The sequence below is a fragment of the Pelobates fuscus genome, chromosome 12, assembly GCF_036172605.1.
Source record: "Pelobates fuscus isolate aPelFus1 chromosome 12, aPelFus1.pri, whole genome shotgun sequence".
NCBI classification, from domain to species: Eukaryota; Metazoa; Chordata; class Amphibia; order Anura; family Pelobatidae; genus Pelobates; species Pelobates fuscus.
Window position 1 is genome coordinate 98102390 of NC_086328.1, and position 72089 is coordinate 98174478.

The window sequence follows — 72089 nt, forward strand, 5'->3', positions numbered from 1 at the left end:
GATATGGTTTGTTTGTGATGTCAAAAAGGCCTCCAACATTAGCGCACACCATAGGAAAGCATTGAAAATGAATTTCAATGCTTCCCTATGGGGAATAGAGCGACGCTGGAGGTCCTCACACAGCGTGAGGACGTCCAGCGACGCTCTAGCACGGAAAACCTGTGCTAAAGAGCAGGAAGTTCCCTCTAGTGGCTGTCTAATAGACAGCCACTAGGGGAGGACTTAACCCTGCAAGGTAATTATTGCAGTTTTAAAAAAACTGCAATAATTACACTTGCAGGGTTAAGGGTAGTGGGAGTTGGCACCCAGACCACTCCAATGAGCAGGAGTGGTCTGGGTGCCTGGAGTGTCCCTTTAATTTATATTAAAATTGTCTTTAGTATTAATAGATAGATGTGATAGAACACATAATTTTATCTTTGTTAATATTATTTTATGTTATGTTATTTTTGTATTTTTTTATATATTTATGTTTGTAAATGTCCTTCTAAGTTATGACTTTTTGTATATTTTTGTTTTCCATTTATTTAGCTGATTGCATAAAGCATACTGCTATTACTCTTTCTAAAGCACCTGCAGCCAGTAACGTTTTTTATTATGCACACTTAATAATTAGTCCTTACCATGCAAATACATTGTTTTACATGAAGCATTAAGTGGGGGTATAGCCACCTTATCTGCCTTTTCGGGCCAGCCCTTTGGTATAAATATGTTGTGGTGCTGTGGAAAATTAAAGGAACCCTAACCTTAAAAAAGCATTTAATATAAAAACAAAAAAGATATTTACTGAAAAAACTTTTATTAAGAGAAACTAATGCCATCTTGGGGTTCTGAAGTCAGAGTAATAGATCATATCAAACTTGTTATGCTGGGGACTCAAATTTAACTTTATTATCTTCTTACCATAGGTAAAAAAATTAATAAAATAGTGTTACGTATGGATCTACACGTATGTAGACGTGCTAATCTTTATATGTTTAAATACATGGCAAGCAATCATCTCAAAAACAGATATGCAGTGTCTCACCATTTAATTGGTGTGTAAAAAAAATCAAATAGACACAACTGTTTTTCCCAGATATAAAATATGTTTGTACTGGTAACCTTTTGCTCTCTTAGCTGGTAAAGCACACTGTTTGTCACTTCCCTAGGTATACAGAATCATTCTCACCTACACCTATGTATAATATGTACAGAGAACACAACCATTCCCAAAAGGAAAAAATGAGAAACATAATGTTTGTACTTATACACCTAAGATACACTCAAATATGCAAACACGCAAATGCACACATAAGCATCCTCCCTTACACCTGCATCAGAGGAGGTGCTGGTGACTCCTCCCATTTTACCTGTGTGGAGCAATTCTGGTACTTTGCCAAGCTGCCTCAAGAAGCATATATAAGGTTCATCACAGAATGGTCAACCTGTTCCCTTCCTCTTCTCCACTTCAACGATTTCACTTCTAAGAAGATGGGAACCTTTAAAGGGATCCCATTGTGGATCCTTTTAGTCCTCTTGGGCCCGTTGAATGGTAAGAACATATTACCCATTTAATTTTTTCAATAATAATAAAAGAAAAAAAAAGCATTTTTACAAGTGTTTATACTATGTAATTCACTAAGTCCTTTTTTAGTAATAATAATAATAATAATAATATCCATTTCCAATTTCAATTTGCTCCTTGACATATTAACTTTTTCAATGTAAATACCTTTTGAGTTCTCTAGTTTTATCAGTATCACTTTTGCACATTTCTGAATATAAAACAGTAATTATATATTAAGCATCTGGAAACATATGTTTTTTAAAAAGAAAAATAGAAAGTCGTAACTAAAAATGATTGTCAGTTATTAGAAGGTATAAAAACAGCGTAAAAGCTAACCTTATGAAGCTGAAAAAAAGTTTTAAAAAATAAATACATATAGGGAAGAATTCCTAAAATTTAATGTACAACCTCAATAGAGAACTGTGATAGAAATAAAGAAATTTTAAAAATCTCTTTTAAAATACTAATTTAATATTTAAACATTGATTGCATTAAAACACATTTCTTGCTGCACTTTGAAGTATTGTATGTAAAGTGTTTGTTTACCGTAACTGTGCAATTCCAGGCAGCTCCTTAGCTTTTATAATATCAAAGTAAATTATTCTCACCTTGTAAGATCTGGGTGAATATTTAACCCTTTATCCAAAATGTCCCTTTTGGTCATGTTCCTACATCATGAGTCATTTTGATTATTGTTGATTATTAGGAAGGCAAATCTAGTAATATCTTGGCAGAAAAAAAAGGGAGAGGTTGTGTAGGGGAATGCATTCCTTTAAATGGCATTAAAACAGCCTACTGGCTATGCACAACAAATTATATTGCCAGGGGTGTGTATGTGTGGTTATAAACTTTAGATTGTAAAACCTTTGGTATTTGTTGTTTTTGTTAGTTAAACACAGTTGATTTAACTTGTCATGATTCTGAAGAAAATAAAAGCGGATTAGGCAGTCACGTGTGTGTTAAAATATGCACTTGTAGATGAGAGTGTTTGAAGACCAGTAGATATGCTATCCAGCACACGCTTGCACTGATTGTCCATATGATATATAGCCTTTTTATTTTTTGATTGATTGGATTGTTTATTTATTTATTAGATTATATCTGATAACTGCAGAACCAGCTGTGCCGGTTTGAAATGTACTCCTGTATTTTCCTTCCATGATCAACTTTCAGATGTTTAATACTTTTTGTAATTCTACTCACTTCATTTTTCACTTTATAATAAATTAGTAAATGCTTTTGCTGGACAAAATTTTCACTTATGTTTGAAACACATGATCGTGGTGCAGTTTGAAGGGATACATTTCTGTAATACAGAAAGCTATCAATATTTTTGTCTCTAACTCTGTTTCTGTCTGTATATCTGTCTGTCTCTCTGTATATCTTTCCATCAATTAAAATTCCATTTGATCTACATATCTGCAAATGAAAATGGTTTTCAGAAAAAAAAAAAAATATCTTAACATAAACCTTCTGGTAGGCAATGGGATATTTGAAAATGCAGAAAATTGTGTACTGAACTAATCAAACCAGTTGCCTGATTGACAGTCAGGGGAGTGTTACAAGGTTAATTTATAAAAATGTTCATTTCTATTGAAATCTTTTTTTGTAAAATGGAAAAAAAGAGGACACACTCTTCACATAAAGAGTTTCAGCAAGCGCTACGGAATCTGTTGACACAATATAAATGGCAATAATGATAATAATATGTGCAGTGGCGGATCCAGGGGGAGGGGGCAACGGGGCAATTGCCCCCCCCCCCGAGATTCTCCCCTGCCAGCTAATGCAGGGCTGGCATTGCCCAAGTGCCAGCCCTACAATGTGCATGCGGACCGGGGAGGGAGATCTCTGTGATCTCCCTCCCCGGTCCGCAGGCACATTGCTGACAGCCGGCAGGGGAGGGAGTGAGAGAGGACCAAGGAGCTCTTACCTGCAGCTCCTCCGGGTCCTCCTCTCGCGAGATTTGGAGGGTTGCCGCGGTAACCACGGCAACGCCGTGTAGCTGGGATAGAGTTCACCTCACCACCATCGGACCACCAGGGAATCCCACTGGACCACCAGGGAATCCCACTGGACCACCAGGGAACAAAATATGTCCCCCTTCCTCATCAATAAAGGTAAGAAGGGAGGGGGGACATAAATATATTAATTTTAATTAAATAAAAAAAAAAAAGCCTCCCTACCCTCCTTACCCCCCATACACACACTACCACAAACTGCCCCAGAAACACTGCCCCCCATACACACACTACCACACACTGCCCCAGAAACACTGCCCCCCATACACACACTACCACACACTGCCCCAGAAACACTGCCCCCATACACACACTACCACACACTGCCCCAGAAACTCTGCCCCCCATACACACACTACCACACACTGCCCCAAAAACACTGCCCCCATACACACACTACCACAAACTGCCCCAGAAACACTGCCCCCCATACACACACTACCACACACTGCCCCAGAAACACTGCCCCCCATACACACACTACCACACACTGCCCCAGAAACACTGCCCCCCACACACACTACCACACACTGCCCCAGAAACACTGCCCCCCATACACACACTACACACACTGCCCCCCATACACACACTACCACACACTGCCCCAGAAACACTGCCCCCCATACACACACTACACACACTGCCCCCCATACACACACTACCACACACTGCCCCAGAAACACTGCCCCCCATACACACACAACCACACACTACCCCAGAAACACTGCCCCCCATACACACACTACCACACACTCCCCCAGAAACACTGCCCCCATACACACACTACACACACTGCCCCACAAACACTGCCCCCATACACACACTACACATACTGGACCACAAACACTGCCCCCATACACACACTGCCCCACAACACTGGCCCCCATACACACACTACAAACACTGCCCCCATATACACACTACACACATTGCCCCACAAACACTGCCCCCATACACACACTACACACACTGCCCCACAAACACTGGCCCCATACACACACTACACACACTGCCCTACAAACACTGCCCCCATACACACACTGCCCCATGCACACACTACACACATTGCCCCACAAACACTGCCCCATACACACTACACACACTGCCCCCATACACACAATACACACATTGCCCCACAAACACTGCCCCATACACATACTACACACACTGCCCCACAAACACTGCCCCCATACACACACTGCACACACTGCCCCTCAAACACTGCCCCATACACACACTACACACACTGCCCCATACACACACCGCCCCAAACACACACACACACTGCAACTCTCACACACACTGCCACCCTCACACACACACACACACACACACACACTGCAGCTCTCTCACACACACACTGCCCCACACATACACTGCCCCTGACACACACACTGCAACCCTGACATACACTGCCGCCCTCACGCACTCGCACTTCACCACTCACACACACAGTGCACCTTTCACACACACTTCACCCCTAACACATACCACTGCTTCTATGCCCAATATCCCAGCAGACCCCAGGTAAGTTGTCAAAATGTTCTTAAACGGTTTGACTACTTACTCTGGGATGGGATCCTGGCACTACTGGCGCCATAACTACTACACTGAGCTGTAGTGTTTATTGTGCCTGGATTATTTCTTTAAATAATCTACAAGTGCCCCTCCCGAGATCAGGTTCTGGATCAGCCACTGAATATGTGTCTCTCTCCTCTTCTCCTAGCACCATTAGCTCCCCCCCTCTCTCTCTCTCTTTCTCTCCTTATCTCTCTCCCTATCCTCTCTAAGTCCAACTACTCATTAAGTAGTGTTGTCAGCAGTTATGTGCTGTGCTGCCTAGTAAAAAATAATAACAAGCACTAGTATTCTACTACCTAAAGAGATCCAGGGTTGAAGTAGTCTGGGGTTTTGTCTCTTAAAGCCACCCATACCCCATCTATACATTTTAAATCAACTGCTGTATTTGGCATAACAAATAATCATCTTTATTTTTCTCTCCTCTCTTTCTCTCTCTCTCTCTCTTTCTCTATATGCCCTGTATGCTTGTCCATCAATATATTTTTTTTTTTATTTGAAAGTCCATTCCAATTTATAAATAGTATGCATTCTGGGAACATATTGACTAATCACAAATATAAGGTGTTATATTACACTGCATAATGCCAGTTATCAAAAGGGAAGTTGTGTAGCATAAAGGTGAAGATTTGAAGAAAAGAATTTCTAGGTTCATAAGTATCATAGACTTTGGCTCAACGCCAGGTGTTTGCAGTGTAACACAGGTGTGGTGATAGCTTGGACATGAACCTTTACTGTTAAATGCTTGATTTTAATGACATCTACAAAATACATCACTACTGTGTAAGATAAGATGGTGTTAACATACAAAAAAATTTTCATGTAAAGCATGACCTAGTGAAACTAAACACTTAGTATTAAGTACTTTTGAGGGATGTTGGATACATATCCCAGTGTTTCACTCTCTAACACGTATCATACAGATGACGTGTTTTATTATTCCTTGCTTTCACGCTTTCTTTATGAGTACTTACTTTTAGCTTAGTTTATAACAGCTTTATTGAATAAATATTGTAAATTCTAGGAACGCTCCCTTTTGACATTTAGTAGAGCGTGCTAGATGGCATGTTTCCTTAAAATTATGGATAGACAGATTGACATACAGATATAGAAGATAGAATAGTAGATATACATACAGACAAACAAACAAACAAACAAACAAACAGAGAAGCAGAAAAATGTCTTGCAAACATGTTAGACAAAAATGAGAAATGTCTCATTTCAAGTTTTCAAGATATAAAGTTTAGATCTGGATGATTTATTCTGTTCTTCCGGCTGTGGCACTAGATTTTGTGTTAAGTATACACATAGGATATTAAAAGAAAGTATTTTAAAAATACAATTTGTATTACGGCACTTAAATTACAGTGGAAACAATAATTATTATCTAGATATTGTTTTGGAATTTGGACAATTGTTCTGCCCTTAAGGAGGTTAACGTTTTATAAACCATGACAAAATCCAAATGTACAGTTTATTGAATGAGCAAGAAAGCAAAGTGCCAAGTACAAGCTGTTAAAACCTATTTTTAGCCTGTCTAAACAATCTGGCGTTGATAAAAAAGAAAAGCACATGAATTGTTAAAGGTATACAATGAAATGCAGCACAACTATCTAATTAAAAATACAGTTTATAATCTCAATATTAACTAAATAAGTAAAAATTCAGTTATTCTATGATTAAAACATTGATTAATATTAAGATATTAATAATAATTTTTAAGTGCTTAATTAGAAAAAGTGCATGGATTAAATACTGTTTACCTTGCTGGGAAATAAAGGAAGATGGCCACTTTTCTGGTATAAACACCATTGAATAAAACAGTGAAAATCACCAAGACATGTGCCATTAAAAAAAAAAAGGATAATAAAGTTTTAGCAGAGTACTGCAAAATCCAGTTAAGGCAAAGCAAAACCAAGACAAACATTGAAAATGAAGATGAGAAGTAGACGCATGGTTTTGCATGTTTTCTCTATGCTGACCACCATTTGTAAGGTCAAAACGTCTAATACTGATTGACAATGAGGTAAGATAGAGACACCAAGTTGCAGGAGAAAGAGTTGTTGACATCAGTTTAGTTTTATTTTCACTTCTTCCAAATACATAATTGTTAAAAATAAGGATAAGTAAAGATTATATAAATATTACTAAAAACATACCAGTTCTCCTTTAACCCCTCAAGGACCAAACTTCTGGAATAAAAGGGAATCATGACATGCCACACATGTCATGTGTCCTTAAGGGGTTAAACCTGTGACTATGACCTGTTATGTTTCAAATGCTGAAATATAAAACAAGCCAATAAGAAAGCTTGTCTTTTTACTTCTTGTCCATGTAGCTCAGATGCAGTATGGAGACTACAATGTAGATGAGACAGTTGATTACACTTTTGAAGACAGCACCCAACAACAACAACAGAACAGTAAGTGGAAACTATTCACACATTTTATTTTAGAAATACAGAATATATACTGATAAGAGAATGTATGTTTCCAAAGTTCTTCTTGTTGATAAAGTATGCATATTGTAGCTATATGTTCTATTTTCTATGTTATGGGGTTTTTTTTTGTTCACGTCACAAATGCTGTGAAATTACGTAGGCAAAATAATTTGGGGCCAATTTCTGTGAATTTTCCAAATAGTCAATGATCTAGCCATCTCTCATATTTTTATTGAACTTGTCCGTGGATCTCTTCTTTTCAGTTGTAGTAACCGGTCCTCCAAGAATATCCATCATACAAGCTGTGCCTACCACCCCGGTTGTAAAAGGTAAGATGATGATATTTATATAAACGCATTCAGTAAGTAATATATATGGGCATATAACTTATCGTATTTATGTATCAGATAAACAACATCTATAATGATTACAAATAATTGCATGACCTTTCTACATTCTGATTCTGATTTCATTATTGGAAAGCAATTGCTAACATTTGCATATATTGTATCTTGCACCCTTTATAGCAATCAACACAGCTCACAATGGTAAAGTCTGCAGCACTTGGGGGAACTTCCACTTCAAAAATTTTGATGGTGATGTGTTCTACTTCCCGGGAACCTGCAACTACGTTTACTCATCCCACTGCAAAAGTTCATATGAAGACTTTAACATCCAAATCCGACGTTCAGTCATTAATAATGTCCCTGTTATTGAAAAGATCACCATGAAAATTGATGGACTTGTAGTACAAATTGACAGCAGCAATGTGCAAGTCAATGGAGAGGTGTAAGTTATCTTCTCTGCTTAACTTGGGTAACACATGTAAATGGGTATTAATGTACTATGTAATAAAATAGTTAAAGGGACACTCCAGGCACCCAGACCACTTCTGCCATTTGGACTGCCACCACCCTTAACCCTGCAAGTGTAATTATCTATTAGGCAGCCACTAGAGGGACTTTCGTGTTCTTAGAACACGACAAGTGTTTTTGAAACGATGCTGGACGTTCTCACGCTATGCATGAAGACCTCCATTGTGTAGCCGGAATCCCCATAGGAAAGCATTTCCGCACATGCGCATTAGATCTCCCCTGCCGGCTGACGTCGGCGGAGGAGGAGCGTGGGCAATGCCTGACCCAGTGCCAAGGGACATCGGTGCTGGATTCAGGTAAGTTACTGAAGGGGGTGGGAGAGAGAGGGGCACTTTAAAGGGACACTACAGGTACTATAACTGCTTCATCCTATTGAAGTTGTTACAGAGTCTGGAATCCCCTAGCTCTGTTATTCCACTCAGTGTTAATTGCTTTCAATATTTTTAATAAACAAGAGTTTCAGCTGCCCATTCCTTCTTTGCTGCTTGGACTCATAATCACTCATGACAGCTTTTAACCTATCACATCACCCATGCTAATATGAATTGGTATGGCTAGAAGGACGTGTGTACTCTTTTACATCCGTGGGTGTCCATGGATTCTTATTTAGTGTTAAAAATGGTTTAATACACGATTGAATAATAGTGAATGGAGGGACAGCACAAGAGGCCTCCAGGCACTATTATACATTTGTTTAGATGAAATGGTTATAGGGTCTAGTGTCCTTTTAAAAACAAAATCCCCAGGTTCATTTTACAAAACATTCTCAAGAAATAACAGAAACTTGTTATGTTTTAAAGAATTTTTAAATTTATTCTTGTTTATCGCCTACATAGCCTAAATCAAACCTTTGATTCAGAAAAACCTGCCACAATCATAATGGTCCTGAAATATCAGGGATCCGAAATTGTCACAGAATTCCATAAGCAAAGACTGCTATCACATTTTAAGACTCAAGCCATATTTTTATGATTGTTATGTTTGGAATAAACCATTGTCCAATATTTGACTATGCACGTTCATTCTATTGGGGCTTACCAGGATTTTGCAGATCTGGTTTATTGGTTGATATCTGACAGTGTACATTTGAGCTTTGGAAAACTTCTCATGGAACAAAAAAAATACTCCCCAATTATATAAATAATTTGAGAAATGTATGTTCTGCATATGTATATGATGCTGAGCAGAACATTTCTGAATTAACTTCAGGTCCTAAAAAATTAAAGAGAAATGGTGCTAAGCTATGTTAAGAAATGGTGCTAACCTATGTGTATAGCTCACCTAAGCTATTCTCATTCTAAAGTCATAATGGTAAATGTTGTGTTGACATAGAATTCTTTGCATGTGTATCTATGTGTTAAAAAGCAAAGCTGAATAATACTAACATATTTTCTAAATTCTTGTTCCAGAGTGCAATTGCCTTATGGTGGTGGTGGGGTTCAGATTGAAAAGAATGGAGTGTATCTAAAAGTGAGCTCCAAGCTTGGATTGGTCTTCATGTGGAACGAAGATGATAGCCTACTGGTAAAAAAAAATGGACTAAAATATCTTTACAATAAGATGTAAAAAAATGTCTGGCTTGTGTAAACACTATATTTTCTCTCTTTGTATAGCTTGAACTTGATCAGAAGTATGCCAATCAAACCTGTGGGCTGTGTGGAGACTACAACAGCATCTCCATCAACAATGAGTTCATTTCTAATGGTTTGTATATTTGTGGCTTGATATTAAAGATAGTTTGGCTTAAATTATATATAAAACACCATTCTAGTGAAAACACTATACTATGTCCTGTTCCCTTCAAGTTTTTGAAAACCATATACGTGAAGAATTGTACTTTGTCTCATTCACTTGGAGTTTTTGATGCTTCATATTAGACATATTCATGAGTCTTTCATTAACCCTATAATAAGAAAATATATCAATGTGATTTATTGGAAAATGGGAAAGTACATTGATTATGCCCCTGCTCTACATTGTGTATTTTTACAGGTGTCCAGATCACAGAAACTCAATTTGGAAACCTGCAGAAAATGGATGGACCTACAGAGCAATGCCTGGATGTTCCACCACAACCCAAAAGCAATTGCACAGACTATGTAAGCAATGGCATTTGTTACAGGGATATGTAACATACTTTTATAACATGTCCACACCACAAATTGTGAATTTAGTTTGGACATGTTATAAAACATGTCGAAATGATAAACAAAATGTATTATAATTACTACATTAGCCTTATTGTGGAATCTAAAATGTAATGAGTCTGATGAAAACAAAAGCACATACTTTTGGGGATTTTCTGCTTTCTATTCTGATAAATGTTTGGGGAAAAACATGTAATCCTATAGAATTGAGTGAATTAATAAAAAAAAAGAAAATGTATTCTAATCATCCTTTATATTTACTAAAATATGAAATATTAAGTTCATTTGATCATTAAAAAGTAATATCCATTAGCAACTAAATTAGTAGAAATGAACAGCTAGGATTATACTTGCACAGTCCAGTAGAAATAAATATATATTTGCGATTTTACATTACAAGATGTTCTGCATTCATCAAATGTTAACTTTGCAAATAACTTGATTGAAATGGTTTGTGATACATTCTCTTACAGGAAAACATTTGTGAGGGAATCTTGATGGGAGCAGCCTTTTCAAATTGCCGCTCTTTGGTGGATGTTGATCAATATATTGAGACTTGTGTGAAAGACCTTTGTCTCTGCAACAGCAATGTCACCACTCTCTGTTTGTGTGATACATTTGCTGAATACTCAAGACAATGTGCCCATGCTGGAGGTCAACCACAGAATTGGAGATCACCCGATTTGTGCCGTGAGTTAATTTCTTTACATATCTTGCAACAGCATTTCTCTTATTAAGCATATTCTTTTCCTACGTTTAATTTTATTACTTTTAAGAAAATCGAAATGCATGGGATATCCTAATATAGTGATGATAACTGATGTTAGCATGGTTTCATTGGCAAACTAAGGTTATATTAAGTGTAATACGTGAAACATTAGATGATTCTACACAAAATCAGTTGATATTGATTTCTAATTTTATTTTTTCATGACAGCTAAAAAGTGTCCTTATAACATGGTGTACCAAGAATGCGGCTCACCTTGTGCTGATACCTGCACAAACCCAGAAAGAGGTGTCCTTTGTGAAGATCACTGTTTAGAAGGCTGTTTCTGTCCACCAGGTACTTTTTAGAGCATGTTTCAAAAGAAAGTGTCAATAATTTATAGGTAAACCATAACAGCTATAGTCATATGAAAATATAATTTCCTTGTATGGTTTCATTTAAATGAGGACAAAAATCCATATATTGGCTGACGCCTTGACTCTTAAGCTTAACAATCCACTTTATTCCAGGGACTGTATTTGATGACATCAGTAATGCAGGCTGTGTTCCAATTGAGAAATGCTCATGTACATTCAACAGTGATACCTATACTGCAGGGACAGCTTACTCCACATCTTGCAGCACCTGGTGAGTTCTGCATATATGATCATGTCTATGAAGAACAAGCCATTTTGAAGATTTAAGTTCAAGGGTGGGTAAACGGTAGATCCCCATATTTTGTAGGCTGCAAATCTGATACTTTTACATTCTAAAGGCTGGTAAAGCATTATGACAGTTGTAGTTCTACAACATCTGGGACTCTACCTTTTGCCCAGTCTTGGTCTACTTGTATGTATTATAATGGGTCATGTTAACATTCTCAAATTAAGTATTTAGCTGTAATATGTATATATATATTTGTCTTCACCAGTATTAGCCCTCTCACCGACAGGGTGGTGCTCAGAAAATACAGTCCACCAATCACATTATTAATCTGCAGGGTTTTTAATAGTAACAACACCCTTCTTTCAAACAGTGATTGTTTAACTGCAAACTTACGTATTTGATTAATAGATATGTGATCTGAAATAAAGGGTTTGTTACATACACCCACCCAGATCTGCATTGTTCCCTACTTGACTGTAATCTTTTGAGTATTGACTTTACTTTGCTAGAGATAAGAACATGCTCCTTGTGATAACCATTAATACCTTCCTTCCTTACATATTTTGGAAGAGGGCCACCTTTAACCAACATTAGCGGATACAATAGTTTTTTTTACTGCTCCGATATACTTTATTAATAGAACCATTTAAGGTTTGTGACTGTACAATTTTGCATGAAAAAATATATGTAATATTTTCTATTGTCATTGTATCACTTCCAAAACATAGAGCATTATGCATGTAGAATGATTCAGCCAAACATCTAACAAGATGGCAACAAAATAACCATAATATTCTACTGATTTCTTTTGTTTGCTTTTAAATTACATAATCTTGCATTTTAAGTTTCTGTTTGTACAACAATAATAAAAAAAAAAAAAATGGAAATAATTAGAAAAATGAGATAGGCATATATTGAAGTTATTTTTGTATTCTTATTAGTAGTAGTGGTGATAGTAGTAGTTGTAGTAGTAGAACTACTAGCAGCAATATTAGTAGTAGCTAATTAAGTAAAAACTTATAGTACATCGCTGTACAACGAGACATGGCATAATTTAACAAAAAATAAATCACAACAGCATATTCAATAATATATTGAAAATAGCTTTGAAAATTGTCAGTTATCGTGTCTTTCCAAAAATATCCAAAAGTGTTAATGCTAAATAAACAGATCATTTTGTGGCAGAATAGTACTAAATAGCTATGACAAAATAGATAATCATTGATCAGTAAGTGATTAAAGGACATAACTGTGGTATTGGCAGCTAATAGGAAAATAATCAGTTGACCCTTTTCAACACCAACTTCTTTTGTCTTTTTGTCTTTTTTGCCTAATAGTGTAAGAATATATTTAAGGAATCCTTTACATAAGGAAATTCAGCTTAGAAAAATATTAATAGCTATTGTTAATTTCTTGGCTTTGACGTCAATGAATTGTAGAATTTGCAACAACTCATTTTTATTGTATGCAAACCATTTTTTAATCCTGTGAGATATGTTTGAGGGCTTCACCTTCTTGCACGCTTTAAAGCACATTCTACTTATAAAAAAAATAAAAAAAATAAAAATTTCAACAAATAAATCTTAAACTGAAGAGTCCTCTAGTGGTTTCCTTAGGTAATTTTCTTCTCTTTTTTTTTCATACAGTGTCTGTTCGGCTGGAAAGTGGGACTGCCAGAACATGCCTTGCCCAGCATCCTGCTCCATTCAAGGGGGGTCTCACATTACAACTTATGATCAAACTCACTACAATGTTTTTGGAGACTGTTATTATGTGCTATCTAAGGTAAAGAAAAAAATGAAATTATAAATATGACAATACGTAAATGACAGAGTAATATACAAGTTGGGACATTGTATAGCAAATGTGTTTGGTTTATGTAATTAATAGTGTCATTAATATTAATACTATTTCTTCTTCTAGGTCTGCAGTGGTTACGATTTTACAGTTCTGGCAGAACTGCGTAAATGTGGCCTTACAGAGAGTGAGACTTGCCTTAAAAGTGCCACTGTTATGCTTAATGGAGGAGAAACTGTGAGTTTACATTAGTAAATCTGTTACATTTGAAAAAATCTTGTGTGTTGACTTACATGGCAGCTTGTTTAGGATATGAAGAAAAAAAATCATATTTAAATTACACAAAAATAGATTAATGGTCAAGATATTGAGCTAACAAATTAGAATGCTCTAAATAATTTAAGCTGAGGTAAACCACAAACATTTGGAATGCTTCACTGATGGCTCATCTTCTTAGTTTCAGATGATATTATTTGCTTTTCTTCCTCAAAGCCTGTTGGCTTTTTTTCCCCAGTAAAACCAAAGAAAATAAAAAAAATATCAGTAATTCATTAACAATCAAGGTGCAAAATTTAGGCCAAAACTGTTGAGTTGCAAAAAAAAAAAAAAAAAAGTCTTCACCTCAATATTTTGCCATTTGGTACAATTCAGTGTTTTTTTTTGTCTTGATGATTCTGAACTGACTTTGCGAATAAAAAAAAAATATCTAGCTAGCCCCCGAAACTACCAGAAAAAAAGTTTTAAGAGACAATTGTTAAGCTAAACTTCCATAAATATTATATGAAAAATCAGGTATTCTCAGAATTAGAGAATTTTTAATACCACACAACTTTTAGATTGTAAGCTTGCTGGCTATCTAGCTCAATGCTTTGTATAAAAGTCCTTCTATATTTAAAACTCAGCTAAAGAATAGCGCCCTCTTTACTTTTTGTATTGATCAGTGTATACGATAGTCTATGGTTTTTCTCCAACTGTACAGGTCTGTCGAATATGTTGATGCTTTATAAATGGCAGTAATAATAATTTTAATAATAATAACTTTTCAGAAGTGCACCACTATCTCAATTATCATTTTCTCAGTTTTTTTTTTATATGTGCCTATATTTTCTTGTCTACATACATTTGTTTAAAGTTTGATTTCCATTTCTCATAATCGTAATTCTTTTTAATATTTTTATTTTTATTTGTCTAGAATGCGTTGTGTTTCCACTTTCCAATATCTAATTTCCAATACATATGAATGGCAAATGAAGAAGAGAAATAAATAGGTTTTATCTGAAAAATGTTCTCTCATTATTCCAACAGATTGTCGTTATCAAACCATGCGGCAGTGTGTATGTTAACAACATCTACACCCAGCTGCCTTTATCTGCAGGTATTAATTATATTCTATGTTTTATACAAAAATTTCCAAAGCTATGAACACATCAGTGTACAATTATACTATATATACTACACTATCAAAACCACCAATGGAATAGTGACAATAACCAAATAAAAAAAATGCATTTGTTATATTTATGTTTCTTCTATAATGCCTAAATGTGTTGACGTATTGTGATAACTGGCTAGGAACACTGAATTACTACATACTGGGAACTAAATAGTCTTTATATGTCATATGAAAGGTATATAAATAAAACAGAATTTTTTTAACTGAGTTTAATTTGTGCGCCTTAAATTGCAGCCAACGTTACCGTCTTCAGACCATCCTCATTCTACATTGTTGTCGAGACTACTTTGGGTGTCCAGATAGTGGCTCAACTCATTCCTTTCATGCAGGTCTATGTCATCCTAGACCCCTCTTTCAAGACCAAGACATGCGGTAAGAATATATTTTATTTTTGTCTCCTGTTTTCAACGGAATGTGCTTGGAATTAGTAATTTACTATCAGTTAATATTTTCAGGTCTCTGTGGAAACTTTAATGACAAACAGACAGATGATTTCCAGACCATTAATGGTGTAATAGAGGGAACTGCTGCATCCTTTGCCAATACTTGGAAAACCCAAGCATCCTGTCCCAATGTCAAGAATGTATATGAAAATCCATGTTCTCTCAGTGTCGAAAATGGTAATTTTCAAATAATAAAATTGTTTTGTTATCAATTAATTAATTTGTTTGTAATGGCTGCTAACCAAAATATGCCAGCTCTAACAGTAAGCAATTAATATGTGTAAGGGCATCTTCTTTTGGTAATTCTGCATAGTGATTTTATATTCGATACAAATGGTAAAACACCCCATTGTTTAGTCGTCTAATGTATGGCTTAAACAACTAATAAAAAAAGTATAATGCTTCATATTTGGAATTATAGGTACTCACTGCTCTGGTGTTTAGAACAAATAGTTACTGCTGTTATTTTATTTTACCAAACTTTTTCAATAACTAACATTTTAACTCTACTAGGTTTAGGTTAAGGTTGGCTAGGTTCAGGTTGGCCTCACCTTACACTCTCAGAAACAATAATACAGGAGCTCTGCATTTAACATCCTGCACAAACTCCCACAACTCCCAGACCTCATCTTACACTCCCAGAACCAACAATACAGGTGCTCTGCATTTAACATCCTGCACAAACTCCCACAACGCCCAGGCCTCACCTTACACTCCCAGAACCAACAATACAGGTGCTCTGCATTTAACATCCTGCACAAACTCCCACAACGCCCAGGCCTCACCTTACACTCCCAGAACCAACAATACAGGAGCTCGGCATTTATCATCCTGCACAAACTCCCACAACTCCCAAGCCTCACCTTACACTCCCAGAACCAACAATACAGGAGCTCTGCATTTAACATCCTGCACAAACTCCCACAACTCCCAGGCCTCATCTTACACTCCCAGAACCAACAATACAGGAGCTCTGCATTTAACATCCTGCACAAACTCCCACAACTCCCAAGCCTCACCTTACACTCCCAGAACCAACAATACAGGAGCTCTGCCTTTTTTATCAGCACTACCCACCCAGGTTCCCTCTAAATATATAGCATGCTCCTCCAGCTGAGATTCTCACTCAATTACCTCTTGATTCCCTTTACATTTTACCAATAGCTGCAATTCTCTGTGAAATTATTTTAGCCATCCCCTGCTACCACTTGTCTGAAATCCCCCACTGTATATTTTAGATTGTAAGCTCAGGGGCCATCGAGCTAAGCACTGTGTATGCCTAGATATTAGCTTACGGGCAGGGCCCTCTCTACCTTTTGTATTTGTATTTGTCTGTGTATATTGTATGTTCTCCACTAATTGTACAGCACTGAGGAATATGTTGGTGCTTTATAAATACCAGTAATAAATAAAATAAAAAAATAGGTAGGCAGCTAAGATGACGCATTATTTTTATCACATTTTCACAGAGAAATATGCCCAGCACTGGTGTGGACTTATAGCTGATCCATCAGGTCCATTTGTGGCTTGTCATTCCCAAGTTAATGCTGAAATCTATACTCAAGTAAGTAAAATACACATGTATTAACTCCTATTAACTTCTAAATGTAAACTTTGTATCTTGAAATCCTGATATGGGACATTTGTTTTTCATTTTCTAACAGTTTTGTAAAGGTTTCGTCTGACTGTCTTTTGATCTGTCCATCCATTTATAGGAACACTATAGTCACCTAACCTAAACAACTAACCAAACTTACCTAAACAACTTTAGCTTAATGAAGCAGTTTTAGTGTATAAATCATACTTCTCAGGTTTCAATTCTCAATTCACTGCCATTTAGGAGGTAAATCACTGTGTTTATGTTTATGCAGCCCTTGTCACACCTGCCCTGGCTCTGAATGACACAGCCTGCATGAAAAAAAAAATTGTTTCACTTTTAATCTGATGTAATTTACCTTAAACAATTGTATCTCTTTCTCTGTAAATTGAACTTTAATCACATACAGGAGGCTCTTGCAGGGTCTAGCAAGCTAATACCATAGCAGGGGATAAGAAAATGTAAATTTAACAGAACTTGCAATAAAGGAAGGATAAACTTGAGATGACTCTTTACAGGAAGTGTTTAGGAAGACTGTGCAAGTCACATGCAGGGAGGTGTGACTAGGGTTCATACACAAAGTAATGTAACTCCTAAATGGCAGAAAATTGAGCAGTGAGACTACAGACATATGATCTATACACCAAAACTGCTTTATTTTGTTTTGGTGACTATAGTGTCCCTTTAAGATTAAAAGCAAAGGACAACATATGAGTAGACACATATAACATCTTAAATGATTTAAGAATCCAGCAAATTTCAAAGAAATAAACAATATTGTTTCTTTCTTAGAACTGTATGTTTGATACCTGCAATTGTGAGAAAACTGAAGACTGCATGTGCGCTGCTCTATCCTCATACGTTCATGCATGCGCTGCCAAAGGAATCATACTAACCGGATGGAGATCCAATGTCTGCTGTAAGTAATGAAAACCACACTTTAAATTAATGAGTATGTATTCACTATATACAAACATTGTATTTAAATGAAAATGTCAAAACTGAGGCTAAAACAGACAAGTTGTTCTTATAGCTGAGATAGAGATTTTTGAAGTTTGGTAATCTGATATTTTAATTTGTTGCAATTTAGAGTTTAGTGAATAAACCTCTGTTGGTTTTTACTAATTTTTCCAAAATCTTGACACAATGCTATTACACCCTAAAATTTATTGGGTTGTATATATTCTGAAAGTATGTTTAATTATTTTATACAATACCACTTACAGGGAGAAAACGTGCATATATAACATACCACTTTCTCTTTCCAGCCAAATACATGAACACCTGCCCTAAAACCTTGAACTACACCTACTCTGTTACAACTTGCCAACCAACATGTCGCTCACTTAGTGAACCTGATGTTACCTGCAATGTAAAATTTGTTCCTGTGGATGGCTGTACCTGCACTAAGGGCTACTACATGGATGACAGTGGGAAATGTGTACCGGCTGCTGCTTGCCCATGTTACTACCGGGGCTCTGCGGTACCTTCAGGAGAAGTTGTGCATGACAATGGAATTCAGTGGTGAGTAGACATGTAAATTATAATTATTTTCTTAATTAGCTGATCTATTGAGAAGAACAAAGCTAATAGATATTACCTATTAGTGGAGCGCTATTAGCGCTCCACTAATAGGTATTTTATACCATATTTTGACTGTTTAATTTATTGTGGATAAAAGGGTATCCCACATTAAGTGTTAAGCTGCTTATCACTTAGGCACTTAACTGTATCACATACTACCACACATACTACCATACTACCACACTGTATCACATAGTAGAGGTAGATCTTAGTTTTAATAGATATTACTCTACATCCACATTGAAATGTAATTTTCCCTATTGGTGACAGGAATTGAACACATGGGTTATTGTTATGCATTGGAATTCAACGTGAATTTCAAATTTTAGGCCAAATAGCCAAACTTGAAGCATAGCTGGCTTACAACAATTATTCACGTTGTAAAAAACAGTGGAAGAATATGTATTCCACTGAAAACATAATTAAACACCATTGTATAACTATAAATCAGATGACTGATTCCTGCCCAAATTGGCAAAATAGCATGTCGGTGCAGAGGTAGGTTTCCACATTGTGTTTAGAAAATATGCACTCTTAATAGAACAGTAATGAACATTTTTAAATACCAATCAAATTGTATTGTTTGTTTCTTTGGAGTGTAAACTCTTCTTGTCATTCTGATTCACAGCACCTGTACTCAAGGAAAATTAAGCTGTATTGGAAGTCCTGTACCAGGTAAAGAGATCAACATGCCAGTATTTTTATTCTTTAGTTCTTCGCGGTATTACGAACAGAGCCAGTTTAATTATATCTTTTATACTAGATCTGATTACTGTATTTGCATCATGAGTTAAAAACTGAACTTGCAGTAAGTATTTTGTAATTTTTGTCTCCTTCCCAGCATGCTCTGCTCCAATGGTTTATTTTGATTGTAAAAATTCTTCATACGGCAGCCGGGGAGCTGAATGTCAGAAGAGTTGTCAGACTTTGGATATGGAATGTGTAAGTATTTACATCTTGGCTTTAGCGTCTCAAATGCAGCTTAGTGATTTGTGCATCATTACCCACTCATTAGAGTAAATAATTGCAGAGATGGTGTCATCATTTCTTGGGGATGGGATTCTAAATTATGAAACAATGAGAAGATCGTGTTTTCTATAATTAAAGAAAAATGTTAATACATATATAATTGTTGGGCATGTTAAAATAACCATTATACAAATCTCATGTATGATGAGATGATGTGTGGTGAAATATTAATCATGTTGTGTTAATAGGAATGATTTTGCTATATAGAAGAAAAATGTCCAATATATTATGTGTATTTTAAATATTATTTTGCTACATTTTGTAACACTGCTTAATCTTTAGTACCACTCCTTCACTTATACAGTTTTGTTTACAATACTATATGTACTTTCCATTTGTGTTTTTACAGTATAGTACCAAATGTGTCTCTGGATGTGTGTGTCCTCAAGGGCTGGTGTCAGATGGGGAAGGGAAATGCATTGCAGAAGATCAGTGTCCATGCATTCACAATGATGCCACCTATCAACCAGGGGAAAAAATCAAAATAAAATGCAACACCTGGTATGTTTGATCATGCAAGCTAGTCATTGTAAAACAAGAACCTATTTTTTTTTTATTTTAGATAAGAATTTATTAAAATCAAGGGAATACTTGTAGCTTTTACATACTTGTAGTTTTTACATGCTGTTTAAATTATTTTTGTATAAAGTTCCATGTTTTATATTTTGAGTTATAACAGTCTGGTCTGGTGTCAGAATTGCTTTCTGAAAAGACTTTAACAGGGTTATTTACTAACGGTTTTTAAATTCAAAGTGAATACAAAGTGTTCCACATTTTAGGTCAGGTATTTTGGCTTTTAGCTTAATGGGCACTGTGACTTCACTTTGAATAACCATATGCATTTTTTTTTGTTGTTAATTTTACAATCATGCTAAATTTCATTAGGAAGTGGAATCTCAGCTTGTGATCCTCACTTACATAAATTTGGGGAAATAAGACAATATGATGTAAAAAATTAGAAAAAAGTGTATATTGACACACATTTATCATGCCAGAGAATCATGAAAATAGTATGTTCATTTTTATAAATTGTCCAAGGTTTGCTTTTTCATAAAGATGATGCGAGATTGATATTTTTTTACAGGAATATATAAAAATCCATATAAAAAAATATAACGTATTAATAACGTAAATATGTTCTTGTCTATGTCCTAGGTTAGAAAATGATTAATATAACAGTTCCTATATGAAAAACAAATGTGTGCAATGAAGAATTATACATGACATTTAATGTATCTGTCTTTTGTTTTCTAAAGTACTTGCAAAGACAGGATGTGGCAATGTACCAGTGAGCCATGCCTTGCAACCTGTGCTGTCTATGGCGATGGGCACTATATTACCTTTGATGGGAAACGTTATACCTTTAATGGAGACTGTGAATATACCCTCGCTCAGGTACTACATGATTAGCCATTTTTTGGAGAGAGATTATGTCCAGGTGTATTACAACAGACAAACATTACTGTGGACTATGTTTATATTGTCCGATCTCTTATTTTACTTCAGGATCACTGTGGTAAAGGTGGGAACAGTAGCACTTTCCGAGTTATCACTGAAAACATTCCTTGTGGAACCACTGGTACAACATGTTCTAAGGCAATCAAGGTCTTCCTTGGAGTAAGTACAGCAATAAATTCATAGGATTGGCAATGTGTAATTCAGTTTAAATAGCTATTAACTGGTATGAAATTCTAACTTTGCTGTACTTAGATGTCCATGTAAGTATCAATTTGGGTTCTAAATTCAGCTTAATAATTTCAGATTTTACAGATATGTTTCACTAGACTCAAAGTGGATAACATATTTTATGCTTTCAAGGGAATAATGCATAGTTTACCCGGGTTTCAAAATTGTCTGATTCCCTGCTCCATTATTCTATATTCCCATGTAGAGCTATGAGATAATCCTCACTGATGAGAAAATTGAAGTGGTAGAAAGAGGCATTGGAGGAGAGGTTCCCTACAAGGTCAGACACATGGGTATCTATCTTGTCATTGAGGCTGACAATGGACTTATCCTAATGTGGGACAAAAGGACAAGCATCTTTATCAAGCTCAGTAAAGATTTTGAGGTAAGAACAGCATCACCTATTCTGATCTGTTGATATATGCAATACTATTAAAAAGACAAAATACTTCTCATGCTAATCATTATCTTTCTTAATGGGTCAACCTGAGTCCAGGGTAAGGTTGAGAATACATCTGTGGGCACTCTAAGCCAAGTAAAGTAAACATTAAACCAATGGTGAACTTGTCTACTTGATCAACTTGATCAAACTTAAGCTTAAGAAGTGTTTCCCAATGTGAACTGTTGAGATAGGTTTCCATTGATAGAGACTTAAGTTGGTTATTCTCAGGGATGCTTAGAGTATAGTAAATTCAAAAATAACTCCTCATATCATGGGTTGACTGACTGTCCTCCTACACTGGGTTTTGCCACAGTTCAATGAATGCACTATGTATATTTAAATGTGCATTTAATTTCAAATATTTACAAAATAGAGATTACTGACAATTAACATTACTTGAAAATCATATGAATTTAACTGCTTTTTTTTTTAATTCTCAGGGGACTGTGTGTGGTCTCTGTGGTAATTATGATGGAGATGGCAACAATGACTTTACTACCAGGAGTATGTCTGTGGTTGGAGATGTAACTGAGTTTGGCAACAGCTGGAAACTCTCGCCAACATGCCCTGATGCCAATGTACCCAAAGATGCATGCTCAGCTAACCCATACAGGAAATCATGGGCTCAGAAACAGTGCAGTATCATCAACAGTCCAGCATTTTCTGCCTGCCACCCTCATGTGTGTACTTCTTTCTTTTTTTTTCTCACAGTGCTATAAAATATGACATACCTTTGCTAGTGAGCATTAAATGTATTGGATGCATAGCTTTGTCAGTAGGTAAAATTGCTGATTTTTAACTTAGCAATAATAACATGTCACACGTTTGTGGCCAAACTTCAGAAGACAACATGTTCTAGTAAACTCACAAATCTCTGTATTTGGACAGGTTGATCCATCAGTGTACTATGATGCTTGTGTTACTGACTCGTGTGCTTGTGACACTGGTGGAGACTGTGAGTGTTTCTGTACAGCTGTTTCTGCCTATGCTCAAGTATGTGGAGAATATGGAATCTGCGTTTCCTGGAGGACTCCATCTATCTGCCGTGAGTATATCTGAGCCAATTTAAAGAACAATTTATATAAATATGAATTATTTCACAGTACATATTCATAGATGCAACATTGTACATTCAAGGTGGATTCAAGGTAAATTTAAAATATAAGGCCAAAGTAACTAAACTTGACTGGAAGCATAGATGAGTAGGACTAGAAGCATAGATGACTTGGAGAATTTGTCCAGTTCAGCTACTTTGGATTTCAATTTGAAAGTCACCTTGAATTCCTGACATTTTTTTCCTGGCATAAAAGCTTTCCTTTTACCAATTTTAACTCTTGTTTCTAATAAATTATTTGTCTTTATTATATCTGCAGCTGTGTTCTGTGATTACTACAATCCTGAAGGAGAATGTGAATGGCATTACAAACCATGTGGATCTCCATGCTTGAAGACCTGCAGAAATCCAAGTGGGAAATGTCTCCATGAGCTCTCAGGTTTGGAAGGTAAGGTGTCAAATATCATCATGTACTAACTATTTATTGTGGCATAGACAGTATAGTATTTATGCTATATATGCCATGATCATTAATTGCATGTCTTATTCACAGGAAGTTTGCAATTTTAAAAACTAAAACTTAATATTTTCCTTTCTTCACATTCATATTACTTAGCTGCATGTGTTATTCTCAAATAGGTTGTTATCCCAGTTGTCCAGCAGATAAACCCTTCTTTGATGAGGATGACATGGAATGTGTTGCTCAGTGTGGATGTTATGATAATGAAGGGACTCACTACAAAATTGGTGCTCCAGTGGCCACCACGGAGAACTGTCAATCCTGGTAAGATCCTTGAATATATATTTCTAAAGAATAGTAATATATGGTCTGTATGTAAAATATATTATTTGTCAAACATTATTTCATCATAGAGGTTTATTAAATACATTGTAAGGCATGGTATACAGTATCTGATAACAATACAATCTTGCTCATTATTTAATATTTCAAATGCTGTTTTCCCTTAACAGTTCATGCACACTGTCTGGCATTGTCTGCGAGTACGATAAAGAAGGTAATGCTAAAATCAGATTTCAAGAATATTTCTTGATGCTTTTAAGGATGATCTTAAATGGAATAATTTTCTTTTTTTAGTTAAATGTTATTTTGGTAACCTTATTTGGTTAAGTTAATGGAAGATTTCATTAGGTTGCTTAGATAGATCAGTTTATGAAAGCTATAGTACCTATTTAAACATCAAGGTTGTAGACTTTAGCTCCAACAAGGTTAGCTCTTCATCCCTCTGATGTCCTGCCCAAGAGTAAAATGATCATAACAGTTTGGCAAGGTCTGAGAGCATTTTCCTGAATTTACTTTGAGCCATGTTGGTTAAAAATATATTCATTCAGTCATCTTATAATAACAAATATTATAACACAAGCTAGTCAAGTATGTCATTAATTTAATTAATTTAAAATATGATCTAATTAATATATGCAGATATAGTAAGAATTATATTTAGGCTACCATTAGAAAATTACATCTAAATTAAGTTTCACAAAATGCTGTAAACATCTGGCTACAACTAAGAAAAGGTCTCCATGTGTTGTTTTTTTTTTTTTTTAATGGTATGTTTACTGAGATGACTATCTTACCTGCTATGCATTTCGTTTTTATTTATTTATGTATTGCTTATTTTTCATGACAGCTTGTTACTGTGAATACCATGGTGAAATGTACAAATACAATGATGTTATTTACAACACCACGGATGGCATTGGAGGTTGCATTACTGCTATATGCAAGGAAAATGGTACAATCTACCGAGATATCTATGAATGTACTACTACTGCTAGACCATTCACTACACCATTCACGTTTACAACCACTCCTTCCACAACAAAAAAAGGTAGGCATTATTTGTCACTATGGTTAAATGTGTATTAAATATGTGCAGACATGACCACAACTTAGATGCCAGTGTAATGTTCATCACTCATTCTTACTGATTTGGATACCAGTTGAAAAATTAATTTTGGATTACTCTCAGGATTGTTTGTGAAATTTGTTTTTTTTGTTTAATTTACCAGCACAAGGCTTTGCAGCATCTACATTTTCTGAAGATTATACAAAATAGCTCTGCAACCTAGCAGTAAGAAATGATTTCAGCAATGGCTAGGCTGATGGGGCTGAGTTTTAACTCAGTGGCCATTAATCAGACCTACATATTAGTAACCCCGCTTACTATTGTATATAAAAAGTCTATATTTTTACAAAAATAATTTTTCCTTCTCATTCTCCTTAGTTTATTATATTGTCTAAAAATAACAATTGCTATTTAGTTCTTTAGATACATGACACTCAAGAATTGCTCAGAACGATAAAAAGTGGATTATTTTATTGAAGTAAATGTTTTAGTCTGCTTATTGAATAGCAATTTTCATATAGTCTTCAGTAGGGGATTGCTATAGATTTTAAGCTGTTTTGAGCAGAGTCAACCTATTGTTCCTGTAACATTTTGTAATTGTCTCATCTATTGTTACATTTTACCCTTTATATTATTATAAAGCACTGCAGAATATGTTTGTGCTCTATAAACATTGATGATGATATTGATAATAATTATGCAGAGCAAGTCCTTATTCTCATAAGAGAAGTCAGCCAGAAAAACACACCTAATAATACAAAACAGTAAGTCTCTGTATCACCAATGAGTATATGCCATGTGAACATACACATACTCATTGTTGTAAGTTTTCAAATAATTACAACAAATGGTAAATTATCTCTTAAGGCTATTGCGAAAGAAACTCACCATCTTCCCAACATCTATACATTTCATAACTCACACAAGGCTTAATCACTAGCTAGAACCATACCCATACTTCACATAAGAAATGACAGTATAATACATTGGTACATTAAATGTATTTCATAAATTATAAGGCATACATACTTGTTACCCACAGCATTTTGCTAAACTAGCATGCTATTACAATTTAAATTCACACGCCAAAAAAAAGAATAATAGCCAATACAAACTTAAACAACTACTGAAATGATGTTTGCTGGTGTTGTGCAAATCAAATTTATATATCACATTAAATCCCCTCCATTAACAGTGAAATATTGCAATATAAGAGATGTAATTTTGTTAAGTATAAACAAATAAATAAAAAATTTAAATAATGTGAAATTACATTATTTAAATTATTTTAGGTATCCCTGAAAAGCAATCTATGCACACACTTTCTGTTCAACATATGGTTTTTTTTTTTTCTTCTACCTATGCAATCCATATTTAATATGAATTTAAATTTTATATAAAAAGAATGGGTTTGTGAAGGGGTTAAGAAAAGTGATCAAACAATCAGTCAGGTATTGTGAGGATTTTTCAACTTGGACTAATTTTACAATACTTTTTTCTTTACATGATACAGAAACTACTACTCCTATCACTACAATCTGCGTTAAAGAGGAATGCAAATGGTCAATTTGGTATGATGTCAGCTACCCAAAGTCTACTATTGATGGTGGAGATTTTGAGACATACACAAATATAAGGGCCAAAGGATATTCTGTCTGCAGCCATCCACAAGAAATACAATGCAGAGCTGAACGATTCCCTGACACTCCTCTGAATGAGCTAGAGCAGAATGTGCAATGCAATGCTTCATTTGGACTGCTATGTTACAACAAGGAGCAATTCCCACCTATCTGTTACAACTACGAGATAAGAGTAAAATGTTGTAGCTTTGTGCCTTGTGACACTGTTTCTACAACTGTTGCCACTACAACGGAACGATCAACTACCACTGCCAGTACTACAGCACCTACAACTAGTAAAGAGATCACCACAACTGCCACTGCCAGTACTACAGCACCTACAACTAGTAAAGAGATCACCACAACTGCCACTGCCAGTACTACAGCACCTACAACCAGTAAAGAGGTCACCACAACTGCCACACATCCAACAACAACTGAAGGAACAGAAGCATCGTCCCCTGCATCTACACCTATAGTGACTACAATTTCCCCAACTACAACCATCTGCAAACCAATATGCAAGTGGACAAATTGGCTTGATGTACATTTGCCTGCAGTTGGAAAGAGTGAGGGTGATTTTGAGACCTATGAAAATATCCGTCGTGCAGGGAAGCACATTTGTGAAAAGCCTGATGGTATTCAGTGCAGAGCAGAAAAATATCCAGATGAACCAATTGGCAAGATTGGCCAAATTGTACAGTGCAACCTTACTGTTGGATTAGTGTGCAAAAATGAAGACCAAACAGGAGATTTTAAGGTTTGTCTTAATTATCAGGTGAAAGTTCTCTGTTGTGATGACAGTCACTGTTTACATTCTACAACTAAACCTCCTACAACAACTCAAGAAACTACAAGCCCTACAACTATAGAAACAACCACCGCCTCTACTATTCATACAACTACATCTACTACCCCTCCTACTACAGAAGTAACAACATCAGAAACAACATCTATTTCTACAACTCCTGTACCAACAACAAAGGAAACTACTGCCTCCACCACCATAGAAACAACAAGTGCAGAAATCCCTACAACTACATCAGAGATTACAACTGTTAGTACTACAGAAACAACAACTGTTACAGCTTCAACTCCTAACATTACAACAATCTCAACCACTACATCCCCAACAACTACAGAAACATCCACAGCCACTACAACTCAAATTCCTTCCACAACCACAACCACAACACCTTCAACTACTACAGAAACAACAACTACTACAGAAACAACCACTGCCACTACAACTCCAATTCCTTCCACAACCACAACCTCAACCACAACACCGTCAACTACTACAGAAACAACAACTACTACAGAAACAACCACTGCCACTACAACTCCAATTCCTTCCACGACAACAACCTCAACCACAACACCTTCAACTACTACAGAAACAACAACTACTACAGAAACAACCACTGCCACTACAACTCCAATTCCTTCCACAACAACAACCTCAACCACAACACCTTCAACTACTACAGAAACAACAACTGCTACAGAAACAACCACTGCCACTACAACTCCAATTCCTTCCACGACAACAACCTCAACCACAACACCTTCAACTACTACAGAAACAACAACTGCTACAGAAACAACCACTGCCACCACAACTCCAATTCCTTCCACAACAACAACCTCAACCACAACACCTTCAACTACTACAGAAACAACAACTACTACAGAAACAACCACTGCCACTACAACTCCAATTCCTTCCACAACAACAACCTCAGCCACAACACCTTCAACTACTACAGAAACAACAACTACTACAGAAACAACCACTGCCACCACAACTCCAATTCCTTCCACGACAACAACCTCAACCACAACACCTTCAACTACTACAGAAACAACAACTACTACAGAAACAACCACTGCCACTACAACTCCAATTCCTTCCACAACAACAACCTCAACCACAACACCTTCAACTACTACAGAAACAACAACTACTACAGAAACAACCACTGCCACCACAACTCCAATTCCTTCCACGACAACAACCTCAACCACAACACCTTCAACTACTACAGAAACAACAACTACTACAGAAACAACCACTGCCACCACAACTCCAATTCCTTCCACGACAACAACCTCAACCACAACACCTTCAACTACTACAGAAACAACAACTACTACAGAAACAACCACTGCCACTACAACTCCAATTCCTTCCACAACAACAACCTCAACCACAACACCTTCAACTACTACAGAAACAACAACTACTACAGAAACAACCACTGCCACCACAACTCCAATTCCTTCCACGACAACAACCTCAACCACAACACCTTCAACTACTACAGAAACAACAACTACTACAGAAACAACCACTGCCACTACAACTCCAATTCCTTCCACAACAACAACCTCAACCACAACACCTTCAACTACTACAGAAACAACAACTACTACAGAAACAACCACTGCCACCACAACTCCAATTCCTTCCACGACAACAACCTCAACCACAACACCTTCAACTACTACAGAAACAACAACTACTACAGAAACAACCACTGCCACTACAACTCCAATTCCTTTAACAACAACAACCTCAACTACAACAGCTTCAACTACGCCAGAAACAACAACTACTACAGAAACAACCACTGCCACCACGACTCCAATTCCTTCAACAACAACCTCAACCACAACAGCTTCAACTACACCAGAAACAACTACTACAGAAACAACCACTGCCACCACAACTCCAATTCCTCCCACAACAACAACTTCAACCACAACACCTACTACAGAAATAACTACCATAATAGAGACAACAACGGATATGACAACTCCACCTCTTACCACAACACCTACTCCTACCTCGACTATTTCAGAAATAAGTTCCACTACACCTCCAACTACTACAGAAACAAGTCCCACTACAGCTCCACCTACCACAGAAACAACAACTATTACAGAAACAACAAGAAGTACCACAACAGAAACTACAACAAGTTCACAGACCACCACAACTGAACCAGTATTAACTAAAAAATATACAACAACAACACCTCATGCAACAGGCCAGGAGCTTCAAACTACTACACCTCTGCCCTCCACAGCAACACAAACCGAATGTCAGCCACAATGCAAGTGGACTACATGGATTGATGTGAATTCACCAACTACAGGAACAAATGGGGGAGACATTGAAAGCTTCCAGAACATTCTTTCTAAAGGAAAACATATTTGCAAGAACCCTCAAAATATTGAATGCAGGGCTGAAGATTTCCCTGGTATCAGTATTGATAATGTTGGACAGATTGTTAAATGTGATGTCACTGTCGGCTTAGTCTGCAACAATAAAGACCAGACTGGGAAAGTAAAACAATGCTTAAATTATCAAATCAAAGTTTTGTGCTGTGATGACTACAGTCATTGCAGTACTACACCTCCACTTACAACCACATCAAAACCTACTCCTACGGAAACTTCTACTACAACTCTAGTATCTACAACCACAACATTCTTAACCACAACACCTACAACAACTACAGAAAAAACCACAACTATTACAGAAACAACCATACCTACCACTACTCCAATACTTACCACAACACCAATCCCAACCACAACAACTTCAACTACCACAGAAACAACTACCGCTACGGAAACAACCACTGCTACCACAACTCCAGTTCCTTCTACTACAACAATTTCAACCACTACTTCTAGGTCTACCGAAACTCCAACAACAACCGAATGTCAGCCACAATGCAAGTGGACTACATGGATTGATGTGGATTCACCAACTATAGGAACAAATGGGGGAGACATTGAAAGCTACCAAAACATTCTTTCTAAAGGGAAACATATTTGCAAGAACCCTCAAAATATCGAGTGCAGGGCTGAAGATTTCCCTGGTATCAGTATTGATAATGTTGGACAGATTGTTAAATGTGATGTCACTGTCGGCTTAGTCTGCAAAAATAAAGACCAGACTGGGAAAGTAAAACAATGCTTAAATTATCAAATCAAAGTTTTGTGCTGTGATGACTACAGTCATTGCAGTACTACACCTCCACTTACAACCACAACAAAACCTACTTCTACGGAAACTTCTCCTACAACTCCAGTATCTACAACCACAACATTCTCAACCACACCACCTACAACAACTACAGAAGAAACCACAACTATTACAGAAACAACCATACCTACCACTACTCCAATACTTACCACAACACCAATCCCAACCACAACAACTTCAACTACCACAGAAACAACTACCACTACGGAAACATCCACTGCTACCACAACTCCAGTTCCTTCTACTACAACAATTTCAACCACTACTTCCAGGTCTACCGAAACTCCAACAACAACCGTATGTCAGCCACAATGCAAGTGGACTACATGGATTGATGTGAATTCACCAACTACAGGAACAAATGGGGGAGACATTGAAAGCTACCAGAACATTCTTTCTAAAGGAAAACATATTTGCAAGAACCCTCAAAATATTGAATGCAGGGCTGAAGATTTCCCTGGTATCAGTATTGATAATGTTGGACAGATTGTTAAATGTGATGTCACTGTCGGCTTAGTCTGCAACAATAAAGACCAGACTGGGAAAGTAAAACAATGCTTAAATTATCAAATCAAAGTTTTGTGCTGTGATGACTACAGTCATTGCAGTACTACACCTCCACTTACAACCACATCAATACCTACTCCTACGGAAACTTCTACTACAACTCCAGTATCTACAACCACAACATTCTTAACCACAACACCTACAACAACTACAGAAAAAACAACTACTATTACAGAAACAACCATACCTACCACTACTCCAATACTTACCACAACACCAATCCCAACCACAACAACTTCAACTACCACAGAAACAACTACCACTACGGAAACAACCACTGCTACCACAACTCCAGTTCCTTCTACTACAACAATTTCAACCACTACTTCCAGGTCTACCGAAACTCCAACAACAACCGTATGTCAGCCACAATGCAAGTGGACTACATGGATTGATGTGAATTCACCAACTACAGGAATAAATGGGGGAGACATTGAAAGCTACCAGAACATTCTTTCTAAAGGAAAACATATTTGCAAGAACCCTCAAAATATTGAATGCAGGGCTGAAGATTTCCCTGGTATCAGTATTGATAATGTTGGACAGATTGTTAAATGTGATGTCACTGTCGGCTTAGTCTGCAACAATAAAGACCAGACTGGGAAAGTAAAACAATGCTTAAATTATCAAATCAAAGTTTTGTGCTGTGATGACTACAGTCATTGCAGTACTACACCTCCACTTACAACCACAACAAAACCTACTTCTACGGAAACTTCTCCTACAACTCCAGTATCTACAACCACAACATTCTCAACCACACCACCTACAACAACTACAGAAGAAACCACAACTATTACAGAAACAACCATACCTACCACTACTCCAATACTTACCACAACACCAATCCCAACCACAACAACTTCAACTACCACAGAAACAACTACCACTACGGAAACAACCACTGCTACCACAACTCCAGTTCCTTCTACTACAACAATTTCAACCACTACTTCTAGGTCTACCGAAACTCCAACAACAACTGAATGTCAGCCACAGTGCAAGTGGACTACATGGATTGATGTGGATTCACCAACTACAGGAACAAATGGGGGAGACATTGAAAGCTACCAGAACATTCTTTCTAAAGGGAAACATATTTGCAAGAACCCTCAAAATATTGAATGCAGGGCTGAAGATTTCCCTGGTATCAGTATTGATAATGTTGGACAGATTGTTAAATGTGATGTCACTGTCGGCTTAGTCTGCAAAAATAAAGACCAGACTGGGAAAGTAAAACAATGCTTAAATTATCAAATCAAAGTTTTGTGCTGTGATGACTACAGTCATTGTAGTACTACATCTCAACCTTCAACCACTACCACAAGTACAACTATCTCAACTACTACAATTCCAACAACCACATCACCAACTACTACAGAAACATCAACTACAACATCAAAACCAACAACTACTACAGAAACAACAACTAAACATATAATAACTTCAACGCCTGAAACCACAACTGAATCTACCACCAAGGAGCAGTTAACAACTACAACACATCCAACTACACTAGAAACTACTAAATTGACTACTACCATTGCAGAAACAACTTCCTTATCAGTTGATACAACAGCATGCCAGCCAAAATGCAGATGGTCAGCATGGTATGATGTTGATCACCCATCCTCTGGAATTAAGGGAGGCGATAGTGAGACTTATGAGAACATAATCTCAGATGGAAAACCAATGTGCAAGAAACCATCTCAAATTCAGTGTAGAGCTGTGAACTTTCCAGATATAAATATTGAAAAAATTGGACAAAATGTCCAGTGTGATGTGAACTTTGGTTTAATATGCAAAAATGAAGAGCAAGATGGAGAATTTAAAATGTGCTATAATTATGAGATCAGAGTCCTCTGCTGTGATGATTACAGTCACTGTGAAACTTCCTCTCCGACCACCATTCCAACTACAACATCACCAACCACCACTGTAAAAGAAACTACAACAACAGTTGGGACAACATCTCCTACAACCTCAGAAACAACAACACCATATAGTTCAACTACTTTACATTGCTACTGCCACGTTGATGACTCGTTCTTCTTACCAGGTATTTTTTACATTTAAAAAATTATCTTTTCTTATTAGTATTATTAGAATTATTATTTTTAAAAGATACTTTGTAATAATAATTGGTATATAATTTTATGTTTAATCATAAACCTTACTAATCATGTTGTTATTCTGATTGATGGTGGATATAGTTATGAATAATATAAAATGTTATTCCATATAAAGCTAGAAATAAGAAATATGTTTTGTGAGCATTTATTTTGTAACCAATAAGGAATCAATGTCTTGATTTCTATTAGCCAGCAAACTGTTGAGTTTTTTATTGTTAATAATGGTCTACGCATGTTCAATAAACTCCTCCCAAATATTATTTACCTACAAACATGTTTTTCAATTTTATGTTACAGGGGAAGTTATATACAATAAGACCGATGAAGCTGGATGCCATTTCTATGCCATCTGCAATGAAGAATGTAAACCTGATAGGTTCCAGGGACCATGTCCAACGACAACTCTTTCACCTCCCACTTTCACCACTCCAGTGTCAACAACATCCACAACTACTACTAAGTCTACAACACCAAAGACACTGCCAACAACCACACATCAGACATCAACTACCGTCAAGACTACAACCCCAGTTGAAGGTTGTCCGCCCAGACATGTAAGAAGGTTTATTATAAATTATTATATTTAATTAAATTACAACGATAGCACTGCAGATCTCTAATTATATAACAATCGGTTGTGAATCTATTACATATGAGCAAGTAGTCAAATTTTCATAAATTATAATGGCTCAGTATCCAATGATAACCTCAGACACCTACTTCCCAAATTAAAAAAAAACAAACAAAGCCCAAAAAAAAATGTTCAGTAGATATAACCCACATTTAAACATGGGTGTATTTAATTATACATTTTTTTCATTGGTGTTTATAACTAAAACAGCTTGCAAACACTGTAGTTTTCTTGTCTGTTGCCTTTGAAATCCCTCTTTTAACCAAGAGCAGACTTTCTGTGACTGTCAATCACAGACTTTGCAATGCAGCTCAATGAAACGTGTTTGCAAGGCAGATGCTCTGGGCAATTGCCTCCTCTTGAATTTAGCTCCACTGAACTAAAAAAAACAGGACATAACATTGTTTGATTGAAAGTCAGAAAGTGTAACACGGTTAATTTACAAAAGTGTCAGCTTTCAATGAAATCTGCACTTTGTGTGAAAAATGTAAAATAAGTGAACACACTGTTTACACATAAATCAATTCAGCAACTAAAGTGCCTTAGGGGTCCAGCTAGCTGTGGTTACTTAAATAATTGTGAATCACACCAATAATTATATTTAGCATTGATTGACATAGATAATAGATAAGAAAATTAGTTTGTATGAATTTAATTTTGTGAACACATTCTATCTCCTTTTATAGACAAATGAAACCTGGTTGATAAACAACTGCACAGTTGCCACATGCCAAGGGAACAATGTTGTCACAATTGAGCCAGTTTCATGTCCACCAGTAGAAACATTGACCTGTACAAATGGCTTCCCACCTGTCAAGGTGTTCAGTTCTGATGGATGTTGTTACCATTATGAATGCCAATGTAAGTGGAGTGAAAAAAAACAGGAAAACAAGAAGAAAAAAAATGGGCTTTAGTGCCCAGTGGGTACAGTTCCTCCTTTGTAGCCATGTTTTATTTTGGTGTTCTGACAATGCTGAAAAGGAAATCAGTTCCCTCATAACACAAATTTTTTTTCCCACTCTCTTCTCTTCTGGTTGTTTTATGAAAGTGATTATGCCAGGAAAAGATATCACATTGCACACTGACTGAGTAACTTAAAATACACTACTTGGGAGCAAGAAATGCATATTTGTGTGGCTGGTGGTACAGATCACATAGTACTCTTGGTGTGTTACTTTGTTCAGCCCTTATGAGTAGAAGATATGTAAGATGGATGATGGATGAAGTGTAATGGTATTTGTGGACCCTTGAAAATCTTGTAATGTTCTTGTAAATATCTGTTTTACAATATACAGAGAGTATATGAGGGTTAGGCAACCTTTGGGACTCCATATGTTTGTGGGCTACATATCCACAACATCTGGATACTTTGTCAGCATTATTGCTGTAAGAGCATAATGGGAGATGTAGTTTACAGCATCTGGAGTGCTCATGGTTGCCCACACCTGAACTGGACTATCACTTGATGTTAATCTATATTGTGTTTAATATTGTTTTAACTTTTGCAGGTGTCTGCAGTGGTTGGGGAGATCCTCATTACATCACATTTGATGGAACCTACTACACTTTCCTAGACAACTGCACTTATGTTCTTGTACAACAGATTACCCCCAAATTTGACAACTTCCGTGTTCTTGTGGATAATTACTTCTGTGATGCTGAGGATGGTTTGTCTTGCCCTCAGTCTATTCTTGTTTACTACAATTCCAATGAAGTAATTCTAACTCGTACTCTATACAATGGAAGGATGACCAACAGAGTAAGTGTGGGAAGTTACATAGTTACATAGTAATATAGCTGAAAAAGACTCAAGCACATCAACTTTAGTTTTTCACATATATGTATTACAGCTGCTTATCCAAAAGAAGCTGAAAATTCCAATTTGAAGTTATTTCAAATAATGATTTACATATTAGGAAACACATTCTTTATTGATCCAAACTGAAAGTCAGATTTTTCCTTGGAATATCAAGCTGATGTCATGCATATTATTATTGTATCACTATTACATCCTTAAATATTCTGGGGGGTAGGGAGGTTCCAGAAAAGCTTCAACATTTTCTTTTAAGTCTGTACTGAAGCTGATAAAACATCTTAGGGAGAAAATCTCATATCTTTATTTTTCATACTATAAAGAACCCTTTCCACTGCCGTTGGTTAAAAATTTCATCTGTACATGGGTGACATCTTGTCCTTTGAACAGTTTTGTTTAAGAGCAGGTTAACTGTATATGTCTGTATAATGTTATCATATCACAATGAAGATCTTTCTTCTAAAGTAAACAATTTCACATTTTCTAGTCTTTCTTCATAATTAAAATCTGCACTTCCCCAAATTAACTTTGCAGCTCACATCTGCACTCCTTCTAGTTCCATAATATCCTTCTTTCAAATAAATGCTCAAAATTGTACTGCATATTCAAAGTAAAGTCTTACAATACATGTTTAAAGAGGTAATTTCATATAAATAAAAAAAATACCTCTTTTATGCCTGGGAATACCTCACTGGCCTTAGAAATTGTTGTATGATATAGCAAATCATTGCTTTATCAGTTATCTATAACTTTTCCAAATTCCTTTTTATTTATTGTTTTCCTTAACTTAGTACATTGAAGGGTATTAGTTTCTTGTGCATTTTTATTTCCAAAATGTATAATTTTGCATTCATCTAAATGAAATCTCATCTGCCACTTGGCTTACCAGTCCCCTAATTATCTCAGTCCCGCTATTTGAAAAGCTTAGTATACTCATTGTATGTCATTAGAATGTATTATCGCAACATTCATTTTGCATTGATATTTTGTACCTCATGTTTTCCTACATAATTTTGCAAAGATATATTTATAAATGGTGAAGAAGACTGTTCACTCCTGTACCTTGTCCTGCAGATTAGATTCAATGAAAATTGGGTAACCCCTGGATTCACCAAGAATGGTATTTCTGTCACCAGCGCTGGTATCAACATGATTGTTGAGATTCCAGCAATCAGAGCCTACATCTCATTTAGTGGATTGATCTTTGCAATCAAACTACCATTCAGTTTATTTGGTTACAACACAGAAGGGCAGTGTGGTGCGTATTATTTGGTTTCTGCTTTTGTTTAGTAGCAATTATAAGACAATTGTATCTGTTACCGTAATTCTGTTATATGTCTTTTGTGATTAACTTTATGATTACTATATTCTATCTATTTTATGCATTATTTTATTTACATTTAGTAAAACGTTAAGATTTAGTTTCAATACAATAGAGCCTTAAACTATCTACAAAAATGCTACGTAATAGACGGGACTCCAAATTTAATTGCCATGTTATTAATCTCCCAATTGTAACACACAGGCACATGCTCCAACAATGTCACTGAAGATTGCAGACTGCCTAATGGTAGAATTATCTCTGATTGTTCTCAAATGGCTAACCACTGGAAGGTTAATGTGACTGATAAACCATATTGCAATGTACAACCTCCAAAGCCCACTCCACTGCCTGGCACAACAACAACACCACCACCAGTGTGTAAACCTTCCAGTCTATGTGATGTGATCTTAAGCGAGTAAGTGATATATGCAATTTTCTTATTATTGTTTTCTAATGGTATTATTTCATTTATTTACATTATTCAAAGTAGTTGGACCTCTTTCATTTGCCTTCCAATACTATGACTTTTGCATGTGTTTTCAAATATTCTACACAGTGGTTGTTATTTTTTTTTTCATTACATGTGTCTTTTCAATCGACATAGCATGGAATTAATGCAGTAAACATATTACACATTTTTATTAATCCAATCTCTTCCATTTCATTGCAAGTGTCTTTGCTGAATGCCACAAGATAATACCACCAAAGCCTTATCATGAAGGATGTGTCTTTGACGCCTGTCGTATTACCAATGATTCAGTGGCATGCTCTAGTTTAGAGATCTATGCCTCCTTGTGCACTGCTAATGGAGTTTGTGTGGACTGGAGACCGAAGACAGCAGGCCATTGCCGTAAGTAATATGGTGGATATTTTGTACCATACATACTCATATAACTAGGTTGCTGTAGATGTTCATGTTTCTTTACTTGACAAATAAGGTGAAATCTTTAGAAAAGATAGCGGAGAGCCCTGAATATTAATTGCACTTGACTAAAAGGTAAAAACGGTTACTATTAACTTTCTTTTTTTTTTGTGTGCAAAATATAGCATTCAATTGTCCATCTGGAAAGATATACAATGCCTGTGGACCAATATATGCCCCTACTTGTGAAAACAGGTACGAATCCTGCTTTGTAAGAGTACCAAATTAAGCTTTTGTGTGCTGACAAGAACATCAAAACAAAACAGTTTGTTTTTTTAAAGATCAATAGGCAGTATTGTCACTTAGCAGGCTATGCCTCATATAGACAAAGTAGCACATAAAGATATGCATGATCTTACTATCAAAATATACCAGTGCATATGTCAACACATTTACAAAATACGTTGTTGGGGTTATCACAAAGACTCTTAAATACATGTACAAAATTCATGTAAAAGCATATTTACAAATAAAGCAACTAACAGGAATAATGGACGAACAAAACATAGCTGAAAACATAGTGAAACATAGTTAAGAATCAAGTAATGCTTGGCATAATGGTAATATCATCCTAAACTACAAAATATAAAATTAAACAAATATACAAGTTGAAAATGGATAGGCTAAATATGTGTTACCACACATGCACAAATATACACACACTAAATATCTGTTGTTTCACACATACACTCATGTAGACAAACACACATGCACACACACATACACATATTTCCTGGCAAAAAAAACTAAATGTAAATGGTAATTGGTATTGTTCCATACTTTTCATACAGGGAGGTACCAAATGACAGCAATGGGCTCACAGAAGGTTGCTACTGTCCATCTGGGACTAAGTTGTTCAACTCTTACACTGATGTCTGTGTTGCAAGTTGCTGTAAGTATTAAAAAATTACAAATGGCAGAAGCCAATAGAAAATCACTCTATTTTTATGTTGAACAAACACAGTAATATATTCAATTTTAAAACAAAATTAAATTTAGTAAATCGAATTCAGCGTTAACAAATATGACTGTTGATCCTCAGCCCAGCCATTTAAAAACATCTAATTAACATTGTATGTGGAAACAGGGCCTTGCCTTGTATATGCATGATAGACAGACAGACAATAAACTGTTGCTTGGTTCTCTCTTGACAATCTGTTTACAATTTGCAAGCACACCATAACAATCAGGAAGTAAACATGGGTTCTTTTATATTGAAAGCAAGACAATCTCTTTTCATTTTTAATCATCACTTATATCACATTGTTCTTTTTTATCAATCTGTAACTAGAATATTTGAAACATGTTCATGACACATCTTTTTTTTTTTTTTACTCTCAGCTTGTGTTGGACCTGATGGAATGCCCAAGAAGGTGAGTAACTTTGTATTACTTGGGCGAAGCACATTGTTGTAGAAGAGTTTGCATTTGCTTAATTACTCATTACTTAATCAATTTAATTATTCTTCCTGCATATGCTCAGATTGTGTTCTCCACTAAGTAGGATATCACTATATAACCAGTAAACAGATTTTCAAGAGCCCTGTGTTCAATTTGACACTTTACCATTGTGTTTACAGCCTGCAGAAACATGGACAAGCAACTGCCAACAATGTGTCTGTGAGGCCACCTCACTCACTGTACAGTGCAAACCAGTGCAATGTGCTGAACCTGCAACCATCACCTGTGATAAAGAAGGGTACATTGTGGTACAGCTACCAGACCCAAATCAGCCATGCTGTATGATAAATGAATGCCGTAAGTAAAATAAAAATAATACAACAATGGTATTAATTTGTATATTGTCATCAATGATTCCATAACCTAACTTGCACAATACAGTGATTCAAAGTGCAAATCCTTTCCGCTCACAGGCTGCAATAGCACGTATTGCTTGAATGAGGTGAAAAACTGTCCTCTTGGATTTGAAGCCGTTCCAATTCTTTTGGAGGGAGATTGCTGTCCAATATATGACTGCAGTAAGTATTACTTTTCATTATCAGGAAACACATTTGGTTCTAAAAAGATACAAAATATTGACTATAATTATTTGGTGTAACTGTAAAGAGCATCAGATTTTTTAGCCAAAGTGATACTAAATGTGTGTCTATAGAGTTATTCTTTGATTTTATTTTTAACTGCTTGGCCTTTACTATTATGCCATTGCTATAGCAGTGAAGACTGTATTTAAAGATGCCATGAGTAGTGACTCTGCTTCCAATGTATGCACACATATCCCAAAATTCATACACTATGTGTGTGCATTGGAGTTATATTATACTTAGAATTATAAGATTATGAATTGTTCAGTTGAGAGTGGAAACACTGTGCAAAAAAATGACTCTAAGTCCAGGGCTCCATGCCTTGTGGGGAGGATGTCTGCAGGCAATATATTATTCGTTACATATCTACCAGAATGTTAACATAATGTGTTGATAACAGGTTCAGATAAAAGGACAAACTAAAATATCAGAGTCCCAAGTGCACCTAGAACAATAATTGAGGTTAAATTATTACCACAGCATCTGTGGGGCTACATGTTTGAAGTTGAATAATTTCTATGGCCTAAGGACTGTTGAAAAACAGAACTTGATTTTATTCCCATGTTAAGAAAGCTGGTTCACCATTAGTTACATATTATCTTAAGAAATACAAATGATAATACAGTATTTCTTTGTGATAAGTTTTCTTATTTCGACCTCCAACTATCACATAAGGAAACATAGTATGTACCATATTACTTTCTCTTGGGATGGATTATTCATTATTGAATACACCATATAAGTTTCTTGTGAGGCAAGTATCATGAAAAGGTGACAAATCTGACATTATATGTAACCAAAATGAATATACGTTATGCTTTTTCTTACTGTAGGTGTTTCCTGTGTACAGTGCAGATTTCAAAATAAATTGCCAGTTTTATAAACTAACCTAGTCGATCGAACAATAGGCCCTATTATTTCTTGGTTGTTTAACAAAGTGGAGCTAAACTCAAGAGGCAGGCAAATGCTCAGAGTTCTCTTTTAACTTCATTGGGAAGTCTATAATTGGACCGCCGCATAGTCTGGTCTGAGTAACAAGGGAAGGGCTTGCAAAGGCTTCAGACAAGAGGTGTGCAGTTTTTGCAACCTGTTTTAGACATAAAACATGTGTATGTGTATATATATGTGTATGTACGCATATTTATATGGAGACAGCTTATGGTAGAGAAATTAACATTCAATTCACGGGCAACAGCTCAGGTGGACATTCTTGCAGTCAGCACGCCAATTGCACACTCCCTCAAAACTTGCGACATCTGTGGCATTGTGCTGTGTGATAAAACTGCACATCTTAGAGTGGCCTTTTATTGTGGCCAGCCCAAGGCACACCTGTGCAATAATCATGCTGTCTAATCAGCATCTTGATATGCCACACCTGTGAGGTGGATGGATTATCTCGGCAAAGGAGAAGTGCTCACTAACACAGATTTAGACAGATTTGTGAACAATATTGGAGAGAAATAGTCCTTTTGTGTACATAGAAAAAGTCTTAGATCTTTGAGTTCAGCTCATGAAAAATGGGGGCAAAAACAAAAGTGTTGCATTTATAATTTTGTTCAATATATATATCTATACCTATATATATATATATATGTGTATATATATATATATATATATACACACACATACACACATTAAACAGTGGTTTTTATTTTTGGAATTGTCATATCAAATTCAAGATGCATCAATCATAACAATATTAATATCTCTTGATTTGTTTTTCTACAGAACCTATGGAAGTCTGTGTATTTCATGAAGCCATATACCAGGTAAGCAGTTTATACTAGTACATACTTATTAAATAGAAATGATCAAAGTCTCAAAGAATATCAACACTACAGCATAGGCAGATAAAGTAAACAGATAAACTGTATTATGAAGAAACGTGTGTTTAAAAATAATAGTCAATAGTAGGAATTTGATATACAAAGTTAAACTTATAATTTTTTTTTTCATTCATAGCCTGGGAAACCAATTCCACAAGACAAAGAATCTTGTGAAGAATGTATTTGTACAGAGGAAAAAGATGCTAAAACCATGCTAAATATGATCGCATGTAACACAGTCACCTGCAATAAAGAGTGCGATCCGGTGAGGCTAATTGATTACATTTTTTGACAAAGTATTTCATAATTTCCTAGACTTCCATTTTCTGTGACTATAATAATGTCATTAATTATTTTTTATTTATGCATCAGGGTTACTTGTACAAGGATATCGAAGGCCAGTGTTGCGGAGGATGTCCACAGGTGGCATGTATCATGAAGGTGGATGTGGATAACACTGTTGTTATTAAGGTACCTTCCTTCTTAATAATTATACCTAAATAGAATATTGAAAATGGTTTGAAATTTCATATTATTATCAAACATTTATTTAAAAATCCTAATAGCATGTCTCCATTGAAAAATAATGTTGCTTACCAACAAACCAGACAAACTAAATTATACAGTATGCTGCAAGTAAGATGTATGTGTTTGTTGTTTACAGATAGATAGATAGAACGAAAGAAAGAAAGAAAGATAGAAAAAAAGAAAGATACAAAGAGAGATAGAAATAAAGATAGATAGATAGATAGATGAGTGTGTGAAAGGGAATGAATGAGAGTAAACTAGAGAAACTGCAAGAAAAAATAGAAATGGAGAAAAGGACACTGATATTTATATATCTATCATGAATGTAATATTAATAATATGCTTTGTTTTACAGCCTGGTGATATCTGGTACTCTCCGCTCAACAACTGCACTTATTATGAATGCAACAAAACAAATGAGCACTTTGTCACCATGAGCATAACTAAGGAATGTTCAGTAATCAGTGAGGATGACTGCACACTGGTAATTGCCATATATTATTATAGATCACCTGTGGATAAAACACTGACACAGTGGCAAGTGACTGGCATGTTGTAGAATATAACCTGCTCTACGTATATCTCTCTCCAACAGGGACAAGAGTATAAAAAAGCTGATAATCAATGCTGTGGCACATGTGAGCAGGTGGCTTGTGTAGTGAAACTGAGTGATGACTCCACGAAACTAGTGAAGGTTAGATTTTAATTCAGTATCTATAATCCATATATTAGTAAACTTTCATATGTTTATAAAAACCAAAACAAATATATTGGAGCACTTTCCAATTTTCATGAAAGGATACATTTCCATCTTTACTCAAAATGTCAGTTGCATTTAGATCTACTCTAACAATCTTTCAGTATCCTTATTGATTATAATTTCAAGAACTCTTCCCACTGCTGCAGAGTAAGTCTGCTTTTGTAATGTTTTATTGTTCGTCTTGTGCCGTTTGAACAGTCCTTTTAATGGGCAGGCCATAAGAAAGCTGTTTTTGTTCTACCTGTGTATATTTTATAATGTTATTAGGCACCTTCTACAAAATACCCTCCATAAAAAGAGAGTTATCGTTTTCTTTACTTATAATATATAGTTGTGAACACATTATATGATTTAAATGCAAACATGTTAATTTCATTTTAATAATGTTATATTGTTGACATTTACAGCCTGAAGAAACATGGACCCCACCCAATGAGGTCTGCATCTCTTACGAGTGCAACATAATTGATGGCCAGTTTGTTCCTGTGACAGTGAAGAGAACTTGTCCGATTGTCGATTGTGATGCTGTAGGTTATTTTTATAGTAACATATTTATCTAGGTGCAAAAATATGAAAAAATATATATAACACACAAAGAAGAATTGGACAGCTTGACAAATATATATATGTATTTTTCTCATTTATCATAGGGTTTTGAATACAAAATTAAATCTGGAGAATGTTGTGGAGAATGTGTCAAGGTGGCCTGCTCAGTAAAGATGGATGACAATTCAACTATAACTTTACAGGTAATATTCTTGGTTAATTTTATGGCTCATGGCAGCATCTAGAGCATGTATGTAAATAGTTTTACAGTCAGAGTAAAGAGACATTTTTGAGAGACATTATGTTTATCAAATGTGTACATGAGTTAGTTCCTAGCTTCTCAGTTACAATAACATCTTTAGGTTATTCGTGAACTAAAAGAACCAATGTTTTGCTGCCCCTTTGCCTATACCTATCTCAGAATTATGGTAGTTGGAATCAAACAAAAGATGTATAGTGGAGAGCAATGTCAGCTGGTGAAATTTGAAAAAAAGTATGGCAGTCAACTATACCCCCCAAATTAGACTCAGACCATTGACAATTTTTGGCTCTGTCTACTTAATCCCATGTGCTTAACCAATAAGAAGACAACATAAACCTGTAGATACCCCTGATTACAGCTCTAAAGCAAAGAACAATACATATGCCTGCCTTGTAGAACATTCAGGATCTGACAGCCCAAGGCAAAGCAAGTACATGATATATTTTATTGTTAGACACTAAGCGTGTCTGTGGTTTCTATGTCCAGAAACTTGGGTATTTTTTTCAACAATGCCTCTGGGCAACATCTTCAGCTAACAATAAGATTGAAGGAGAGCAAACTGTAAAACTAATCATGGTAGACACACCATGTTTTTTATAACATAGATTAAATCTGTCCTTCTCAGAATTTATTTACAACATAAACACATGTCCCTATGCACCCTATGCAGCCTCTACTGACATTGAGTTGGCAATTCTAAACAGAAGTGATTTTACATTTTACACTTTTACTTTTTTTTATTAGCCTGGCCAGAGTTATACTCCACAAGATGATAAATGTACTACCTACAAATGCTCTGATACATACACTGTGGAAACAGTGAAAGAAAAATGCCCAGACTTTGACCCAACACAGTGTTTGGAGGTATGTTTTTTTTACATTCACTTATACCATGTAAATTTAGAGCCCATAGAATTTGATTCTATTTGCAGAACATTGTGACTGAATGTAAATATAAAAAATTTAAATAGCTGTGTTAATAACAATTGCTCAGCGCATGTGTACAAAACTCTTTGTATGACATATACGAAGTGGCCTGTTTAACCAGTTCTTATAATGTTTTGTTTATTTTAATAGGGTACCATTAAAATGTCAGAAAATGGCTGCTGCAAGACCTGTGAAAGTAAGAAAATGTTTTTTTCAGTTGAACAGAGCTTTGGTCACTAGACTTCTTACAGCAAAACATTTTGGTTCAACCGAATAATATAAAAGTTTATGGATCGGAAAAGAATTGGTGGTCTTCAAAACATTTCAGGGAGCTTGATAATGAAGTACAAATGTTACCTATAGTGTCCATTTAACAGCAAAAAAGCAACGCTCAAACTGTAGATTAGTGATTCAAAGTTGGTATTACGTGGCAGTGGCTATCGACCTACGTTTGGCGGAATGGCAGTATGGATCAAAATAAATCTCCAAGTGCCTTGGTCGCACAGATTATTTATTATCAAGCTATATAGACAGAAATGCCAGCCGTCTAGGGTTCCAAAAAAGAGTATTCTTTACTTCTAGTACATCCAAATATGTCAACATTTTTAGTTCACACCTTGAACTTCCATCAGGACAACATATATTCCAAATATATACTGTTGTGCATAATCTATAAATCTCAAGTAGGACCTTGGAAGAAGTTCTCCTTAAGCACAGCAATTTCTCTCAGAATTCTCAGTTTTAGCAGTGTTTAAATGCATACATTAATATGCCCCTTACCCTTATAAATAAAAAAAAAATACACATACAACACATAAAACAAAAACTTCACTAAACGTGCATTTACTTTCTTCTGTTTAAGCTAAAGGATGCCAGGTCCGTAAGCAATCCACGCGCATCAAAACCAAGTCCTGTGTATCAAACCAGACTGTGGAACTTACCTACTGTGAGGGAAGATGCATGACTTCATCAATGTAAGTTAGAGCATATGCTATGTTTTGTGAGTCAATGATAAAGCTAATATTGCATTGATTATATTTCAACTCTGCTAGACAATTTCAGGACAAGGGATATTTTGGAGAACTGTGTCATAAACACACAGTGTGTATATATACACTTCTAGTTCATCAATAGCTTGGGAAATAAGAGTATGGTTTTGGAACTTAAGTGCCACATTACTTAAATGTAACATGGTCTATATGATATTAACATTGTGTAATAGATAGAAGACCAGAGTTCATAACCGAAGTACAAAAAAGTGTTCTGGAAAGTTGAGATAAATGTGTATAGCATTCCTTTCTCCTCAATGTCTCATACAATGATATTTCTACAGTTACTCAGCTGATGCAAATGCCATGCAGCATGCATGTAGTTGTTGCCAGGAGAAGAAGACCAGCAAACGACAAATAAACCTGACATGCTCTGATGGAACCAGCTCCCTTTACTCGTATATCTACGTCGAACAGTGTGGCTGCACCACTACTGAATGTGAAAAGTATACTCAGACTTCAACTGCAGGACAACAACAACAAAAAGTTGAAACTCTAATTTCAACTGATCAACAGCAACAACAACAACAGCAACAACAAGTTGAACCCCTAATTTCAACTGATCAACAGCAACAACAGCAACAACAACAGCAACAACAAGTTGAAACCCTAATTTCAACTGATCAACAGCAACAACAGCAACAACAGCAACAACAGCAACAAGAAATAGTTGAAGAGGTTGTTAGTTTTACTGAGCAGACCCAGTTACTGAAATAGAGTAGCTAACCGGGGCTACCAAAACATGAACTGATCAGAAACATAAGCAACCCACAAAGAGAACTTCAGAAATAAAATTTATTTTTCAAAAAATTTTAGCATCCTATTTCTCTGGTTAACACACCCTACTAGCGATGACATGACTTTTTGCTTTCTTTTTGATTGAACTCCTCTGTGATCCTTCCAATTGCCATCCAGACTGCTACATATCATGGAACTCTTTATAAACTTATAAAAATGATTGTTTTCATCAGATATTTCCAGAAGAGGTTTTATGGATAATCAAAAAAGCAGTGCTCATTTTTACTTTTGCATGCCTCCTATAGAAGACCATAACTTTATTCACTCTCTTTTCCTTGGGTCATACATATAGAGTTTCAAGATGCAGTCCTTGATATGTAAATATTTGTAATGAGCAATGTTTTTCTTTTTCTTGTCTCTACTTAGATAAGTAATATAAATGTACCTGTCAAATGATTGTTGGCTATTCCAATTGTGCATTAATTCCTACTTTAGTCCAACAACAACAATTGTACAGTGAGAACATTCTGTACCATCTGACCGATGGTCCAGTCAATGAACATTTAACTCTATAAATTTAGGTCTTTTTAGAACTCCTTCAAAAGACTGGTGTGGAGGTCAGAGTTTAAATAAATATTTCAAAAATACTATATACAAAAAAGTATATAAAATAGGAACGTCCATCCCTCACACTGCCATTATTTTTATGTAACAAAATGATTTTCCTCATTATGATGCTGCTGCTTTCTTTACTTCTCGTTACAAATCTTAGATTGAACATGGATGTTTGTTACTTTATTATGCTTTCCGATCCCCCTTTGTTATTCTCAAATTCTTTAGTATGCTGTACTATACCATATCTCTTTAGCAGATTCTGTTTGTTATAGTGCTTGCAGATTAAACATAATAATTGTAATCCTTACCTATAGTTCACCTAAGCATATTTAGGTATAGTTGTCACTAAGTGGTTCTGTTTACATAGATTTATTCAACCCCTGGTTGTTGATCAACCATTTTTGTATGTAATGGGTGATCATGAAGGAGCATTTGCTATTTTTTAAATCTATATTTAAAGCATATTTCTAAAAAAAATATATACATATTGAAATTAATATTTTTCTACAAGAAGGCTATATTTTAGCTATTTATTTGTCCTTAGAAGTTCTGATTTGTTTCTTAGATATTTACAAGGTGCCATAAAGTCTAGAGGGTAATGTGTTCTTATCTCCAGAGCATAGAATGTGATTTTAAATAAAAAAATCTTTAAGCATTTAAAACACTTGCCTATGTGTGTATTTTGTAATTATAAGGATGATATTACCTATATTTATTCATTACGAGGACTATTGCACTATTGAGTGGGTTTGCAGACCTGCCAAAATTATAAATTATTCCTTAAGTGGGTATCTGTACAAAACAAAACTAATGGCATAATCACTTTGATTAATATCTAGACAGAGTGATAACTTGAAACACAAAAATAGTGCAGTCCAGATTTTGAAAGTGTAAAAGAAAGAACCTTATGGTTCATACTCTGTTCACCTGTGTCAGTATCAGAACATTAATTCTGGAAAAATAGAAGTCTAAAGAAAATTTTATGAAAACATGAAAAACATAGTAAGTCTTACTATCAGTGGAAATGGAAAAGCACCTGACAAAAAGAAAGGGTACCTCCAAGCAGGCTTTTGTATTCAAGCAACAGATCAAAGTCAGGTCTAAGTCAACCAAAGACAAAAACACAAAAAAAAAAACTACAATAAGGACTAACAATTAGTATGGCCAATAGCCTGAATAAATGCACTTACTTAAAATGTACACCTGCTTGCAGAATACAGAAAAGGGCGCAAGCCTGATAAGGTCTCAGCAGGAAAAACAACATCTCTGCAGAGGGCTCAATCATAAATCTGACAACTTTCATGACAACTTTTTCACAAAATGGACAATTGGCCATGAAACAATAATAGCTAGTTGGGTCACCAAACAATGCTTGCAGTGTAACTGTATGTATTTATTGTCTTGAACCTCTGCTCAGCCTTCAGTCACAGCAGTACTGATGTTTACTTTTGGATGAGTTGATTTGGCAGAATCAAAATTTTCCACTCTGCATAAGTCTAGAAAGTACCATGAATATACAGTATCTAACAAAAGTGAGTACACCCCTCACATTTTTGTAAATATTTTATTATATTGTTTTACATGACAACACTGAAGAAATTACACTCTGCTACAATGTAAGCATACAGCCTGTATAACAGTGTAAATTTGATGTCCCCTCAAAGTAACTCAACACACAGTCATTAATGCCTAAACCGTTGGCAACAAAAGTGAGTACACCCCTAAGTGGAAAAGTCCAAATTGGTCCCAAAGTGTCAATATTTTGTGTGGCCACCATTATTTTCCAGCACTGCCTTAAAACTCATGGGCATGGAGTTCACCAGAGCTTCACAGGTTGCCACTGGAGTCTTCTTCCACTCCTCCATGACAACATCACTGAGCTGGTGGATGTTAGAGACCTTCCATTCGAGGATGCCCCACAGATGCTCAATACTGTTTAGGTCTGGAAGCATGCTTGGCCAGTCCATCACCTTTACGTAGAAACATAGAAACATAGAATGTGATGGCAGATAAGAACCATTCGGCCCATCTAGTCTGCCCAATTTTCTAAATACTTTCATTAGTCCCTGGCCTTATGTTATATTTAGGATACACAGAAAAGGATATATTTAGGATAGCCTAATGCCAATCTCACGCATGCCTAAACTCCTTTACTGTGTTAACCTCTACCACTTGAGCTGGAAGGCTATTCCACTACCCTCTCAGTAAAGTAATACTTCCTGAGATTATTTTTAAACCTTTGCCCCTCTAATTTAAGACTACGTCCTCTTGTTGTCTTAGTTTTTTTTCTTTTAAATATATTCTCCTCCTTTACTGCGTTGATTCCCTTTACGTATTTAAATGTTTCTATCATATCCCCCCTGAACTCTCTCCAAAGTATCAACATCCTTCTGGAGATACGGTCTACAGTACTGTGTACAATACTCCAAGTGAGGTCTCACCAGTGCTCTGTACAATGGCATGAACACTTCCCTCGTTCTACTGCTAATACCTCTCCCTAAACAAACAAACATTCTGTTTACATTGTCTGCCTACCTTTAAGTCATCTGAAATTATTACCCCTAAATCCCTTTCCTCAGATATTGAGGTTAGGACTCTATCAAATATTCTGTACTCTGCCCTTGGGTTTTTACATCCGAGATGCATTATCTTGCACTTATCCACATAAAATGTCAGCTGACAAAACTCTGATTATTTTTCTAGTTTACCTAAATTATTTGCCATTTGGCTTATCCCTCCTGGAACATCAAGCCTGTTACATATCTTAGTATCATCAGCAAGATATACCTTACCTTCAAGACCTTCTGCCACATCACTAATACAAATATGAAAGAGAATGGGTCCAAGTACAGATCCCTGAGGTACCCCACTGGTGACAAGACCATGCTTCGAATTTACTCCATTGACTACAACCCTCTGTTGCCTGTCACCCAGCCACTGCCTTACCCATTCAACAATCTTGGAATCCAAACTTAAAGATTGCAGTTTATTGATAAGTCTTCTATGTCCAATAGTGTCAAAAGCCTTACTGAAATCTAGGTAAGCAATGTCTACTGCACCATCATTATCATGTTGGAATACTGCCCTACGGCCCAGTCTCCGAAGGGAGGGGATCATGCTCTGCTTCAGTATGTTACAGTACATGTTGGAATTCATGGTTCCCTCAATGAACTGTAGCTCCCCAGTGCCGGCAGCACTAATGCAGGCCCAGGCCATGACACTCCCACCACCACACTTGACTGTAGGCAAGACACACTTGTCTTTGTACTCCTCACCTGGTTGCTGTCACACACGCTTAGATTAGATTAGTAAGATTAGTAAGATGGCCTTATGCCTATCCCATGCATGCTTAAACTCCTGTACTGTGTTAACCTCTACCACTTCAGTAAGAATATGGAACGCTTCACGAATTTGCGTGTCATCCTTGCGCAGGGGCCATGCTAATCTTCTCTGTACCGTTCCAATTTTAGTATATATGCTGCCGAAGCTAGCACAAAATTTGACTGACTTGTATAGAGTGTGATGTGGGAGTCTAATAAGCCCCAGTGAGATTTGAACTCACAACCCCTGGTTTACAAAACCAGTGCTCTAACTATGGAGCCACCATCTGAACTATGCTTGACACTATGGAGCCACCATCTGAACTATGCTTGACACCATCTGAACCGAATAAGTTTATCTAGGTCTCATTGGTCCACAGAACATGGTTCCAATAATCCATGTCCTTAGTCTGCTTGTCTTCAACAAACAGTTTGTGGCCTTTCTTGTGCATCATCTTTAGAAAAGGCTTCTTTCTGAGATGACAGCCATGCAGACCAATTTGATGCAGTGTGCAGTGTATGGTCTGAACACTGACAGGCTAACCACACACCCCTACAACCTCTACAGCAATCCTGGCAGCACTTATATGTCTATTTCCCAAAGGCCACCTCTGGATATGACACTCAGCACGTGCACTCAACTTCTTTGGTTGACTATGGTGAGGCCTGTTCTGAGTGGAACCTGTCCTGTGAAACCACTGTATGGTCTTTCTCACCATACTGCAGCTCAGTTTCAGGATCTTGGCAATCTTCTCATAACCTGGGCCATCTTTATCTTTATGTAGAACCCCCCACTGGGCTGCTCCAATTTTTTTCCAAATTGGCCCTGAACCCCACACCATACTCCCTAGGAATTCCTTTATCCTATTATTGCATGCAATATATATATATATATATATATATATATATATATATATATATATATATATATATATATATATTTAAATATTATAAATGTACTTTGTGAGCACATCACTTTAAAAGCTGTCCTGCACATCTATCAGGGGAGATAGTTTTGCATTTGTTTTTCTGTGAAATACTAAACATATATATTTGAAAGGAATTAATTATTACTGAATTACAAAGCAAATCAAAAAAGGATCTTGAAAGGGAGTAATTGCAATTAGAAACTATACCATGTGGTGGCACTCAAACCTCAAAACTAAAATGTAACCAACCTTAATACATGTAAAACTACAACAAAATATGTATTAAAGTGACACTCTTTTCACCATAACCACTACAGCTGATTGTAGCGGTTTTAATGCTACTAGGCTAATTATGCAATTTCCCAGTCATGTGTCAAACCAAGCGTCCTCCAGGCACCTGCACCCTGGTTCTTTGCTCACTGTATCATTCATGCAGAAATTTCATTGCATTATTTTCCCATTAACAGGTTTCCATGAACATATCTTTTTATATTACATTATATTTTTAGTTCACAGTTAGCATACAGGTAGTGTTGGGATTAATGCTATAGGTAGGGAGTAGAAGGCTAATAGTTCTAAGGTAGTATGGGGACCAGTGGTGTATCCTGGTTTTGTGCTGCCCTAGGCATTACAAAACTCAGCCCCCCCGCCAATTCCCCTTCCCTCGTCACCCCCCTTCCCCACCTTCTAAATACACACACATACACACATTCACTGACAGACACGCATACACTAGCTAACACACACACACACACACTCACTAACAGACACACACACTCACTAACAGACACAAACACTCACTAATGGACAAACACACTCACTAACAGATACATTAACACACTCACATTTTTTTTTAAATTCAATCACCCCAGCCTCCTTAACTTTGGGAATGCTAGGGGGGTTCTCCCTTTCCATGGGGTCCAGTGGGGCTGTTGGGCAGCTGGCCGGCCGGTGACTGCAGGTGGCGAGGGAGCACTGGTCCTCTTGTTCAGCTCCCTTGCGCGCCGCAGAGTGATGCCATATTCTGGTGCGCGAGGGAGCTGAGCAGAGTCCTCAGTAATCAGTGCTCCCTCGCCAGCGCCACCCGCCCGCCTGGAATGTCAGCTAGCCGCCAGGCTAACAAGACATTTGCCCTGGGCATTTGGGGCGGCTTTTTTTGCTGCCCCCTGGAAAGTGCCGCCCAAGGCAAATGCCTTGTTTGCCTCGCGGCTAATACGTGTCAGGATCGGGACAGGGATCCAACACGCAGAGTACAAACAGGTACAAGGTACGTATACCGGACCTTAGAATGGCCGGACTAACGTAAGTAGTAAGTAAAGAATGGTCTAGAGACAAGCCGAGGTCGAGGGAACGAGAGAGCAGGTAAGCGAGAGACAAGCCGAGTCGAAGGGTAATAGAGGTAAACAAGGTAGAACAGACAAGCCGGGTCAAAACAAAAGAAACTAACAGAATACAAGAGCACTGAGAGACTAGACAAGCTAGAACCACGACAGGGCAATGAACAAATGTAGAAAGCCCTATTTTATACCCTGGTTCCAAACAGGTAATCACGCCCCCGGCGAATCCTCATTCGTGCTTGGGGCTTGATTGACAGATCGGGTTGGGTTGTCGTCATGACGTCGGCTACTGAACGCCGCATCATAAAAGGAAGTGGATCCCTCGCGGCCGGCGTGTAAACGACCGAGGGAACCGCGAGGAACGAGTGATTCAACCCTTTTGCGAGGAAGAACGTCCAAGTGTCTCACCTCCACAGAGGTAGAGACAACAGGTACCCTGACAGTACCCCCCCCCCCTCAGAAACGCCCACCGGGAGGAAGGAACCGGGACGAGATGGAAAACGGGAGTGAAAAGCCCTGCGGAGGCGAGGCGCATGCACATCCTCCTGAGGTATCCAAGACCTCTCCTCAGGACCATATCCCTTCCAATCAACCAGATATTGTAACTTCCCCCGGGAGATACGAGAATCGATGATGGAATTTATTTCATACTACTCTTGTCCCTCAACCTGAACAGAGCGAGGAGAGGATGCAGTGGAGGAAAACTTGTTACATATTAGGGGTTTTAACAAGGAAACGTGAAAGGAGTTAGGAATGCGTAAGGCAGATGGAAGAGCCAGACGATACGCAACTGGGTTAATTCGAGTCAGGACCTTGTAAGGTCCAATGTAACGAGGAGCGAATTTCATAGAAGGAACCTTCAAGCGAATGTTTTTGGTACTCAACCATACCCTGTCCCCTGGAACAAAGACTGGAGCCGCCCTTCTATGTTTATCAGCGTGTTTCTTGAACAACATGGAATTATGCAGAAGAATTTGTCGAGTCTGATCCCACAACTTCCTCAAATTGGCAACATGAACATCAACCGACGGTACTCCTTGGGAAGGAGAAACCGAGGGAAGAATGGAGGGATGAAAGCCATAATTCATGAAAAAGGGGCTAGAACGAGTAGAATCACAAACGAGATTGTTGTGTGCGAACTCTGCCCAAGGAATCAGACCAACCCAATCGTCCTGGTGTTCGGAAACGAAACAACGCAAATATTGTTCGATCTTTTGATTGGTGCGTTCAGCAGCTCCGTTAGACTGGGGATGATAGGCAGAAGAGAAATTCAATTTGATACCCATTTGAGAGCAGAACGACTTCCAAAAATGGGAAACAAATTGGGAACCTCTATCAGAAACAATTTCGGAAGGTATCCCATGTAAACGAAATATCTCTTTAGCGAATATCTCAGCCAATTCAGGAGAAGATGGAAGTTTAGGTAAGGGCACGAAATGAGCCATCTTAGTAAACCTGTCAACCACCGTGAGAATCACAGTCTGTTTTTTAGAAACAGGTAAATCGACAATGAAGTCCATAGCTAAACAGGTCCATGGTTTCTCGGGAATTTCCAAGGGATGCAAAAGCCCACATGGAAGCGTCTGAGGTCGTTTAGTCTTCATACAGACCTCACATGCTTCGACGAAATCCCTAATATCTTTACGTAAGGAGGGCCACCAGAAATCTTTGGCTATTAAGGAGCATGTCTTACGAATGCCAGGATGCCCAGCCACCTTACTATTGTGAAAGCATTGTAGCAGTTCTAGTTGGAGTTCAGCAGGAACAAAATACCGTGACTCAGGACTCTGTCTAGGAGCCAGATGTTGTAGCTTCATAATCTCGGCAAGCAACGGAGAATGAATCCTGAGGCTAGTGTTGGCGATAATATTGCACTTGGGAACTATAGAAGACAAAACCGTCTCAGATATAGTAGAAGGTTCATGTTGGCGAGACAAAGCATCGGCCTTAGAGTTCTTAGAACCAGGTCTATAAGTGAGCACGTAATTGAAATGGGTGAGAAGACAAGTTCTTGTGATCTGTCAGAATAGTAACAGGATGCAAGGTCCCCTCTAATAAATGTCTCCACTCCTTTAAAGCCATGATAACAGCTAGTAGTTCCCTGTCACCAATATCATATCTGCTTTCAGTCCCAGATAGTTTCTTGGAAAAAAAACCACATGGATGTAATGGTTTATCTACGCCTAACCTTTGAGACAAGATGGCACCTATACCTGTCTCTGAGGCGTCTACCTCGAGTAGGAAAGGTAAAGTTGTATCGGGGTGAACTAAAATTGGTGCAGAAGCAAAAAGTTCCTTAAGTGTCTTGAAGGCAACGAGAGCTTCAGTAGACCAAGTCTTAGTGTCAGCCCCCTGTCTGGTCATATTGGTAATAGGAGCAATAATGGAAGAGTATCCTTTAATGAAGTGCCTATAATAATTGGAGAATCCAATAAACCTCTGAATGGCCTTGAGACCCCTGGGTAATGGCCAATCTAAAATAGACTGGAGTTTATCCGGATCCATTTTAAAGCCTTCCCCAGAAATCACGTAACCAAGAAAGTTTATCTGAGATTGGTCAAAACTACATTTCTCCAATTTGCAGTACAACCCATGTTGTAGGAGTTTGCGCAATACCCTTCTGACTTGTCTGTGGTGGGTCTCAATTTCTCTAGAGTGTATTAGTATATCATCCAAATATACAATAACACAATCCTGTTGAAATTCCCTAAGAACTTCATTGATCAGATCCTGAAATACTGCCGGTGCATTACAGAGCCCAAAAGGCATTACCGTGTACTCATAGTGCCCATATCGAGTATTGAACGCTGTTTTCCACTCATCTCCCTGCTGAATTCTCACCAAGTTATACGCCCCTCTGAGATCTAACTTGGTGAAAATCTTGGAACCCTTTAAACGATCAAAGAGCTCAGTAATCAAAGGGATTGGGTATGCATTTCTGATAGTTATTTTATTCAAACCTCGGTAATCAATGCAAGGCCTTAACGTGCCATCCTTCTTATTCACAAAAAAAAAAACGGCCCCGGCAGGCGAGGATGATCTCCTAATGAATCCCTTGTCTAGATTCTCACGGATATACTCCTCTAAGACTAAGTTCTCCTTAGTGGATAAAGGATATACATTGCCCCTCGGAGGCATAGTACCAGGTAGGAGATTAATCTTGCAATCAAAGGACCTGTGTGGAGGTAAAGTATCAGCATTCTTCTTGTCAAAGACTGCCTTTAAATCTATATACCGAGACGGTATTTGTAAGTCTGTAGACTGGGTGGGGTTAACCGGTGTATTACCTACGCAAAGTGGTGAGACTTTCTGTAAACACCTGTCCTGGCAATAATAGGGTTATGTTTCTTTAACCATGGATACCCCAGAACTATAGGAACAGAAGGGGACGAGATAAGCATAAGGGATATACCTTCCTCGTGTAAGATACCAACAGTCAAAATAACAGGTATAGTCTCATGAGAAATCACAGGTTCAAATAATGGTCTACCATCTATGGCCTCAACGGCCAAGGGGGTGTCTCTTAGCTGAGATGGGATAGTGTGTTTAGAAACAAAAACTTGGTCAATAAAGCTCTCAGCAGCTCCGGAGTCTATCAATGCCATAGTCTTTATTACTCCCTTCTCCCATGCTAAAGAAACAGGTAGCAGAAGCCTGTGATCTTTATAATTGTGTATAGAGGACAAAATAGAAACACCCAAGGCCTGTCCTCTAGAGAAACTTAGGTGCGAGCGTTTCCCGGACGATTAGGACAATTTAGGCGAAGGTGCCCTCTTACTCCACAATACATACACAACCCCTCCTTTCTCCTGTACTGTCTCTCTTCTTCTGAGAGGCGAGTATTGCCTATCTGCATAGGTTCAGAAAAAACTGGGATAGTGGTTTGAGGACTTTGAAATAAAGGAGCTAGTTTAAAGGAAGGTCTACGAATATTATCTCGAGTGTTCTGTCTCTCTCTTAAACGTTCGTCAATACGAGAAATAAAAGAAATTAAATCCTCCAAATTTTCAGGAAGCTCTCTAGTAGCCACCTCATCTAGAATTACATCAGATAATCCGTTTACAAATACGTCTATATAGGCCTGTTCATTCCACTTAACTTGGAACCCTTTACATCTTGCATTACTGTAAGTTCACGGAAAGGAAAAAGTATTTTTTTTTTCAGAAAAAGAGAGGATCATATAAAGGGGGACATATAAAAAAGGAACTGTAAAGAGTTGTAAAAAATTAATAAATATGTTATAAAAATTTAAAGTGTGATATATGTTGAAAATGCATATTTAAGCTATAGAAATAGTTTTTATACAAATTTTAGTTGCACAAATATCTACTTCTTAGAATGGGAAGAGTGCAATATTTACATAAACATGTAAAAGTCTTAATCCTCCAAAATACACCATATTCCGACCCTGGTCTCATTAAGTGGTGCGCGAGGGTGGGGGAGTAGAGCCAGCACAGCCAGCTCCCCCTGCGGCTGCCAGAACAGCCAGGAGCCAGCTCCAGGAGCCAACTCCCTCCTGCGGCCGCCGTCCCACCAGGAAATTTCCCAGTATCCTGATATGGAACTAACAGTTATTCTGTGGTCAAAGGTGATATCCCTTTAAGCCACAATACAAATTAGATAATACAACATTAACATGCAATTATAGAACAGATTAGAATACATACCTGAAATCGCAGTGCGTGGGTGTAGCTAGATGGCCACTTTCAATCACGCGAGACGTGAAATTAAAGATGGCCGCTGCAGCTCGTGGGTGAAGCAAGATAGCAGCCCGCAATCTTGCGAGATGCGAGATTAAAGATGGCCACCACAGCTCGATCGTGGGAGGCAGCGAGTCCGGCCGGCACCAAACTAGAGAGTGCAGCACTGCCGTGGGGGAAAGGCTGCAGTCATGCCGGAATTTACTGGAGAGGGAAGGGGAACAGACGCCTGGGAGCTAGTGGAACCCGCGGGAGGGTAGAGAGTAAGGCCCAGAAAGGCCCAAAAATCTCCTTTAGACCCAAAACAGTCCCAATAAAGGCAATAGAAATACAAATTAATGGAGAAGAGTAATACTCTGACCTGTCTGCTTGATGGAGCAGCAAAGAAAGAGGAAGTGATGAGGTCACTATGCCTTATGTACATCCTACTCTCTTGTGATCTATTTTTTCTATGCATTTCTTTGCTTCTGTGTTGAGCTAGTAAAGAGAGATTATGCAAAATATGAAGCCTCTTGTCATGTTTTAAAATCCAGCTTTTAAAAATTAAGATTGGTATCATTTAGAGGTACAAAATGCAGTTTATAAGGATCTAGCCACACTAATATTGAACTTAGAAAATAAGAAAAACACACAGACAAGTAAATATAGTTGCATGATTCATCATCATATATTATCATTTTGGCACAGCTTAATAAAAAAAAGCAAATGTAATTAACAAAATCACGAAATGTCTTAATATTCAAGAAATCGAAAACAATCTGGAAAATGTAACATTAGAAAACTAGAGAAGAGCAGGCATAGAAAGGGTGTATCAAATCATAGAGAATAGTACCATAAAGAAATATGAAGACCTGCAACATAACCATTGTCTGTCCTCACACAATGTGTTTATTTATATCAGAGTGAAAAACTTCTTGAACGAACACGCCTTGATTGAAAACAGTGAGGTAGTGTTGTGGATGGAAAATATATTTATGCAGAAAAATAATAAAAAAAATGCTGGACAAATGTGTAAAATGAATCAAACTATTAAATTATAAAAAAAAACAAAGAAACAGAAATATCACCATATGGGAAAGAGATTTGTCTCAGACTCTCGATGAGCAGTCATGGAATTCAGCATTTTCTAATTTTACTAAATATATCCATGATCTCTCATTGATAGAAAGGCACTTTAAGTGCATCAATAAATGGTATTTTGTTCCAACAAGAGTAGCCAAAATGTTTGCAAATATGTGTGCAGGTACTGTGTAGCGCGACCAACTTTCTTACCAACCAATTACCCCCTAATAAAACCGAGACATATTTGTGGTATAAAACAGGCCACAGCTTTATTTATAAATTAACAAGTATATATTATCAACCAATAAATAACATTTGATAACCATATCAACATGATACATTTTAAACCGCAGACTCGTCCTTGCCAACCACTCCATGACCCAAACCATATTACTCCTGGGCACCTGCCCTCCCCCCTTGTCCAAACACCACCAACTTGGCCTTAATTTACAACCATGCTAACCACTGGCTGACCTTCTTGGCTCAGTGGGCATGCCCGAATATCCAAACATTTTCCCGAGGTTAGGGGAGGAATCAGACCCAACTTTCCTTCTTTCCCTTGTACTCTCCCTCCAAACTGGTTTGGCGAGGACCATACCCTCCACTAGACCCGCTGCTTTACACCTTAAACAGCGGGCGCGACCCACCACCAACGCCATAGCCTGTTCTTAACCGTAGGGGTGGGTAAGAGGCTGACAGGCTGTTAATGGCAAGTACCACCCCCAGATTGTCGCAGTGGAATACGACCCGCCGATCCCTAAGTACTGACCCCCAAAGATGAACCTCCACGACAATAGGGAACAGTTCCAGGAACACTAAATTCCTAGTCAGACCTGAAACATGCCATTCCTCTGGCCATGACTCCGCACACTAATGCATGTCCAAGATGGCACCAAACCCTATCGACCCTGTGTCACGTCTAAACATTTGTTATGAAGGAACACAACTGCAGATTTCTTATAGTTTGAATATTTATTATAAAAAGTAAAAGGTATTGACTTTAAGTCCAATTACAAGTACTGTAGCTTTAATTAGTAAACGATAACTGAAGTCCACAATTATAGGCACTGTAGCTTTAAGTAGTAAACGATAACTGAAGTCCACAATTACAGGCACTGTAGCTTTAAGTAGCAAACGATAACTGAAGTCCACAATTATAGGCACTGTAGCTTTAAGTAGTAAACGATAACTGAAGTCCACAATTACAGGCACTGTAGCTTTAAGTAGCAAACGATAACTGAAGTCCACAATTATAGGCACTGTAACTTTAAGTAGTAAACGATAACTGAAGTCCACAATTACAGGCACTGTAGCTTTAAGTAGTAAACGGTAGTAATTAGCAGATACTGAATCAGAAAGAGTCTCTTAGTAGTATTAATGAATTAGGTGATAAGAAGTTACAATAGCTGTTCCATAGACTTTAACTGAAGCAAGACAGATGCAGCTAACTGAGATAAAGTATGAGTTGAAGTTAGCTGTAACGGGTTTGTTTTATCGAAGGACTTTGGAGACAGGAAATAACAGCTTTGAGATGCAACGCTTATCACAGAGGTTTTACTTAGCTTCCGGCACATAGAACACTGGTTCCCGAGATCTCCTCAGAGGCGGTTATCCTGGATGGAGAGAGTTCAGCTTTAGTCGTGGATGAGGAGAGGTGAAGGGAACTTGAAGTCTTCCAGTCCGGTCCGGTAACAGAGGGCTTCCACAACGATGTTGTAGCCGGTTCGTGAGTACGGAACGTAGTTCAATAATCCAGCGTCGATCAGCTGGTGCGGTCGGATTAAATAGGGAGACCGTGTCATAAAGGGGTGTGGCTAAGCTCCGTGGAAGTAAGAGTATACCATAGTTAAGGCATGACACCCTGCTACATCCGTATACAGATGGAGCACCGAGTTCGGGACTTCAGGCTGTTGCCAGAAGGACCTGCCATTGTACCCGTCTAGAAATGCACTCCACACTGCCATGTCCTCCTTGAGTGTCCGAGTCAGGCAGACAAAGTGTAGCAGTTTTGATATCCCTGATGTGGCAGCCGTCAGGCATCGATTGAACACCCTGCCCATGGGTATGATCTTACAAGCGAAGTTCAATTTGCCCAAAAGTGATTGTAAACATTGCAAGGTTATTTTGCGGAGGCCCCGCTCCTCCTCCACCGCCCCCTGCATATCCTTCAACTTATCCACCGGTAGTCAACATTCACCCACCATGAGTCCATCTCGATCCCGAGAAAGCTCAAACATGGTGTTGGGCCCACCGTTTTCTTGGGGGCCAATGGGACCCACATCCGCCACAGATTACAGAATCTGGGCACATACTGGTGAATGTGCGGGACCCACACACAGGAAATCGCCCAAGTAGTGAAGAACAGAATTGTGACCCGACTAGACCTTCACCACCCATTCCAGAAGGGAAATGAAGCACTCAAAATAAAAACACAATATCGCACACCCCCTTCGAAGGCACATCCAGGGAGGTGGTGACACTCCGGGTGAACCGTGAGGAGTCGAAACACTGACTACACATCAGTCTTAGCCACTAAGGTCCCCGGACCTGTGGCCCTGACCATCCACACCACCACATCGAATGAGGCATACGATATCCTGCATAGCTCCACTGAAATATCATCGTTGTCACGTTCACATAGAGTTTGATGGAGCTCAACTGCAGATTTCTGATTAATTAGATGTGAATGTGAGTAGTTGAGGAAAATAAAGAGATGACAGTTCACCAGGGAGACAACTTATACTGTGTCTTTAATATATTTGATTGAAGAAACAAAGGTACTGTATCTTTACATGATTCAGGATGGTTGTGAGGATTCTTAGATTAACTTATACAATTGAATTGCAGCAGTAAGATGAAGGTAGGCAATGCAGATTAACTTGCAGATATTTGATTTAGCTTAATCGATAGAAAACTCATACGATCTCATACGGAGGTAAAAAGGTTAATGAATAGGAATTACTCCTATAACGATAGGAGGATGTGAGAGCAGGCTGAACTTGAGAGCTCAGTAGTCTGGGGAAAGTTCGTATAATACAGTGAGTTAACTTAGCTTCCAGAGGAATTGAAGTTGGTCCCAGAGTGCCCTCCTGGAAGGTTCCGTGGAGAGAGGTCGAGAGGAGTCAAGTGCAAGCCATGGTCGAGGAAGGAGAAGGAGGTTAGTCGTTTACGAGTCCGGTTCGGTACACAGGTAAGTTTGTAGAGAAGAGTTGTAGCCGGTTTAATTCCGCGGTACGCTGTTCAATAATCCAGCATCTGTTGCCTGGCGCGGTCGCATTATGTAGCGCAATGAGACCGCGTCAGAGAGGGGGTGTGACTACAGTCCGTCAACCCGGAAGAGACAGGAATTACAGGTAACGCCCATGACAATCGTTCACCGAACCCCTGTGAGGATGCGATAAATGATTAATCAGCCGAATTTACCCGGTTCTTTTTTTGGCATGACGCGCAATGGTGAGACCCTGAACTGTGGGAGAGGCGGCTCCCGGAAGGGGCCCGCCATGCGGCCCAGCGCCACTTCCTTAACTAATTTCTCCCGCACTACCGCCGGGTGTCCCATAACTGACTGAAGGTTATGGCAAGAGCTGGATGCCACCCATGCCCGGTGAGGGATCCAAAACCCTGTCCCAAAACCCTCCAGTAGTAAGGCTGCCACCTTCCTATTTTTCTAAAGGTTTAGCCATGGGCGAATTGCGTCACCATCCACTGGCGTCCTCGTCCTTTGTGCCCAAGCTGTCCCCTTTGTCACCTGCCCAGCCTAGCTTAAAGCACCGGGAAGTGGGGTGGGAACCACCGCAACCGGAGCATTTCTGTTTAAACCTACAGCCAGAGCCGAACTTGCACTGGCTGTCATTGTATTGCCAACAACAACCCGCTCTATGCTGACCAGCCGATGCGATGGGCAAAGTCCCCGCGCCGACTCCCCCGAGAAACGACGAAAAGCCCCCTTGGTGCGAGGCTGGGTGAGTAATGATAGCCAGCCACAACCCAAATGCTGGTGGAACTGCTCGTCGTACCGCCACCATCCCAATCCCCCATAAACCCGACATGCATTCCAAATCGTATCTTGATAGCAAAACAGGGATGAGCATTTTTCAGGTGCCTTTTCCCCTATTACGCAAGCCATGATAGAAAAAGCCCGAATCCAGCTACCAGATGTTTTCGGGATTTTTCTGTACCGGTACCGCTCGTTCTCCTTGTCCAACTGTTAAGCATCCTTGTCCACTTGGGGCAGATTCTCCAAGGAGAGGAGGGAAAATATCTCCAAGAATTCCCCTTTCCAAATCTTTTCCCAAACCTCCTGTCCAACACATGTACGCCGCCCCATGTGCGGTAGGGGCCACCTCACCAACTGCCACAGCTGATCCCGCTGAAACCTTCGGCGTTACCACCAGCGGCATAGGAGACGGGTCCACAAAGGACCCACCCTGGGGGGATAGGGTCAACGTAATGACCCCAGGAGAACCCACCCAGCTCGCCCGAATCTGGATATCCAAAGAAGTTGGTAAAGGGGTCCCAGTGCGAGTGCTGCCAGGAATCCAGAAAACACTTCATACTCCGAACTAATGCACACAAGTCTTAAGACCCCCCCATCACCTGCGCCCCCATGGCCCACCTCTGCCCCACTAGTATACTCACCAGTAGGCGCAGGAAACACAGACAGCAGTGAAACCGAGCCTGGACCCCCAGAACCGCAACTGCAGGAGGGACTATGCCAGCCATGGTATCAGGAAACTGGACGGAAAGCTGCTCAGGAGGAACCTGTGAAGATAGCAAAGGTAAGTGAGATCCCAGCCCAGCTGCTCCAGCCCTCAGAGGCCGGATTAAATAGGGAGGAAAAAGCGGGAAGCCAGACAAGGACAAGCCCAGGAGAGACAGAGGGGGATGGGAGAGGGGAAGGGGGGGCTGTCCAATTCACTAGCTGACCCAGGCTCCATGCCCTGCCCCCAAGCCCCCCAAGACAGGGTAAACCCCTTTGCCGACCTGCGGCCTACTCACCCCTCTAGAAGACCGCCTGGCTGAGGTTGTTGGGGCTGGAGACCGCACCCTTGGAGTCCGCTACGCAGGCTGCAACAGCCCCGGAGCAGATGGGGACTCAGAAGCTGAATGGTGGGCTGACGCAATCCGTCATGCAGCCCTCGATGTGCTGGCAGTGAAGGACCTCATGGCCGCCCGGCGTCCAGCCCGCGAGGTAGCCGGAGCTGGAACATAAGGAGCAGGCTAAGCCACTCCACCCTGGCTCGCCTGGCCCGCGAGCCCGCCCAGGGGGAAACATACCTCCCACTCACAGACGCCAGGTGTCCTGCCCTGGTGAGTGCTGGGGCTGGGGTGGCCGGGCCACTTTGTGTAGCCGTGCCACGGGCTCATGCTCCTCCCCGCACCAGGTCCTCACGAGAGGGGCTAAAACGGACAGGGGGCCACGCACGGCGGCGCTGGAGACCGGGACCACTGTCAGAGGGAGCAGCAATCACGGCAGCACCCTGCAGTCGCACCAGCTGGGCCTGCAGGTGCCAGCCACCATTCTGGAGGGCCTCAGCCGTGTGGTGTGCAGGTATAGTTTAGTGGATCTGACTTTACTTTATTTCCAGTAGCTGTATTAGTCAGTTAAGGCCTCTGTGGCGGAACCAGCCCCGCCACTTGTGCCTGGAGAGGACTGCTTGCCCTGTGACTATGGCCCTGGGATGTATTGCCCTTCTAGGAACTGATTTGGGCATATTGTATTTTATTATGCTGCTCCTGGCCCTTTAAGAACCATCTGGGGACATACTGTGAAGTTACTGGGTGGCCACCATTGCATGTATCAGAGGCACATGGTGAGAACAATGGATGAAGCACATGGTGAAAACAATGGATGACAGCCATTTTAACTCACTAACACTGGACTTTTCTACACGGTGCTATCTCGCCTGTATTTGGTGCACAAAGACATCATGCAGTAGTTTTAAACTATACAACAGGGGACACATTATACGGTAATTATTTTTCATATAGCCTGTATATGTTCTGCGGAATCTGCATTAAACTGTATCTTCCAAACTACTGAACGGATCTGGGTGAATTTTGGATATGTGGTTCACCCAGATCCCCCGGTATAATTTATGGGGTTATTACATGTTTTGGGGTCCCTGTGATATGTTTTATAAAACTGTATTTCTCTGCCTGTGATAATTATATTACACATTGTGTTCGGTAATCATATCACAGGCAGAGGGGAGGATTTTGTGTGGGAGTGTCTGTGTGTATTGTACGGATTGATTGGTTGTATTTAAAAACCCTGTGGGTAGTACTATGTTTGTGGATTGTGAATAAAAGAGGCTGTATGTGCCAGTACAGTCAGTTCTGCTTGACCTCAAAACAAAGTGTCATCTCGTTATTGGGGGAATTGGATTGTATGCTGATTGCCAGAAGTGTAAGCTGATTGTATGCTTTTCCTGTTCAGCTGTTTACAGCATTCATATGCTTGAGAGCATTCGTATGCTTCTCCGGTTCGGTGGTTGTGGTGTCTGCTGCAGTGCTTGGAGTCCTCAGGAAGCGCTAGCAGCATCCTTCAACGGAGTTACAAAGTCAGGGTGCCTGTCGATCCGTTACAGCCTCTATTTAATAGACCCTCATAATAGGTAGGTAAAAAGTTTGTACCAAAAAACAATAAATATTTTTTTTCCCGTTTCAGCACAATGGCTTACGTAAACTACAAAGCACAGGTGTGTTTGAGTTAAATTGATTATGTTGTTTTATAACAAGACCTTCTAGTTCTCTGTGCGGAACCCCATGTCCTTTAAATGCAATTTAGCATCCTCATCAGAGCTTTAACCCCTTAAGGACCAAATTTCTGGAATAAAAGGGAATCATGACATGTCACACATGTCATGTGTCCTTAAGGGGTTAAAGGGCAGATCAAACAGTTCTCCAAATTCCAGCTGTGCAGTCCCCAGTTCAGCATGCACATTAACTACATCACTATCTCCTAATGTATTCATTTTGAGGCATGAAACTCGACTGTGACCCTTTGTTGGGCATTGACTAATAACCTCTCCTATAAAACTACAATTTCTTTATTTGAACATGACAAATGCTAAAATTTAGAAAGCTCAGTGTCTAATATAAAATGTTGATTTCCTTAGCATACCTTTAAATAATGTGTTACATCAGATTGGGTATTCACTTACAGTGTACACATATAATATTGAGCAGGTGTTAATCTGCACTTAGAAAAAATTAAGTCAAAGCAAAATATAGAAGCAAAGCTTACTATTTATGTGTTGGAAGGACGAGAAGAAAATCTGTGCCTGGGGGAAAACCTTGTTTCAGTCTCATGATGAGATGATTAAACTGTCTGGGTGTAACGTGGGCATTGCCTTCTGTAGAATAAGTGAAAGGTACTTAGCGTGTTACTGATTGTAGAGGTATGTTTATAGGACAAATGCGGAACTGTATTACCCATAACATATATACCACTCTCCAAATGGGAATAGATTGGATATTTGCTATGACGTGTTACATAGGAATCCATTATATAAAAACAACTTTTATAAAACATCAAGGCAGTTAAAATGAATATTATTGAATTGTTTTTAATGAAAGCAATAATGCCACCTTTAAAATTATGTGAATTAAATTTGATACCGGAGAAACTGACGGAAGCGAAGCACAGAGAGATGGACACAGGTTTCTTCAGGAAGGAAGAGATTCTTTATTGGATCACCGATCGGGACTCAGAGGGACTAACGTCACCAAAATACAACAAGTTCTGAGCCCCGGACAATAGTGCAGGCTCCTTATATAGGCACATAACTCCTCCCATATTAAGCTCCACCCGCACATTCTCTTGACCAATCAATACAAATAAGAATTAACTTCCTGCTTGACCGCATGGCTTGTCCAGCACAATGGAGGAGGGGAATACTACATCCTGTATTCTTGCACATGCTCCGTACACTACTGATCGTATCTTGCCTCGTGCAACCAACTGATCGATACGTCAGCATATGCACGTACACATGCCACGTGGTAATCTCGGCCTACTAAATTTATTTTTACCGAGATTCCACCACATTCCCCCCTTTGATGCCTCTTGATATTTCACAATTACTTGAGGCATCACTTAACCTTAGTTTGCATACACCGCAAGTTACCCTGAACCAGACCAGACTTAACTTATGATGTGAATCTTCAACACTCATCTTCCTGCATTGGTTCTCCCTGATCTAGAGCCTCATATTTATAAATTGCCATTATCTGTGCAGCAGCCTTCCTCTCTGCTATATTTTCTATCAGGCTTTGCACAGACCTAACTACTAAGGGTATAAGACACGGCAGGAGTAGACACAACATTAAAATCAGTAGGACTCCACCTACCACTGCCTTAAGCCCTCCAAACCACTCATACCAGCTACCAAACCAACTACTTGGATTGTACCCTTTCCATACCTGAGTAGGCACATGCGCTAGTTTAACCATATGGCTAGTAAGCTCAGCTATTGCTTGCCCTTCGTCATCTATTTGAAGACAGCAATTGCTCAGGTTAAACTTCCCACATACACCTCCCTCTACTGCCAAAAGGTAATCCAAGGCTAATCTATTTTGGTAGACTGCTGTCCTCATCCTGGTATTATGCTTCGCTAGAAGATTGAGCGCTTGTGATGTCTCGTTAGTAATAATCTCAACCACCGCCTGTAATCTTATAATACGGTTGAGCATATAAATAGGGGTTCTATAACCAAAGGTACCATCTTCTGCCCACGTGGCTGGCCCATAATAATCTATAATACGCTGGGGAGGCCATTCATTATCTTCCCAGGCGCCTATCTCTATGGGTCCACTTTTCTTCCTATGATTCACATCATACACTTTAACACCTAAAGTCTCACCTGTTTCAATCGGTAACAAGAAGAAGGATGGTTTGAGCATACCCAACACACATGCCCCTTCCCAGTCCTGTGGCAACTCCGAATAGGCTTTCTTACCACAGATCCAGTACAAATTTGCTGGGGCTCTCCAGGTAGATGTGATGGATAAATCAAACCACACATCCTTTAAATTGGCGTTTCTAGCAAACGGGTTAGATGGTTCTGAGACATTTGAAGCCGACCACCAAGTTGTATTCTTTGTATCATCATCATAAGCTTTTTGCCCTAGACAAGTTAATTCTCCTACAGAAGTATTATACATTATTCCTTTCCTTGCTATGCAAACATAACCTATGATGGAGGTCTTTAATCTCCACTCAGATTTACCTCTAACGCTCATATGATAATCGGCTTGTGTAGATATTAATTGGTCAACTGCCTCAGAACCGGACATTACCTCCTTTGCTTCCCAAGGCCATTGGTCTCCCATGTTAGTACCTCCACACACATAGCAGTTGGTAACATTAAGACTACCGGCAATACTTTCAGCTAAATCAATGAACAGGTTTTTAGCATTATGGGGGATCTTATTATCTATGCTCATCTCTTCATAAAAGGAATGGTATACTTGATGAGTTTGGGAGGATACCGTATCAGTCTCTATCCCTATAAACAATACTGTCCCAGGATCTAAACCCGTCCCGTATATTTGAAACCCAAATAAATTGCCATACTTGTCTAAGAACTTATCGGGGTTATTTATAAGTATATGGACTGGATTACATTCCATAGACTTACAATATGGGCTGGTAGGCAACTTAGTCACTATCATGTCTTTGTCTACTGTCTGTCCCCAAGTTGCCCACCCCACACAAGACCAATATGGGCAAAAGTTATAATCTCTATTTGGGCATCTAGGACTCACATATTTATTTTTACTACTGGGACAAATATATTTATCATTAGACCCATACGTCCTCTCCCATCTAAGATCCCCACATACATTCCACGGCTTTCTACCACTTGATATCGCCTTACACGCATCAAATAGCAGAACACCCGAAGAATGTACGGATTCTAACACCGTCTTATTAATTAAGGTCCCCTGAGGATCTCCATTCCTGAGAGTCAACCAAATTGTACGGGGTTGATACTCTGGACTGAAGCACTTAGGTTCTCCTATTCCTAAATGGCACACACTATAGTCTATATTTAGGTATCTACATCTCGATACATCTCCTTTACACTCGTATTGTGAATGCCAAATTAGGGTTTGGGAAATATGGTTACCTGTTCTTGTAGTCTTAATGCATACCTCACAGCTAGGAGTGTCGGTACCTCTACCTTCCTGAATATAAAAATACACATAAATAAACATTATCATCAACACATCTTTCGCCGTCATCCTCAATCTTCGTCCGTGCGAAGGCACCTCAGCTTCCAGGATGTAAGGGCTGCAGGGAATGGAGTTCTGCTCGTCTTCACAGGAGTCCCTTCGAGACTTTCCCTGGCTTATATACTAAACGTCGGTGGGCGGACAGGCTTTATTATGGCCTTCTCACTCACGCACCAAATCCCAAAAATAATAAAATTTTGTAATCCACAATAGTTCCTCGTTACTCCGACTGAGTCGTGCGTTTTAACCGGATCTTGCAGGGATTCTCTGGATCTGCTGTAACTTGCCAAGAATCGACTGCTGCTGGTTTAACCCTGGAGTGATGTATCCACGGAGTCACTTCGGCTACTTTTATCGCTGTAGGGGTAGACAAAAGAACAACATAAGGACCTCTCCACTTGGGCCCTAACGGTACATTATTCCACTCTTTAATCCACACTTGGTCTCCTGGATGGTAACTATGAACAGGGGGATAAATATTCACAGGTAATCTATCTTGTACCCATTTCTGTACCTCCTCCATAGTCTTACCCAACTCTACAACCTGCTGCCGGGTAATTCCTTCTCCCAACTGACTCAAGTCCCCCCTTAAGTTACCAAGTACGGGAGGTGGTCGCCCATACATGATTTCAAAAGGAGAGAGGCCCATCCTTCTGGTAGGGGTACTGCGGATTCGCAATAGAGCTATGGGTAAGAGAACGTTCCACTTAAGTTGGGTTTCCTGACACATTTTAGCCAACTGATTCTTAATAGTTCTATTCATTCTCTCTACCTTACCAGAACTCTGGGGTCTATATGCCGTATGAAGCCTCCACTTTATACCAAGCATATGAGTCAGTTGTTGTAGGCACTGATGAACAAAAGCTGGACCATTGTCCGATCCTATAGAACAGGGTAGTCCATATCGGGGTATTATTTCTCGTAGCAGGAATCTCACAACTTCTCCTGCTTTCTCTGTACGAGTAGGACATGCTTCTACCCAGCCTGAATAGGTGCACACAATTACCAGCAGGTAACGATGTCCACCCGATTTAGGCATCACTGTAAAGTCAATTTGTAAATCGGACATGGGGAGTCCCCCCATAAACTGGACTCCTGGTGGCTTTACTGGTCCTTGTCTTGCATTATTTTTAGCACACGTTACACATCTTCGTACAATGGCCTGAGTCAAGTTGGACAATCTTGGTATGTAGAAATGTTTTCTGAGAGATTCTTCTGTGCTATCTCTCCCAGAATGTGTCCCGTTGTGATAATTTTGGACAATTTCTACCGCTAGTGATGCTGGTATGACTATTCTTCCATCTTCTAGCTGATACCACTTGTTCTCCAAATACTTTCCTGGTTCAGTCTTTAACCACTCCTCTTCTTGAGCTGTATAAACTGGAGTCCATTGGGACAGTGGAGTTGGTATAAGAGCAGCTATATGCCCCACATATTCCTGTCTTCCTGATTCAGCAGCACGCTTAGCTGCACTATCTGCCATCCGATTTCCCTTGGTTACATCACCATCTCCTCTCAGATGCGCTCGACAATGTATGATACCGACTTCTTTCGGCTCCCACACTGCTTCCAATAGTTGTAGGATTTCAGCTGCGTACTTGATTTCTTTGCCTTCTGAATTCAGTACTCCTCTTTCTTTATACAAAGCTCCGTGGGCATGAGTGGTTAAAAACGCATATTTGGAGTCCGTGTAGATGTTCACTCTTAAACCTTCAGCCAATTGTAACGCTCGTGTCAGTGCTATCAATTCTGCCTTTTGTGCTGATGTTCCTTTCGCCAGTGGCCGAGCTTATATCACCTTGTCTATTGTTGTTACTGCATATCCTGCATAGCGGATCCCTTCTTTCACATAACTACTGCCGTCGGTATAATATTGAACATCGGGGTTCTGGATGGGAAAATCACGAAGATCTGGTCTACTTGAGAATACTTCATCCATTACTTCCAAACAATCATGTTGACTTTCAGTAGGTTGTGGCAAAAGGGTAGCTGGATTTAAGGTGTTTACAGTCTCTAAATGCACTCTTGGGTTTTCACACAACATTGCTTGATACTTGGTCATACGGCTGTTACTAAACCAATGATTTCCTTTGTAATCCAACAACGTCTGTACTGCATGTGGGACTCGTACATAAAGTTCTTGACCCAGAGTGAGTTTATCAGCTTCAGCTACTAGCAGGGCGGCTGCAGCTACGGCTCTTAGACAAGGTGGAAGTCCGCTGGCCACTGCATCCAGTTGCTTAGACATGTAGGCAACAGGTCTTTGCCATGATCCCAAGTACTGTGTCAATACTCCCACAGCCATTCTTCTTTGCTCATGTACATACAGGTAGAATGGTCGTGTATGATCAGGTAGACCTAATGCCGGGGCACTCATCAAAGCCTTCTTCACATCTTCAAATGCCGTTTGCTGTTCTTGAGTCCATAAGAAGGGGTCGTGCTCTGTACCTTTGATAGCTGCATACAGAGGTTTTGCCAGTATCGCGTAGCTGGGAATCCATATCCTACAGAAGCCTGCTGCCCCCAAGAATTCTCGCACTTGTCTTCTATTCTTGGGTATCGGTATTTGGCACACAGCTTCTTTTCTCTCTGGCCCCATAATTCTTTGACCTTCAGAGATATGGAATTCCAGATATTTGACAGTTGGCAAACACAACTGAGCCTTCTTTCTAGACACCTTGTATCCTGCCTTCCAGAGAATGTGTAGTAGATCGTGCGTTGCTTGCTGACAGATTTCTTTTGTAACTGCTGCTATCAACAAGTCATCTACATACTGTAACAATACACACTCTCCTGGGATGGACTCGAAATCCAGTAGATCTTGACTTAGAGCTGAACCAAATAGGGTAGGTGAATTTTTAAACCCTTGGGGCAGTCTTGTCCAGGTCATTTGGCGTTTTGAGCCCGTTACAGCGTTCTCCCATTGGAAAGCGAAAATACATTGACTTTCTGCGGAAATTCGGAGGCAAAAGAAGGCATCGTTGAGGTCTAAGACTGTAAAGTAAGTAGCCCCGCCCGGAATTAAAGCAAGCAGGTTATATGGATTGGGCACAACTGGATGTATACTAACAACCGCATCATTGACTGCTCTCAAGTCCTGCACAGGTCGATACTCATCTGTACCGGGCTTTTGAACAGGCAGCAATGGGGTGTTCCAGGGGGAAGTACAGAATTTTAGGATACCATACCGTATGAACTTATCCAGAT

The 72089-nt window shown here is 38.5% G+C and overlaps 1 protein-coding gene and 1 non-coding gene across 2 annotated transcripts; one reads left to right on the forward strand and one right to left on the reverse strand.

The window, feature by feature from the left end:
- Nucleotides 1-1424: 1424 nt before the first annotated feature.
- On the forward strand, nucleotides 1425-47954 carry MUC5AC (mucin 5AC, oligomeric mucus/gel-forming). The gene is made up of 53 exons (XM_063437486.1): nucleotides 1425-1534; nucleotides 7484-7567; nucleotides 7849-7914; nucleotides 8113-8374; nucleotides 9870-9984; nucleotides 10074-10164; nucleotides 10453-10559; nucleotides 11081-11297; nucleotides 11545-11670; nucleotides 11844-11961; nucleotides 13626-13764; nucleotides 13903-14013; nucleotides 15082-15151; nucleotides 15464-15601; nucleotides 15685-15849; nucleotides 17142-17236; nucleotides 18062-18188; nucleotides 18538-18793; nucleotides 19482-19528; nucleotides 19695-19795; nucleotides 20232-20383; nucleotides 21139-21277; nucleotides 21389-21499; nucleotides 21774-21953; nucleotides 22451-22690; nucleotides 22899-23055; nucleotides 23384-23512; nucleotides 23704-23848; nucleotides 24037-24080; nucleotides 24714-24914; nucleotides 26446-33237; nucleotides 33608-33864; nucleotides 34628-34802; nucleotides 35450-35700; nucleotides 36829-37012; nucleotides 37280-37493; nucleotides 37750-37928; nucleotides 38126-38195; nucleotides 38792-38892; nucleotides 39342-39373; nucleotides 39580-39757; nucleotides 39874-39978; nucleotides 41770-41810; nucleotides 42004-42132; nucleotides 42240-42338; nucleotides 42751-42879; nucleotides 42991-43089; nucleotides 43563-43682; nucleotides 43806-43904; nucleotides 44708-44827; nucleotides 45041-45086; nucleotides 45753-45864; nucleotides 46224-47954. Exons 1-53 carry the CDS (start codon nucleotides 1474-1476, stop codon nucleotides 46654-46656), a joined length of 13959 nt encoding a protein of 4652 aa, XP_063293556.1. The 5' UTR covers nucleotides 1425-1473; the 3' UTR covers nucleotides 46657-47954.
- Nucleotides 47955-50679: 2725 nt separating this feature from the next.
- Nucleotides 50680-50786, reverse strand: LOC134579672 (U6 spliceosomal RNA). The gene has a single exon (XR_010086220.1). It is a non-coding gene; the product is annotated as a U6 spliceosomal RNA (small nuclear RNA).
- Between the last annotated feature and the right edge of the window lie 21303 nt (nucleotides 50787-72089).

Excerpts from the sequence above, each read along its gene's own strand:
- MUC5AC (XM_063437486.1), top strand. The coding sequence starts at position 1,474 with ATGGGAACCTTTAAAGGGATCCCATTGTGGATCCTTTTAGTCCTCTTG. Across the intron at positions 15,850-17,141 it reads TTCTCTCAGTGTCGAAAATG|AGAAATATGCCCAGCACTGG; the intron begins GTAATTTTCAAA and ends ACATTTTCACAG. Across the intron at positions 23,849-24,036 it reads ACGGAGAACTGTCAATCCTG|TTCATGCACACTGTCTGGCA; the intron begins GTAAGATCCTTG and ends TTCCCTTAACAG.